Consider the following 72,089-nt stretch of genomic DNA (forward strand, 5'->3'; position numbering starts at 1 on the left):
AAACTATTTTTTATCATATCAATAAATATACGTATGATTCAATTTACAAATAATGTATTTTTTTAGTGAAACTCGATCTTATGACAATATATACTAGTAATTAATTAAATTATTAACTGCAAAAATTTTTAGCATTTCTCATTACTAAACTGTAAAATTGATTATACAAATGGTAACATGTAAAAAAAAATATTTATTTTAACATATAACATACAAAAAGTTATACGATTCCTCGCTTCTGATATCACAATCCAATATGAACGTAGTGAATAAAAAAATTTTAAGTATGACACTTCTCACAAAATTATAAGCAACTTGAATCAAACTTACTATCAGATGGAACGTGAACAAAATCTGTAGTACTTTTCACATGCAGTAAGCCAGCTTTATTTAGTTTTCGCCTTATACAATAATACTTTGTCAAAATTTTTCCTCTGCCTTGTGATTCGCCTTTCTTATTTTTAATATGCCAAACATTCTATATAATAAAGTAATTAAAATAATTATAAGTAAATATAATTTAATGTTATGAATTATGTATATATACATATAAAGATTTGTATAAAAACAAGACGAATAAGAAACTTGCACATATTGTTAGATTAAATTGTGATGATAAATAATAAAAAAAATATATATATTCTTATTTTCAATAAAAAAACTAAAATAATTAAAGGAAACAATTTTCTTTGAAAGTTCACAGTACACTAAATTCCGAATAATATATATCTATTATATTGAAAACGTTGTTCTAAATTTAAAATAAAATCAAGTTCTTTCACAAACAGATTATTAAAATATAAAGAAAAGAAATATTATCAATATATATAAATATAAAAATATTTAAATATATAAACATTGTAATATAATGCAATATAAAATATGAAGGATAATTGAAGAATGTTAAGGATTCATCAAAAGAATTTGTAATATATTGATATTTTAATTAAAATAAAATAAAAATTGTGATAATCATGTTGAATTAAAACATTAGAGAAATGCTGTAGGACTCAGTTTGTAACCGAAAAAGATCTCAAAGTACGATTAAAACGTTTGTATATTATTAATATAAATTGTTTTTTCTTAATCTTACGCAACAATGTTTTCAATTAATAAATATACATATATTATTCGAAATTTAGTGTACTGTGAACTTTTAAAGAAAATTGTTTCCTTTAATTATTTTATATTTTTATTGAAAATAAAAATGTGTATTTATTATTTATCATCATAATTTAATCTAACAATATGTGCAGGTTTTTTTATTGGTCTTATTTTTATACAATCTTTATATATATAATATTATATACTATATATATATATATATATATATATATATATATATATATATATATATATTATATATATTTGATAAAATCTTGAAGAGTAAATGTAATAAACTTACTTTGTCTTCAGTAGGAAAAAGTCTTATTAGCTGTTCACTCAGGAAACATGCCCTTTCGCTAGTATATGCTATGTATATTTGGTGACAGTTCATTACTCACTATTATTTTGGCCAATTTATTTCTTAGATCATTATTTAGTTTTTTTTCTTTTTTATATAAAGTTAATATTAATTGGCCATCTTCAGATTTGTTTAAAATAGTTTTCAGATCATGTAATAAATATATGTAATAGAATAAATATATGTAATAATAATTATTTATTACATTTTATTTCAAAAAAATTTTATAAATAAAATAAAATAAAATGATTTATAGCTTACATATTTGATATCAGCTGCAGGCTTTATGTCTGCTGTAGGAGCATTTGTTAATAGTATAACTGAAAGAAGAATACATTAATACAAATTTTAACAAAGTTAATATAGAAATAAAATAAAAAATGTTATTTTTTAGATTTTTAAAGACTAAATATGAATAAATAGGTGTACTACTCTTATTTATTTATATATATTTTTTAAAATTTAATTTAATTTCCATTTTATTATATTTATTATTTTGTTATATATATTTATTGAAATTGTGTAAATTATTAGAAGTAAACAAAGATTAATAATATTCTTACCTTCATATCCTGTACTTGCAGATGTTGAAGATGCAGACGGTGAATTTGGAGGAATAATGTCATCTAGTTTTATTTTTTTATTTTCTTGTAAATCCAAATCTTGTACGTCCAAATCATCTAATTTTATTTTTTTACTTTCTTGTAAGTCCAAATTTTCTCGCTCAATTAAATTTACTTCGATGGGTTGTTGTGCAATCTGAAATATTAATATAGAGAATAAATCAATTACAATTCTAAACAAAGCTAATAATAAAACAATCAAAAAAATAATGTATAGTATAAAAATGAATACCTCATCAAAATATTTTTTCAAATTAGCTTTAAATTTTCGTCGGGGACCAATGTTAGGAATTAAGATCTTCAGATCTTCTTCGGTCAAGTTGTTAAATTGTTCAATTTCTATTTCTTGAGCTACAAATGAGAAATATATTGCATATTATAATACATATTTGTTTATAGACAAAAAATTAAAAAAGAAAGAAAATGATAGAAAATAATTCACATTTGTGAATTCACAAACCAAAATCCATATTTAAAATAATAAGATTTTTATTCTATCATTTTCTACTGGAAATTTGATATTCAAACCGATAGGATTTCTTCTATCAGAAATTTTTACCAGGGTAGTTCTCCATTCATCATCGAACACGTATATTACATACAGCATTCAATATATTGTAACGTCGTAATTGTTGCCCATTCTACAATTGTATAAATATTGTTGTAAAATGATTATAAGACGCAGTTGTAAGCCACTGTTACGGTTGTAGAGTACGTTGTGGGAGATGGTTAAACTTCATTTTCCACGCTTACAATAGCATTGGTTGATGTAAACGTGGAAGATAAAGTTCGACCATTTTCTACAACATTACAACCTTGACAGCAGCTTACAACTGCGTCTTTTACAACTATGTTACGCAATCATTACAACTATGTTTACAATCATTTTACAACTATGTTTACGCAATTATAGAATGAGCTTAATAGCAACAATTACGGTAGTAGTATGACTATGCCGGTTCTAACCCAGGTGCTCCGAGGGGGGGTGAGGTGCGCGGGGAAATGTGGGTGCGGGGTAATGACGTCACCCCCCGGGACTTACCGTTATCTGTTTACATAAACAGAGATAACCGTTATCTATGTAGATAGTAATAACCATATTTGTTTATGTAAATAGATAGCCGAAGGGGGGGGGGTAACCCTCGGTGCCTGAGTTAGAACCGGCATAATATATATAATTCGCGGGCCTGACGTCACCGCAGGGCAATATCGCAGGCCTGACGTTACACGCGGACCTAAAATTCGCGGCGCGCGGGCCTGACGTGGCGTTCGCGGAACTGTCCGCCGCCGCGCACACAAAGAAATAAATTTGCTCACTCCCCTCGACCTCCACTTCGTCCTCACCTGTAAAGGTGGTGGTGCTCGAAGAGGATTACCCGAGGAGGCTGTCCGTGGGAACGAACTCCTTGAAGAAGACGTTCATCCACGTGCCCCACGTCATTTTTTCTCACTCACAATGTTTGCTAATCGAGAGCACGGCTACGACTGAGGAACAAAGGGCTGTGCGAGAGCATCCTCCGTCGCACTGCGTATTTACAATTAATCGCATGTATAGAGAATGACGAGTATCTTTTATACGTTCGCCGATATGTGGGGGTAGATTTTCATGAAACGATGATTCAAGGGATCGATTGCCGCTGCATGACGCAAGCTTAGACAAAGAAGATGCGGATAGGCAAAATATCGATGCAAATATGACCTGTTGTCAAATACATGATCCCCGATATAGATGAGGGGGGGGGGTAGATTTGTTGGCAAAAACGATTCAAAACAGGTATCAACCGCCGCTGCATGATGCAAGCTTAGACAAAGAAGTCGCAAACGTCGGTGCGAACATCCCTCGATATGTGGGATAGATTTTTATGAAACGATGATTCAAAACAGGCACGGACAAGTTGCATTAAACAAATCGCGAGGCAATGACGATGCTTCCTCCAGTTGAATAAAGGGACAAAGGAGTTGCAGATAAAATATATAATAAGTCAATTAGTGCTCAGACCTCAGTAGATGTCTCGGAAGCATACCGAATCGGTCGCAATATGCAGTGTTAAAAATGGCTGAGCGTATCGAAGACGTTGAGTTCGAAAATGTTGGGAACATAGATAATAATATGGACATTGATAATGAATCGTTCGAAAATATGCGACTGAATTTTGAGAATTTAATAGACGAAGAATCTGACGAAGAGTTACCCGATGATAATGATTGCAATCAGAGTGAACATCCTGAGAATTTTGTGGAAAGAGTCATGTCAAATGCGCAAATCCGTGCTTTGAATCAAAGTACAAAATATTGTATGATTCATGTTTATTATACGTCGCATGATTCTCGATCACTGTGTGCAACGTGCATGATTGAAAGGGCGCAATACACATGGAGAGTAATGCGCATTATTCGAGATCATGAAACAGGTTCTTTTATTGCGCTAAACGGTCGATCTTGTACCAACTGCAGGCAATCAACGTTTCTGAAGATTCCATGTGACATGTGCCCAATATGTGTGTCTACGCAATAAGAAAGACATTTATTATCAGTCAACGCATAGATGTCGATTTCTGAAGCAAAGTTTGCACAAGATCAATATCGCGTTCAAAGCATCAATCGATATTGTAATCGATCGTGTAAACTATATACGTGTAAGTGCTGCTTGACATTTTATAGTGCGTGTTAATAATTGAAAAATGGAAAATAGTGAGCAAGTGGAACGCGAACTGCTCGAGCAATGCTCGCAGGTCACAAATTTAGCAGAATGTTTCACGTGGTTGCAACGATGCGACGAGTGCCTTGCGCAGCTCGAAGAATGTTGTAGTAGTGCTAAACGTCCACGGCTCACCGTCGGCTCTAAACAATCCATAGTGGCGAGAATCTCGCGACTCGCGGGTGCAAAAGCGCAGTTAGAAAAGCGTTTCGTGCACTTTGGTGGTGGTGATGGGCACGCTAGTAGTAGCGCCGATGACCAAAAATCGCTTGTGTGGCGCGAGATCGACGTTGCGTTTGAGTCACGTATTCTTACGGGTGCTGTAATAAACGCGGATTATATTGAGCCGCGGCATTTCTTGGAAGACGCTAGTGATTTGGTGATCAAGCAAGTGCGAGACGCTATCGCAAAACATGGAAGTGTAAAAGTGAACACTGTATTCAACGGTGAATTTATAAACATTCGTGACGATCGCGATAATAAAAGTCTGGCGACGAAAAACTGTGAATTGTACAGAGCATCAAATTTGCGCGAGTGGTATGAACGACGCGTTATTGAAGTAATAGTAGCAATGCTCGACGAGTTTCAGGAACGCGATAGTGGTTGGGCGTTATACCGAATACAGAACTTGATGGTGAATATAAACAAACTTAATCCCATGCACGCGGGATGTTGCATCAAAATGCCGATGGAAGCAAGTGACAAACGTGCGGTAATTAATGTGCAATCGAAAGACAATGCTTGTTTTGCATGGTCGGTGGTGGCTGCCCTATACCCCGCAAAAAATCATGCCGACCGGGAATCGTCGTACCCACATTATTCGACTGTTTTAAAGTTTGATGATATACAATTTCCAATGAAAGTGAAAGACATTGGAAAATTTGAACGATTAAACGACGTGTCGGTGAACGTGTACGGTACCGAACTTGATAGAAAAGAAAAGATACAGTACGTTGTACCGTTACGTCTGACTGAAGATAAAAAAGAGAAACACATCAACCTTTTTTACGTGGAAGATAAACATGACGTCACCCTCGGCCACTTTGCGTGGATTAAGAACCTGTCGCGACTGGTCAGTTCACAGCTGAGCAAAAACGAACACAAGAAATTCATCTGTGATCGGTAAGTGTAATAATAATAATAATATTAATAATGATAATATTAATAATACATGTATTAAAAATATTTATTACAGATGCCTGCATTACTTCCACTCTGAAGAAAAATTGCAGTCGCACGTGGTGGAATGCAAGAAAATAAATGACTGCGCCATCATTCTACCGAGAGAGGACCAGAAATGGCTAGAATTCGACTCATACAACAACAAGGAGCGCGTCCCCTTTGTAATTTACGCCGATTTGGAGTGCGTATTGAGGAAGATGGAGAATGAAACAGAGAACACGTTGAGTTTCGCGTATCAACATCACAAGGTATTTAGCATAGCTTACTATGTTAAATGCTCGTTCGACGACGCGTTATCAAAGTATCGCTTTCGCCGCGATAAGGACTGTATCGCGTGGTTCGCGAAAGAATTAGAAAATTTGGCGCATGACATGAAAGCCCGAATATCCGCCAATGTTCCAATGGAACAATTAACAAGACAGCAACAAGAGGCATTCTTGAACGCGACGAAGTGCCATATATGCGAAAAACCGTTTGTATCAGATAAGCGCCTTATCCGTAACGAGTGGCTTGATAATCAACGGGTGCACGATCATTGTCATCTGACCGGCAAGTACCGTGGTCCCGCTCATAATAAATGTAATCTAAATTATAAGAATACGTACGTTATTCCAATCGTTTTTCATAATTTGAGCGGTTACGACGCGCATTTTATAATAAAAGAAATTTCTACCGCGTTCGAAGGCAAGATTGATCTACTACCGGTAAATAAAGAAAAATATATTTCTTTTACTAAACATGTCGCAGCTACTGGCGTGGGAACAAAATCAGGCGAAGTACGAAATTGTATACGATTTCGATTCATTGATTCATATAAATTCTTAAGTTCGAGTCTCGAAAAATTGGCGTCATTTCTAAATATTGAACAATTAAAAATTACTCGTTCTGAATTTTCATCGTTATCGAACGAGGATTTCGAATTGCTCACACGCAAAGGTGTCTTTCCGTACGAGTACGTTGATAATGTCGACAAACTTTTAGAAACGCGTTTACCTCCGCGTGAATCGTTCTACAGTTCACTCACCGAGCAGACGGTATCAGAGCATGATTACGCTCATGCCGAGAACGTATGGCAGCGGTTTGCAATTGAAACCCTGGGCGAATACAGCGATTTATATTTGAAAACGGATGTTTTATTATTAGCCGACATTTTTGAAAACTTTCGTGATAAAAGCATGCAGAGTTACGGTCTAGACCCTGCGCATTACTATACATTACCAGGCTATACATGGGATGCAATGTTGAAAAAAACTGGTATAAGATTCGAATTGCTTACGGACATTGAAATGGTACTTTACGTGGAACGTGGGATCCGTGGCGGATTAAGTCAATGTTCGGGCAGATATGCAAAGGCCAATAATAAGTACATGAAATCGTACGATCCGTCAAAACCATCAATATATTGTCAATATTACGATGTGAATAATCTTTATGGATGGGCAATGTGCCAGCCGTTGCCATACGGTGAATTTAAATGGGTCGAAAACGTTGAAAATTTTGATGTAAACGCGATCGCATTGGACTCTAACACCGGGTATATATTGGAAGTCGACCTTGCATATGAGAATCATCTGCACGATCGACACAGTGACCTACCGTTCTGTCCTTCGAGCGATAAGCCTCCAGGGTCAAGGCAAAGTAAGCTTTTAGCGACAGTGCATGATAAAGAGCGTTACGTCATCCACTACCGCAATCTTCAACAGTGCACGCGTCATGGGCTTCGAATCGTAAAAATACATCGCGTACTTCAATTCGCTCAATCCACTTGGCTCAGAAATTATATAGAACTAAATACAGAATTTCGAACAAACGCGAAAAACGATTTCGAGAAAAATTTATATAAATTAATGAATAATGCAGTTTTCGGTAAAACAATGGAAAATGTACGTAATCATGCTGATATTAAATTAGTAACGCAATGGGAAGGCCGTTACGGGGCAGAGGCCATGATCGCTGCTCCGAATTTTCATAGCCGCAGCGTTTTCACAGAAAATCTGGTTGCCATAGAAATGCGTAAACTATCGGTAAAATTTAACAAACCAATATATGTCGGTATGTGTATTCTCGACATTTCGAAAATCTGTCTTTACGAATTTCACTATGATTATATGCTGCCATTGTATAAAGATAAATGTAAGATACTCTATACAGACACAGACAGCCTCATCTATGTCATTGAGTGTGACAATGTGTACATGGATATGAAACGTGATATCGCGAGATACGACACGAGCGATTATCCCGCCGACAATGAATATAATATGCCTCTTGCGAATAAGAAGGTTCCAGAGCTAATGAAAGACGAGAATTGTGGCAAGATTATGACCGAATTTGTAGGGCTAAGAGCAAAAATGTATGCGGTAAAAGTAGAAGGGAAAAACGATACAAAAAAGGCGAAAGGTGTAAAGAATAGCGTTGTAGAACGAACTATAACGTTTGAAGATTATACGCGTTGCTTGCACGACGGGATAGAAATGACTCGTCAGCAAGCGTGTATACGTTCGAAGCTCCATGATGTACACACAATCAAAGAGAGAAAGATTGCTCTCAGCCCGTTCGATGACAAGCGTTACATCTTGCCTGATTCTACTGAAACATTGCCTTGGGGACATTGGTGTATACTATCGTAATACATTTTTATACGTTTTAATACTTTATTTATAACATTGTGTATTACAATAAGACAATTAATGCGATGCTTATTACTAATTTAAGTTGATTCTGCGTGACTTATTAAACAATATTTTTTTTAAATATATAATTTTGTAACAAAATATTATGTTTTTTAAATAAAACCATTTTTTAAACAACGTCTCTTTTATTTATCCACGAATTATGCAATCCATCGAATCCCAGCCATTTCACGTAGACTCTATCTCCTTTCTTCCTCCGAATTTTCTCGACAAGGAAAACGTCCGGTTACTTCGCTTGATGTAATTCATGTTCGTAGAAAGCGCCCGCGATGCTTTTTCCACGATAATCTTCGAAGAGGTGACAGTTAATGCGATGCTTAAGCTTATTACTAATTTAAGTCGATTTTGCATTACAATGTTTATTACAAATATATGCGCGTATTACAAAATATATATATGTATATAAATCAAATAACGTCTCTTTTATTTATCCACGAATTATGCGATCCATCAAATCCCAGCCATTTAATGTAGACTTTATTTCCTTTTTTCCTCAAAATTTTCTCGATAAGGAAAACGTCCGGATACTTCGCTTGCCATTGTACATAGTTCAAGAGCGATGCCAAAAACTGTTCAAACGAGCGACTGATGCAATACTGATCGTTAAATGGTAATGTTTGCAGTTATTAATGTTGTATTGGAAACGTATAGATGGAGAGGGGAGGCTTCCCCTCTTTTCAATAATTGCATCATCATCATCATCATCATCGTTATCGCTTGAACATGTCACTACACGTTTTTGCGTTCCGAAAACATACAAGAACGTTAAACGAAATATGAACAACCTATATGAAACATGAAAAAAAAACGTTGGAGAAACATCTGACGTACGTGAAACATGTATAAGAACGTTAAACGAAATGTGAACAACCTATATGAAACATGAAAAAAACGTTGGAGAAACGTCTGACGTATGTGAAACATGTATAAGAACGTTAAACGAAATATGAACAACCTATATGAGACATGAAAAAAAACGTTGGAGAAACGTCTGACGTACGTGAAACATGTATAAGAACGTTAAACGAAATGTGAACAACCTATATGAAACATGAAAAAAAAACAGGTTGATTGTGTGTACATCGTGGAGCTTCGAACGTATACGCGATCAAAATTTTCTCGATAAGGAAAACGTCCGGATACTTCGCTTGCCATTGTACATAGTTCAAGAGCGATGCCAAAAACTGTTCAAACGAGCGACTGATGCAATACTGATCGTTAAATGGTAATGTTTGCAGTTATTAATGTTGTATTGGAAACGTATAGATGGAGAGGGGAGGCTTCCCCTCTTTTCAATAATTGCATCATCATCATCATCATCATCGTTATCGCTTGAACATGTCACTAAACGTTTTTGCGTTCCGAAAACATACAAGAACGTTAAACGAAATATGAACAACCTATATGAAACATGAAAAAGAAACGTTGGAGAAACATCTGACGTACGTGAAACATGTATAAGAACGTTAAACGAAATGTGAACAACCTATATGAAACATGAAAAAAACGTTGGAGAAACGTCTGACGTATGTGAAACATGTATAAGAACGTTAAACGAAATATGAACAACCTATATGAAACATGAAAAAAAACGTTGGAGAAACGTCTGACGTACGTGAAACATGTATAAGAACGTTAAACGAAATGTGAACAACCTATATGAAACATGAAAAAAAAACAGGTTGATTGTGTGTACATCGTGGAGCTTCGAACGTATACGCGATCAAAATTTTCTCGATAAGGAAAACGTCCGGATACTTCGCTTGCCATTGTACATAGTTCAAGAGCGATGCCAAAAACTGTTCAAACGAGCAACTGATGCAATACTGATCGTCAAATGGTAATGTTTGCAGTTATTAATGTTGTATTGGAAACGTATAGATGGAGAGGGGAGGCTTCCCCCTCTTTTCAATAATTGCATCAGTTGCTCGTTTGAACAGTTTTTGGCATCGCTCTTGAACTATGTACAATGGCAAGCGAAGTATCCGGACGTTTTCCTTATCGAGAAAATTTTGATCGCGTATACGTTCGAAGCTCCACGATGTACACACAATCAACCTGTTTTTTTTTCATGTTTCATATAGGTTGTTCACATTTCGTTTAACGTTCTTATACATGTTTCACGTACGTCAGACGTTTCTCCAACGTTTTTTTTCATGTTTCATATAGGTTGTTCATATTTCGTTTAACGTTCTTATACATGTTTCACATACGTCAGACGTTTCTCCAACGTTTTTTTCATGTTTCATATAGGTTGTTCACATTTCGTTTAACGTTCTTATACATGTTTCACGTACGTCAGATGTTTCTCCAACGTTTCTTTTTCATGTTTCATATAGGTTGTTCATATTTCGTTTAACGTTCTTGTATGTTTTCGGAACGCAAAAACGTGTAGTGACATGTTCAAGCGATAACGATGATGATGATGATGATGATGCAATTATTGAAAAGAGGGGGAAGCCTCCCCTCTCCATCTATACGTTTCCAATACAACATTAATAACTGCAAACATTACCATTTAACGATCAGTATTGCATCAGTCGCTCGTTTGAACAGTTTTTGGCATCGCTCTTGAACTATGTACAATGGCAAGCGAAGTATCCGGACGTTTTCCTTATCGAGAAAATTTTGATCGCGTATACGTTCGAAGCTCCACGATGTACACACAATCAACCTGTTTTTTTTCATGTTTCATATAGGTTGTTCACATTTCGTTTAACGTTCTTATACATGTTTCACGTACGTCAGACGTTTCTCCAACGTTTTTTTTCATGTCTCATATAGGTTGTTCATATTTCGTTTAACGTTCTTATACATGTTTCACATACGTCAGACGTTTCTCCAACGTTTTTTTCATGTTTCATATAGGTTGTTCACATTTCGTTTAACGTTCTTATACATGTTTCACGTACGTCAGATGTTTCTCCAACGTTTTTTTTTCATGTTTCATATAGGTTGTTCATATTTCGTTTAACGTTCTTGTATGTTTTCGGAACGCAAAAACGTGTAGTGACATGTTCAAGCGATAACGATGATGATGATGATGATGATGCAATTATTGAAAAGAGGGGAAGCCTCCCCTCTCCATCTATACGTTTCCAATACAACATTAATAACTGCAAACATTACCATTTAACGATCAGTATTGCATCAGTCGCTCGTTTGAACAGTTTTTGGCATCGCTCTTGAACTATGTACAATGGCAAGCGAAGTATCCGGACGTTTTCCTTATCGAGAAAATTTTGAGGAAAAAAGGAAATAAAGTCTACATTAAATGGCTGGGATTTGATGGATCGCATAATTCGTGGATAAATAAAAGAGACGTTATTTGATTTATATACATATATATATTTTGTAATACGCGCATATATTTGTAATAAACATTGTAATGCAAAATCGACTTAAATTAGTAATAAGCTTAAGCATCGCATTAACTGTCACCTCTTCGAAGATTATCGTGGAAAAAGCATCGCGGGCGCTTTCTACGAACATGAATTACATCAAGCGAAGTAACCGGACGTTTTCCTTGTCGAGAAAATTCGGAGGAAGAAAGGAGATAGAGTCTACGTGAAATGGCTGGGATTCGATGGATTGCATAATTCGTGGATAAATAAAAGAGACGTTGTTTAAAAAATGGTTTTATTTAAAAAACATAATATTTTGTTACAAAATTATATATTTAAAAAAAATATTGTTTAATAAGTCACGCAGAATCAACTTAAATTAGTAATAAGCATCGCATTAATTGTCTTATTGTAATACACAATGTTATAAATAAAGTATTAAAACGTATAAAAATGTATTACGATGGTATACACCAATGTCCCCAAGGCAATGTTTCAGTAGAATCACGCAAGATGTAACGCTTGTCATCGAACGGGCTGAGAGCAATCTTTCTCTCTTTGATTGTGTGTACATCATGGAGCTTCGAACGTATACACGCTTGCTGACGAGTCATTTCTATCCCGTCGTGCAAGCAACGCGTATAATCTTCAAACGTTATAGTTCGTTCTACAACGCTATTCTTTACACCTTTCGCCTTTTTTGTATCGTTTTTCCCTTCTACTTTTACCGCATACATTTTTGCTCTTAGCCCTACAAATTCGGTCATAATCTTGCCACAATTCTCGTCTTTCATTAGCCCTGGAACCTTCTTATTCGCAAGAGGCATATTATATTCATTGTCGGCGGGATAATCGCTCGTGTCGTATCTCGCGATATCACGTTTCATATCCATGTACACATTGTCACACTCAATGACATAGATGAGGCTGTCTGTGTCTGTATAGAGTATCTTACATTTATCTTTATACAATGGCAGCATATAATCATAGTGAAATTCGTAAAGACAGATTTTCGAAATGTCGAGAATACACATACCGACATATATTGGTTTGTTAAATTTTACCGATAGTTTACGCATTTCTATGGCAACCAGATTTTCTGTGAAAACGCTGCGGCTATGAAAATTCGGAGCAGCGATCATGGCCTCTGCCCCGTAACGGCCTTCCCATTGCGTTACTAATTTAATATCAGCATGATTACGTACATTTTCCATTGTTTTACCGAAAACTGCATTATTCATTAATTTATATAAATTTTTCTCGAAATCGTTTTTCGCGTTTGTTCGAAATTCTGTATTTAGTTCTATATAATTTCTGAGCCAAGTGGATTGAGCGAATTGAAGTACGCGATGTATTTTTACGATTCGAAGCCCATGACGCGTGCACTGTTGAAGATTGCGGTAGTGGATGACGTAACGCTCTTTATCATGCACTGTCGCTAAAAGCTTACTTTGCCTTGACCCTGGAGGCTTATCGCTCGAAGGACAGAACGGTAGGTCACTGTGTCGATCGTGCAGATGATTCTCATATGCAAGGTCGACTTCCAATATATACCCGGTGTTAGAGTCCAATGCGATCGCGTTTACATCAAAATTTTCAACGTTTTCGACCCATTTAAATTCACCGTATGGCAACGGCTGGCACATTGCCCATCCATAAAGATTATTCACATCGTAATATTGACAATATATTGATGGTTTTGACGGATCGTACGATTTCATGTACTTATTATTGGCCTTTGCATATCTGCCCGAACATTGACTTAATCCGCCACGGATCCCACGTTCCACGTAAAGTACCATTTCAATGTCCGTAAGCAATTCGAATCTTATACCAGTTTTTTTCAACATTGCATCCCATGTATAGCCTGGTAATGTATAGTAATGCGCAGGGTCTAGACCGTAACTCTGCATGCTTTTATCACGAAAGTTTTCAAAAATGTCGGCTAATAATAAAACATCCGTTTTCAAATATAAATCGCTGTATTCGCCCAGGGTTTCAATTGCGAACCGCTGCCATACGTTCTCGGCATGAGCGTAATCATGCTCTGATACCGTCTGCTCGGTGAGTGAACTGTAGAACGATTCACGCGGAGGTAAACGCGTTTCTAAAAGTTTGTCGACATTATCAACGTACTCGTACGGAAAGACACCTTTGCGTGTGAGCAATTCGAAATCCTCGTTCGATAACGATGAAAATTCAGAACGAGTAATTTTTAATTGTTCAATATTTAGAAATGACGCCAATTTTTCGAGACTCGAACTTAAGAATTTATATGAATCAATGAATCGAAATCGTATACAATTTCGTACTTCGCCTGATTTTGTTCCCACGCCAGTAGCTGCGACATGTTTAGTAAAAGAAATATATTTTTCTTTATTTACCGGTAGTAGATCAATCTTGCCTTCGAACGCGGTAGAAATTTCTTTTATTATAAAATGCGCGTCGTAACCGCTCAAATTATGAAAAACGATTGGAATAACGTACGTATTCTTATAATTTAGATTACATTTATTATGAGCGGGACCACGGTACTTGCCGGTCAGATGACAATGATCATGCACCCGTTGATTATCAAGCCACTCGTTACGGATAAGGCGCTTATCTGATACAAACGGTTTTTCGCATATATGGCACTTCGTCGCGTTCAAGAATGCCTCTTGTTGCTGTCTTGTTAATTGTTCCATTGGAACATTGGCGGATATTCGGGCTTTCATGTCATGCGCCAAATTTTCTAATTCTTTCGCGAACCACGCGATACAGTCCTTATCGCGGCGAAAGCGATACTTTGATAACGCGTCGTCGAACGAGCATTTAACATAGTAAGCTATGCTAAATACCTTGTGATGTTGATACGCGAAACTCAACGTGTTCTCTGTTTCATTCTCCATCTTCCTCAATACGCACTCCAAATCGGCGTAAATTACAAAGGGGACGCGCTCCTTGTTGTTGTATGAGTCGAATTCTAGCCATTTCTGGTCCTCTCTCGGTAGAATGATGGCGCAGTCATTTATTTTCTTGCATTCCACCACGTGCGACTGCAATTTTTCTTCAGAGTGGAAGTAATGCAGGCATCTGTAATAAATATTTTTAATACATGTATTATTAATATTATCATTATTAATATTATTATTATTATTACACTTACCGATCACAGATGAATTTCTTGTGTTCGTTTTTGCTCAGCTGTGAACTGACCAGTCGCGACAGGTTCTTAATCCACGCAAAGTGGCCGTGGGTGACGTCATGTTTATCTTCCACGTAAAAAAGGTTGATGTGTTTCTCCTTTTTATCTTCAGTCAGACGTAACGGTACAACGTACTGTATCTTTTCTTTTCTATCAAGTTCGGTACCGTACACGTTCACCGACACGTCGTTTAATCGTTCAAATTTTCCAATGTCTTTCACTTTCATTGGAAATTGTATATCATCAAACTTTAAAACAGTCGAATAATGTGGGTACGACGATTCCCGGTCGGCATGATTTTTTGCGGGGTATAGGGCAGCCACCACCGACCATGCAAAACAAGCATTGTCTTTCGATTGCACATTAATTACCGCACGTTTGTCACTTGCTTCCATCGGCATTTTGATGCAACATCCCGCGTGCATGGGATTAAGTTTGTTTATATTCACCATCAAGTTCTGTATTCGGTATAACGCCCAACCACTATCGCGTTCCTGAAACTCGTCGAGCATTGCTACTATTACTTCAATAACGCGTCGTTCATACCACTCGCGCAAATTTGATGCTCTGTACAATTCACAGTTTTTCGTCGCCAGACTTTTATTATCGCGATCGTCACGAATGTTTATAAATTCACCGTTGAATACAGTGTTCACTTTTACACTTCCATGTTTTGCGATAGCGTCTCGCACTTGCTTGATCACCAAATCACTAGCGTCTTCCAAGAAATGCCGCGGCTCAATATAATCCGCGTTTATTACAGCACCCGTAAGAATACGTGACTCAAACGCAACGTCGATCTCGCGCCACACAAGCGATTTTTGGTCATCGGCGCTACTACTAGCGTGCCCATCACCACCACCAAAGTGCACGAAACGCTTTTCTAACTGCGCTTTTGCACCCGCGAGTCGCGAGATTCTCGCCACTATGGATTGTTTAGAGCCGACGGTGAGCCGTGGACGTTTAGCACTACTACAACATTCTTCGAGCTGCGCAAGGCACTCGTCGCATCGTTGCAACCACGTGAAACATTCTGCTAAATTTGTGACCTGCGAGCATTGCTCGAGCAGTTCGCGTTCCACTTGCTCACTATTTTCCATTTTTCAATTATTAACACGCACTATAAAATGTCAAGCAGCACTTACACGTATATAGTTTACACGATCGATTACAATATCGATTGATGCTTTGAACGCGATATTGATCTTGTGCAAACTTTGCTTCAGAAATCGACATCTATGCGTTGACTGATAATAAATGTCTTTCTTATTGCGTAGACACACATATTGGGCACATGTCACATGGAATCTTCAGAAACGTTGATTGCCTGCAGTTGGTACAAGATCGACCGTTTAGCGCAATAAAAGAACCTGTTTCATGATCTCGAATAATGCGCATTACTCTCCATGTGTATTGCGCCCTTTCAATCATGCACGTTGCACACAGTGATCGAGAATCATGCGACGTATAATAAACATGAATCATACAATATTTTGTACTTTGATTCAAAGCACGGATTTGCGCATTTGACATGACTCTTTCCACAAAATTCTCAGGATGTTCACTCTGATTGCAATCATTATCATCGGGTAACTCTTCGTCAGATTCTTCGTCTATTAAATTCTCAAAATTCAGTCGCATATTTTCGAACGATTCATTATCAATGTCCATATTATTATCTATGTTCCCAACATTTTCGAACTCAACGTCTTCGATACGCTCAGCCATTTTTAACACTGCATATTGCGACCGATTCGGTATGCTTCCGAGACATCTACTGAGGTCTGAGCACTAATTGACTTATTATATATTTTATCTGCAACTCCTTTGTCCCTTTATTCAACTGGAGGAAGCATCGTCATTGCCTCGCGATTTGTTTAATGCAACTTGTCCGTGCCTGTTTTGAATCATCGTTTCATAAAAATCTATCCCACATATCGAGGGATGTTCGCACCGACGTTTGCGACTTCTTTGTCTAAGCTTGCATCATGCAGCGGCGGTTGATACCTGTTTTGAATCGTTTTTGCCAACAAATCTACCCCCCCCCCTCACCTATATCGGGGATCATGTATTTGACAACAGGTCATATTTGCATCGATATTTTGCCTATCCGCATCTTCTTTGTCTAAGCTTGCGTCATGCAGCGGCAATCGATCCCTTGAATCATCGTTTCATGAAAATCTACCCCCACATATCGGCGAACGTATAAAAGATACTCGTCATTCTCTATACATGCGATTAATTGTAAATACGCAGTGCGACGGAGGATGCTCTCGCACAGCCCTTTGTTCCTCAGTCGTAGCCGTGCTCTCGATTAGCAAACATTGTGAGTGAGAAAAAATGACGTGGGGCACGTGGATGAACGTCTTCTTCAAGGAGTTCGTTCCCACGGACAGCCTCCTCGGGTAATCCTCTTCGAGCACCACCACCTTTACAGGTGAGGACGAAGTGGAGGTCGAGGGGAGTGAGCAAATTTATTTCTTTGTGCGCGCGGCGGCGGACAGTTCCGCGAACGCCACGTCAGGCCCGCGCGCCGCGAATTTTAGGTCCGCGGGTAACGTCAGGCCTGCGATATTGCCCTGCGGTGACGTCAGGCCCGCGAATTATATATATTATGCCGGTTCTAACTCAGGCACCGAGGGTTACCCCCCCCCCCCTTCGGCTATCTATTTACATAAACAAATATGGTTATTACTATCTACATAGATAACGGTTATCTCTGTTTATGTAAACAGATAACGGTAAGTCCCGGGGGGTGACGTCATTACCCCGCACCCACATTTCCCCGCGCACCTCACCCCCCCTCGGAGCACCTGGGTTAGAACCGGCATAGTCATACTACTTACGGTGTTACAATATATTGAATGCTGTGTGTAATATACATGTTCGGTGATGAATGGAGAACTACCTGGTAAAAATTCCCCTACCCCGGTAAAAATTTCTGATAGAAAAAATCCTATCGTTTTGAATATAACTTTTACATATAGATAAATTATTGTACATACCTACAAAATTATCTATTACTGCTTCGTTAAATCCCCATGCAGTCAGCAGATGTTTCGTGGCCATATTAAAGTAGATAACGTAAAAACGCAGATGAACGTAGATTCGAAGTAGCACTAATGGGTACTGATGGTAATGATAATAACACTGATGGGCACTGATGGGCACTGATAGCACCGATGGGCACTGATATACGAGGTGTGTTCAAAAAGTATCGCGAATTTTGAATTTTCGCGGGTTACGTATATTCGAATTTCGATCTTTTTGTGGCGTTATGTTGGTACTCATGTCTCTCACTTATGCCGACAAGCTCGGCCATTTTGAATGTTCACTTAATTGTTGACAGCTGCTTTGCTTGCACGTGTTTTGGATCGTCTTCGATTTTTACCTATTCAAAAAAATTGATCAAAGAACCTGTATCAAATTTTGTGTGAAAAACGAAATTAAGTGCGCGGATGCATTCCGAATGTTGACTGTGGCATACGGAGAAGCTACCTTGGACCGAAGCAACGTTTATCGGTGGTACAAAATGTTCTCAGAAGGCCGAGAAGATGTGAACGACGAAGAGCGTGCCGGACGCCCGAGCACTTCAACAACAGACGAAAAAATTAATGAAGTGGAGAAAATGGTATTGGCCAATCGTCGAATCACCGTTAGAGAAGTTGCTGAGGACCTAAACATATCGATTGGCTCGTGCCATTCGATTTTTATCAATGATTTGGGCATGAGACGGGTCGCCGCAAAATTCGTACCAAAATTGCTCAATTGCGACCAAAAACAGCATCGCATGAACATTGCTAATGAGATGTTGGACTCTGTCCGCGACGACCCAAATTTGCTCCAGAGGGTCATAACTGGTGACGAATCGTGGGTTTATGGTTATGACGTGGAAACCAAAGCTCAATCATCTCAATGGAAGCTGCCGCACGAACCAAGACCGAAAAAAGCGCGCCAAGTTCGGTCGAATGTGAAAGTTTTGCTGACAGTTTTCTTCGATTGCAGGGGCGTGGTGCATCATGAGTTCTTGCCACAGGGTAGAACGGTCAATAAGGAATATTACCTGCAAGTTATGCGCAATTTGCGCGAAGCAATCCGCCAGAAACGCCCGGATTTGTGGAAGAACAAAAATTGGCTTTTGCACCACGATAACGCCCCTGCTCACACATCGTTGCTTGTGCGCGACTTTTTGGCCAAAAACAACACACTAATGATGCCGCAGCCACCGTATTCCCCAGATCTGGCCCCCTGTGACTTTTTCTTGTTCCCTAAACTGAAGAGGCCCATGAAAGGACGACGTTACGCTACGCTTGACGAGATAAAGACGGCATCGAAGGAGGAGCTGAACAAGATAAAAAAAAATGATTTTTTGAAGTGCTTCGAAGATTGGAAAAACCGTTGGCACAAGTGTATAATATCTCATGGGGATTACTTTGAAGGGGACAAAATAGATATTCATGAATAAATAAATAATTTTTGAAAAAACACAAAATTCGCGATACTTTTTGAACACACCTCGTAAGTACAAGTAGCACGATACGAATACGGCCGGGAATGCAATATACAATAAAATATAAAACCAGTGGCACATCGGAAGATGGGAGATCGTGCTTAGCACGCTTCGCGATCGAGGCGCTTTCGTAAATCGGCAGCGAAATTACACGGACGTACAGCCACGGGGCACGTCTAACCTAGTAGGATTACGCGGGTCGCGGATCCGCGAATTCTCTCGAGACACCGAGACACGTTCACGCATTATTTTTCGACTCGCAAACTTTTGTTTTTCCTCTGTCTCTCTCACTCTCTCACTCACTGCTGTACATGCGTAGCGTTGCTCGCGCCAGTTTTGCGCGCAAACAAATGTACTGTATGTCTCTGACATATCAGTTAGTTTCGATAACTATTCATATGTTGCTATACGATATGATGCTGATAGACATACATGTATTGCTACTTTATTTATATATTAGGTGCGGCAGCAAACCGTTTTATTGTAGTTTACAAATTTATAGTTACGGTAGCAAACATAGTTTTAGCAAACCATGATTAGCTATGATAGCGAAAATTTTTCTTTCCGTGATTCATTAAAATCATAAAAAAAATTTTTTTTTATACATTAAGTGCCTACTCAGGCAAGCTTGTATGTACAGCTGCATAACCATATGGCATATACATTAGGAAATGGACCAATCAATTTTTTTATTCATATGCTTAGGCAACTATGCAAGTTTGTTTGGATAGATGCTCTAATAATCAGTTAAACATGTCCTTTTTGTAGATATCAAATTTATTTGTTATTGCTTCCAAAAAAAATTTTTGAAAATTAGTATTTTCAGTTTTGAGAAGATAAGTTATTCTTTAATTTTAAACTCTCAAGTGGTTGCAAAATAACGCGACAAATTTAAAGTTTTGAGTTTCTTTAATTCAAAGTTCAGATATTAATGTGTATATATATATATATATATATAGCAGTAGCTGCAGCCTGCGAGCGGCGCGGCAAGGAGGGAGCTGCTTTTTCCTCCTCACCGCACAGCGCCGCCCGCGCCTACAGCCGCGGCTACCTACGTCTCGGCGACCGGCGGGCGGTCCTTGCGCGCGGTGATACGCGCTTATTCGTAGCGGTGATACGCGCTTATTCGTAGCGGTGATACGCGCTTTATTAATTTTTTTTCGTTAACTATGGCAAATATTAAAAAATGGTAAAGGACTTTTCTGCTCAGTTTTACTTGATCTATCAATCCACGAAACCACGGGCGGTAGTTACCTGACACCCTGTATGTAGGTATATATATATATATATATACACACACACACGCACGCCCGCCCGCCAGCCCGCACGCACGCACGCACACTCATACATATATATATATATTTTTTTAAGGGAACAATACCTAGTTATTTTTATATAGTTAAGATGTCACGTGAAGATAGATTTTATAAAATTAATTCTGAAAGTAAAAGAAAAATTCAAAGAATAGAAAGTGATGTAATTAGTGAAGCATTTAATATATCATGTAATAATATAACTGACGTATCATCAGTATCTAATGTATCTCATATACATCCCTTAACATCTGCATTTAACGATAATTTACATGTCGGAAGAGAGATAGATGCCGATTTGAAAGATAGTCAGAGAAATGGTAGTAATATTGATTCAGATGAAAATAATTCTGCGTCAAGTAGTGAAAATGAATTTCTATTTGAGCAACAAATAAGAAACGTTGAGATTAATAATGAGAATGAGGATAATAATGAAAATGAGAATAATAATGAGAAAGAGGATAATAATAAAAATGAGGATAATAATAAAAAAGAAGATAATAATAAGAATGTTGCAGATATAGATTTCAAAATATTTCTAGCCAATTGGGCAGTCAAAGAAAATATTTCTCAACAAGCACTACATAATCTTTTACATGGTATAAGACAGTATACATGTGATAATTGTCATTCATCATATCCCATCTGATCCTCGATAGAATTACAATTTTTAATAATAAATTAAAATTATGTCATCACGGCAATACAGCACTTACACGAAGAAAAAAATTTTCTTCATCTAAGCAAATTATGTTTGTTTAAGATCATAAATTCTTCCAAGAAGATTTTATATTGTTGCTTATATATGAAACAATAAATTGTTAAGTTAACCATTTGATTAATTTATAGATATGTTAACATTATCGGGCAAGCCAGTTTACTTTATAATTGGCGTAAAACAATACTATGAGAGAGGGAAAGATGGGAGAGGGAAATAGAAGGAATAAGATCCGAAAAGGACGTGTGGAAGGTAGTGAATAAAGGAAGGAGGAAGAGAAAGAGAGTCAGGGAAGGGATTGAAATGGGGGAGTAGGAAAAACACTTAAGAGGGGTGCTGGGGGGAGTGGAGTGGAGGATAATGGAGGATAAGAGGGGAGGTAATGGGGGGAGGAGGGGTAGAGGAGGAAGAAGAGATTAGTAGAGAGGAAATTGGTAGGGCGATAAGGAGATTGAAGGACAGAAAAGCGGCAGGAGGGGATGGGATTACGAATGAAGTATGGAAATATCGGGGAAAAGAAATAAGGGAATGGCTGTAGGAGATATGTAATAGAGTGTGGAAGGGAGAGGGATGGCCGGAAGATTGGAGAGAAGGTACTGAATAGTGGTACCGATAGTGAAAAAGGGGGAGGGGGAAAAGGTAGAAGACTATAGGGGGGTTACGCTTACGCAAACGGCGTATAAAGTGTACGCGGCGGTTTTGACGGAGAGATTGAGGGAAGAAATGGAAAATAAAGGGATATTACCATCGAGTCAAACGGGGTTTAGGAGAGGGGTAGGAATGATAAACCACATATTCGTGTTAAATTATTTGATAAATAAGAAAATAGAGGAAACAAAAAGCAAAATAGTAGTTATGTTTGTGGATATGAAAGCAGCGTTTGACTCGGTGAATAGGGAGATACTGGTACAGACAATGAGAAGGAAGGGAGTGAGAGAAAGTCTGGTGATGAGGTGTGAGGAAGTTTTGGAGGAGACAATAAGTAGAGTAAGGATGGGGGAAAGGGAGGGGGAAAACTTTTGGACAGGTAGAGGAGTGAGACAGGGATGTCCGTTGAGCCCATGCATGTTCACACTACTGCTAGCGGATTTGGATGAGGAATTGGAAAAGGGGGGATGGGGGGGAGTAAAGGTGAAGGGAAGAAAAATTTATTCTTTGGCGTATGCGGATGATGTGGCGGTGGTGGCAGAGAATGAAGCAGGGATAAAAGGGTTAATAAAAACATTAGAAGGATATGTAGAACAGTAAAGATTAGAAGCAAATGTGGAGAAGACAAAAGTGATGAGGTGTAGAAGAGGGGGGGGGGGACAGAAAAAGATAATATGGAAATGGAAAGGAAATGGAATAGAGGAAGTGAAAAGGTATAAATATCTGGGCTATATGATGATGGCAAATTGGGGACAGAAAGAACATATAGAGGAGAGAGTCAAAAAAGGAGCGGTGGTGATGAGAGAAGTATGGGGAATGGGAAAGAGGAAATTCGGAAAGGACTGGGCTAGAAAGATGTGGTTATTTGATAAGTTGGTATGGACGGTGGTTAGCTATGGGACAGAAATTTGGAGGTGGAAAGAAAGGGAAAGGGAAAGGAAAATGGGAGGAAGAAAGAAGAGGTTTCTATGAAGAATAGAGCTGGAATATCAAGGAGATAGAAAAGTTGAGAGAAGAGAGAGGGTTAAGGGGGGAAGAGATGGTAGCAAGAGAGAGGAGGCAGCAGGAAGAGGAAGAGGAAAGGTGGGAAAAAATTAGGAGCTCGAGGTTCAACAGATGGTATAACAAAGTGAAAGGAAAGGGAGTGCCGAAGTACTTGAAGAGAGATTGGAAAGAGGAAAGATGGAAAAGATTGCGAGGTTTAGGTTAGGAGACGGTATGAGAGGAGGTAGATACTGGGAAGAGAAAAAGAAAAGAAAGTGTAGGATATGTGGATGGGGAGAGGAAACGTGGGAACATATATGGGAGGAATGCACGGATTGGGGGACGAAAAAGGGATGGCAGAAGATGGTAGGAGAGGTTTTAGGTGAGAGGGGGGAAGGAGAGGTTTGGATGAAAAAACTAGAGATGAGGGAGGGAGGAGGGTGGCTGGGTACGAATGAGAGTGTGGAAGGAAGAGAGGAAAGTGTGGAAAAAAGTGATGGAAACGGAGGTCCAGAGAATGAGTGTGGAGGTATGAATGGATGAGTAATTTCTCTCTCTCTCTCTCTCTCTCTCTCTCTCTCTCTCTCGTGCGTTGTAAAGGATGCAAGGAATAAAAAAGGTTGAAACTATGTAAGCGGAGCGGAAGTCCGCAATGTACTCCGCAAGGAATAAAGTACCTTACTACAATACTCTGAGAGAGGAGTCGAATGAACGTCTGATTTTTTTTAAATTTTGTACAGTAATTTGTACAGTAATTGTCAAAATATGAAGAAGTCTGTCACTTCTCCTAGTATTGTTTTACCTAAATTACAAAGTAAACTGGCTTGCCCGATAATGTTAACATATCTATAAATTAATAGAGTTAAAATTATTTTCTAATACAGATTATTTTAATAAGTAAGTAAAGAGATTTACATTCATTAATTAATTAAAATTATGTCTCTATGTAAAGTAATAGTCTCACAAATTGAAGCTAAAATATATTGCCATGATGACATAATTTTAATTTATTACTGTACAGAAAAAAATTAAATGTCAACTCAACAATTCATTGTTTCACATATAAGCAACAATATAAAATCTTGGAAGAATTTATGATCTTAAACAGACATAATTTGCTTAGATGAAGAAAATTGTTCTCTTCGTGTAAGTGCTGTATTGCCGTGATGACATCATTTTAATTTATTATTAAAAATCGTAATTCTATTTACATTATTTTTCAAACGAATATTCGTATCCGAGTAAATTTCTTTATGCAATTAAAAATTACAACAGCGCGCGACGAACCGCGGTATCCTGTATACCAGCCGTATAGGCGCAAGGGATACCACTTCTGTCAGTTTCTCGAGCGCCGTGATTCCGTGTCTTCTCTCTCGATCCATCATCGAGCGAGGAAGATGCGGTATCAAAACGCCCTCCACTACTTTCTGCTAGCACCCCGACATCCGCCGCGCTGCCACGAAACACGTACGTGCGCGCCTCGCGTAACTCGCGTGTGTGCGGCAGCCGAGCGTCAGCGCGGAGAGACACCATTTATGCCGGTGCGTGTACAAAGACGTCCAAATATACGAGTATATACGACGACGACTGACGACGAACGACGACTCAACAATTGTTTTTCAATCACTTCCAACACATGTGATGTGTGATTGTTTTCTTCCACTCTAAGCACCGCACGTTGCACGCTGCGAGAAATAAGCGGGAAACAGCTAGGGCCGCATACGATGGTTTCTCGTTTGCTACGCAATAAACACGTAGACCGCTACACTGTCACTCATATGGCGACCCTGCTTTTTGCGATGCGCAGGCGTGCAGCGCTAGGAGTAGGGAAAAATGTGAGACGAGATCCAAACTTTAGTATTAGAGTTCTGTATAAACACAACTTTTATTTAAATTAACGTAAAATGTCTTCGCAATAAGACAGAGTCCTTAATTGATTATATCATAAAAATATTATGAATTTTGCATTTATTTAAAAACACATTTTAAGCTTGTTTTTTATTTAAGAACGTATATTATTAATTGCATTTTTATTTTAAAAATTAAAAAGAAATTATTTTTATTTAGTGCTGAAATGTTTGTAGACATTTTCACACGTATTCAACATTTAACACAACGTTAATCTCAATTACGGAATTAACACAGTTACTTTTGAGAATAGTCAATTTTTGAATGACATTTTAGGAGTTATAATACACTAATTTATTGATCATGTATCACAATGTTGACAGTAAACTCATAAATACTATTAAGAATTAACGCTCAAATTTAAGTGTAAATATTCCATCAAATTAAAAGACAATTTTTTAAGATATTTTTTAAGGTATACACTAAATTTTAAGTGTGAACATTCAATCATTAGGTGTATACGACGCACTCACTATTTAAATGTAAATAACACTTAACTTGCATTGTAAAACACTCAAAATTTGAGCGTACACACTCAATTTTAAATATAAACATTCAATCCTCTATTGTACATACTCACTGTTTGAGTGTAAACACTTAATCTGCAGTGTAACACTCAAAATTTGAGCATATACACTCATTTTTAAATATAAACACTCAATTATTGAGTGTACACACTTACTGATTGAGTGTAAACACTTAATCTGCAGTGTAACACTCAAAATTTGAGCGTATACACTCAATTTTGAATATAAACACTCAATTATTGAGTGTACACACTCACTGATTGAGTGTAAACACTTAATTTGCAGTGTAACACTAAAAATTTGAGCGTATACACTCAATTTTAAGTATAAATACTCGATCTTTGGGTGTATACACTCATTGTTTGAGTGTAAACACTCAAAATTTAAGTGTATACGCTTAAATTTAAGAGTAAAATCTCAAAATTGGGTGTTAACACTTAAATTTGAGTGTAAACACTTAAATTTGAGTGTAAATATTCAAATTTTGAGTGTTTTTTCCATGAAGGATATGTATAGTCGTGAGCTAAAAGGTTACAACACATTTTCTTTGATTGTTTTTGGAATGTAGACTTGCTCATCGAATGGCGAACGTCATTGGTTCTTACCTGTGGATCCAACCAATTAAGCATCGAACCATCTAACCATCGAAAAAAATGTATTGCAATCTTTTAGCTCACGACTGTACGTTGTTATAATTTCTTTCAACTTATAAAAAACGTAATAACTTTTATAATCGTTCTATAACGTTTTTATTTTGAATCATTCTTGAAGGTATCCATCCAGCCAATTGAAAACAGAATTAGCTAAGGAAATGGTTAAAGCTTTTCCAAAATTACGAAGCTCACAATCGCTTGAAGGTTATGTAAGTATTTTTGTTATTGTATAATTTATATCTTGATGCCATTGTTTTCTAAAAATTTATGCACTTATTTAGGAGCATTTTTATGATAAGGCAATAAACAGTGGCTTTATACAGTACCGCTTACAAAATATGCGAGTAAAACTAAGTCCCATAAAAAAGGAGGGCATTGACTACACCAACCATTAAAAAAATTAATGTTAAAAGACAGAGGATGCAATTAACGGAAGAAAAATATCTTGATGAGGAAGTATTTAAAGAGAAGGTACATATGACAATTTTAAAGAAAATCAATTTATGTTTATTTTTATTTTCTATTCGAGAATAATATAAACATATATACAGAATTTCTTTAAATGTATTATTATTATTATTACTGGCAATTTATTACTTTCAGTGTTCAGAACTTATATTTAAAATACCTAACGATACCAATAAGCTATCCATTTATACGATTATTGGTTGAAACAAGGTATAATAGGCAAAGGGACATCAAAACTTTTGAAGAAATGACAATAGCGGATGTATTTAGACTATATCCAAGATTAAAAGATTACAAAGGAGAAATGGTGAGTTAGATAGTAGTAAGACTATGCCGATTCTAATCCGGGAGCAATGAGGGGGGGTGAGGGGCGAGGGGGGAATGTAGGCGCGGGGGTACCTGCGGTACGTACCGCGGAGTGGGTGGTGACCCGCAGGGTCTGACGTGGGAGGTGGGTGGTGACCCGCAGGGTCTGACATGGGAGGTGGGTGGTGACCCGCAAGACCTAACTTGGGAGGTGGGGGTCAGCCCGCTGAACTGACCCGCGCGTGGGAGTCAGCCAGCGGTCCTACCCGGGGAATGATACATGGAGTGGATGGTGATCCTCAAGATTCAGTGGGTGGTGTCAGGTGGGATTGAAAGGTGGGGGTAAGCCGCGCAGCAGAGCGGTATGTACCGCCGAGGATGATGTTGGGGAGAGAGAGGAATCCCATGGCTTTGAACCGGCGTGTATTTTTAAAATACCGCGGCGATTTCGCGGCGGTTCTCCGCGGCGGTTTTCCATGGTGGTTTTCTGCGGCGATTTCGCGGCGGTTCTCCGCGGCGATTTCCGCGGGGCCCGCCGCCGCCCGCGCGCAATTTTCGCGGAGCCCGCCGCCGCCGCCGCCGCCGCCGCCCGCGTCCGCGCCCGCGCCCGCCGCCCGCGCCCGCTGCCGCTAGCGCGCGAAATCGGCGGACAGAGAAAAAAAATTTCTTTAAAAAAGGAACTTACCACTACCACTGCAGCCGCCACCGCCGCCCACCGCCGCCACCACCACCACCACCACCACCACCACACTGTTATTGTCTTTCCTCCTCATTTTCATCGTTTTCATAATAATAATAAACCATTTCATATAACAGTGAATGCGGAGATGCAATCACCATAACGTTAATTGGGGGACTGAAAGGAATGATTGTCTCCTCCCCCTCCTCCTCCTGTTTCTCTCTCTCGTAGAGGATTGTTAATATAACCGTAATGATCTGTATCAAAGTACACGGTGCTTGGTAGATGAGGAAATTGTATAAGTTTTGAGCAGCAACGACGTCATACTCTTGCTCATCATCATCATCATCATCAATGTCTTCCTCGCCTTCATCAATGTGATTGTCCTCATCCTCGTCACTGTTAGGAGGAGGTAGTCCATATAGAGAAACTTGCGCGATCTGTATCACTATATATAATATATCAGAAGGTAAGAGAGAAAAGTATGTATATAGTTCCTCTTCAATCGTCGTCTCATCTCCAAAATTTGGCTCCATTATAACCGTTCAATTATTTTTTTCGCGACACGATCGTACGCTTTTTAATTGCGCGACGGTATAATTTCGACTGACGAAGGGCTCGCTCAGCGAGAGCATCCTCCGTCGCATCGCGTATTTTGACGGCGGCTAATCACAAAGGTATACGATTACATCGAAGACAAACGATATATGATTACATTGTAGGTGAAGCAAACGCCGCTACTATGCTTGCAATTATATTATATTATATTAATTGTTTTATTTTTCTACCTAATTTTCATTATTCTTCCTGCATCCACTTGGAAGACAGTATTCCACTACGTATAACATTTCAAGTCTCGTAATTTTCTAGCCTTCCGTTCGAGAGATACAGAATATTCTTTATGCAAGTTATATTTGCCGATGCAGACATGGCCTTGACAATGCTCGATTCTTCCCCTGTGGAATGTTATCGTTCGCGTGACGCAATCACTGTCAAGGCTATTCTATAAGAGACTAAACGCAACTTGTAAAACTAATATACGTTATAACATGGGAAAGGTTTATAACGAGATAAACTCTTTTTTATACATTTCACATTTTTTATTGAGTATGTAATACAATGTGTACAATCATTCTATTAAGTAGTTAATGCGTCGTATATAATAGTATCAATAGCGTAGGCTATTAATTCGCACTCAATTTGCGAACTCTTATCGTAAGATTTGCGCAATAATTCTGTCGCGTCTGGTTTGTTCATGGCAAAGTTTTGACGCAAAAACGTTACAAAATATTTAAATTTCTCAGTCGCAGTTGCAATGCTCTGATGCAGCGTATAATATACATGCTCCACACAGTGCTCTAGTTCAAACATGAAGAGCATGGTTGTAGGCTTGAGGTAAATACATGCATCGAGTAAAGATAACTTAACAATACTTTCATCACGCAATTTCACGAGGTGTACAGTAAGGTCATGAATCGGTAACGATGGTGCTTCGGTTGACTGGACGAATCGCTCGAAATCCGCACGTTTATCTAACAGAGCTCTCCACGTTCTGTATGGTAGGACAATCCGGTTGCCGCGTGTATCGCCGAGCGATATCTCCACGGAGCAGGAAACAGATCCCACGTTGATCGCTACATCAATCCATTTGTAGGAAGTTGATGTTAGCGCAAACCTTCTGCCCAGTATACGTGGCGTATATCGTATATTCGAAGACGCTCTGAAAAAAAGAAACGGATATGAGTGAAATAATTGAATAAAATGTAAAGTCTTTATATCGTATAACAAAAGAATACTTACTTTTCACGCGCCTCGGTTGGAACGTAATAGTTTGCTATTGTATGTATTTCAAGAGCGATGTCAAAAACTGTTCAAACGAGCGACTGATGCAATACTGATCGCCAAATAGTGATGTTTGCAGTTATTAATGTTGTATTGGAAACGTATAGATGGAGAGGGGATAACTTCCCCCCACTCTCTTCAACAATTTCATCGGTAGCCTTGTACATGTCTCGACACGTTTATTCTTCTGAATCTTTTGTATAGGAGAGGGGATAGTTTCCCCCACTCCAACAATTTCATCGGTAGCCTTGAACATGTCTCGACAGGTTTATTCTTCTGAATCTTTTGTATAGGAGAGGGGATAGTTTCCCCCACTCCAACAATTTCACCGGTAGCCTTGAACATGTCTCGACACGTTTATTCTTCTGAATCTTTTGTATAGGAGAGGGGATAGTTTCCCCACTCTTTCCAATAATTACATCATTATCGTCGGTATCACGTTTTCGCGACAACGTTGTACAAGAACAAAACGTTATACATAACGTGCATAGTGTACGTGAAACGCTAAATGAAACATGAAAAAACGTTGGAGAAACGTTGATGTAATAGAGAAAAAAAAACGTCGATGTAATGGAGGGGAAAGGAATAAAAAAACGTATATTACATATGTTTATTCATGTAATTGTGTCCACCAATTGAAAAGTTTGAATACATTTTGTAAAGCACAATGTCTATTCGTACGGTGTTGTCCACATTGAAAAGTATTAGCATCATCTAGATTATTTAAATTATCCACGTCTTCGTAATCCACATCCAGGCTCTCGATGTATGCGTATTCTCGTCGACTGTCCAGAAGTAATTCTCCAGCCATTCTCGTTTCTCGTGCCCTTTGACGTACACAATCTCCTTGTCGTCAGGATTTTCAGCACCCAATACTGCAGTTGTAATCACTTGTCTCGCTTTCCGGTACGGAACCACTCCGTCGGTGCCCCATCTTAGCCCATGATGACAGGCAGTGAGCCAGGAAGCACAGGATCTTTCGGATTTCATCAACCAATCCCATGGCTGGGGACTGTCAAAAATATAATGCGCGAGAACGTTTCCCCCTCTTAACGCCGCAAATTCTTTTACGACGAAACCTCTCAATCGTCCAAGGGGGAAACCTTGCAGATCCACGAACGTCGGCACGGACATGTCGCGGTCGAAGACTGTGGTTCATGTCGATGTATCGTATAATATATGCGCAGAATTAGGTGATTTTGCGCACAATGTTTGTCAACGGGTTATATTGAATCACGCGATCGTGTATTATGAGTGCATACGCGCCGGTGTTCTCCGGTACGTTATCTTTAGTTTCGAATTCTATTCGCACGTCAACGGTTGCGCTCTTAATCGATTCAACTTGCCGACTGCAATCAATTATTACAAATGCACCTTGGTTTAGAAAATTATTGACGGTGAGATTCGGATCGAGATACTCGTATCCGAAGTAGGGTTTGCAGAAATGTGCGTACATCTCGTACAGAATAGCCCATCTGTTTTTGGCAAAATCAAGATCTATTTCAATTTAGGGATAAGATTCAAAATTCAGATAAAGTTTCACGTTGGTCAAATTGCAATGGTCGAATCGGCTCGTGTCCTCAGACATGTTATTTTTTCGGCCGGTTTGCATAGCGAAAATGACGTAATGCGGTTTCTCGAGCTGAGTAGCGGTCTTGATAGCCCACGAATGCTTGGTAGTGCATTGCAATAGTGGATACTCGTAAAGATCCCACGAGCGAAAAGCCATGCTGAGATATCGTCCGCTCTCCAAAGTGCGCAGCATCGAAAGTTTATTTATATCACTCAAGAGCACATGCGGCATTCGCCACTGAATTTTAAACAACTCGAGAACGGGCTCCAACGCCGAATTATCCTTCAGACAATTGTTATCGTTGCGCGCTCGTATCAAGATCAACTCGTGACGAGCATTGATCACTATGCGTTTATAATCTTCGCAGAATCCCAACAGCACGTAGAGCGGGACACAGAAATTGAAATACCCGTCAGCGGTAGTCATCTGCGTTTCCCAGCCGGCATTTCGCAGAATCACGCTTTTGTCGGATGACAGCGTTACATAGTTTTTCAGCGTGCTGGTTATGCCCACGTTTCTATTACGATCAATTTCAACGCCGTTCAACTCGTATCTTATCTCGTCGAACATAAACGCAACACAATTATTTCCCAATACCACGTCACCGCTGGCCCCTTCAGGTCTATTCTGTTTCGTAATTCTCCCCTCGACGTATAGGAAACTCTCGTACGGCAATGTATACAAATCTTGTTGTTGTATGGGTATTCTTATCTCATCGCTGTGCCCGTACGTTGTGTTTGCATACGGCAAATAAGCGTGGGTTTCAATCTTGACGATTCGATCGTCAAAGATCGGTTCGTCTCTGACGTTTAGAATATCAGTCATTTTTAAGATTTTCGTACCGCAAATCCCAGTGATTGTAAAAATTTAACGTTTGATGCGCTGAGCTTTTTCTTCTCAGCTAATCTATTATTGACCGATAAAGTCGATTGCCCGGTAAATGATGCTCTCTGCGCTCGCTCGGCTCCGTTTATTACCAGCATCACACACGCCTTCGAACGTGCAGCCTAACTGTGATTTCCTCCCCGCGAAAGTCCAGTAATCGTCCGTTTTGATCGACAACGCGTACGGTGATGTCACTAACGCTCCGTATGAGCACTGGCAAGTAAATGACTTGAGAAGGTCTTTCACTGACTTTATATCCCGGCGCGACGCTCGGTGAAAATTCGTGGATCGTGTGCACTCGCGCATCATTGCTGTAAGCTCCCGTGGTCAAGTTGCATTCTATGCGTTTAATGTTCACATTCATGATGTTTATCGACACGTCCGATTCGTGCCATCTTCGCGGTCGCAGTATACGCATCGATGAGAATCCCAGCAGCGATCCAATGTTATTTGGTTTGCTAAAGTTTATTCTGTAGGCACATTTAATCTCGCACCGCATCGTGTTATGGTTTGCGCGAATCACTATCGGGAACGCTGCTTTCTCGTCCACATCGTCGTTGTTGCCGCGGACAGTGGCATCGACAATCGTGCCATCCGCATTGGGTGCATCGCGTCGTGGACGTCTCTGCGAAATTGCACGTTTCAAATATTCGTTTATGGCCGGTATTTCATACGATCCTTCGGGTATCGTTAGTTCCGTGTCGTCCTTGCCGAAATAGAACTTATTGTTGGAGGCGCTCACGTTGGGTATCGTGTGATAAGTCTCGAAGAGCGTCAGACCGAGCTCATAGTCTCCATCGGTCAAATCTATTGGCGGCGAATAATTTGCAGCGAGAACGCTGCTCGTTCCGCTGAGCGTTAGTGTCAACGACGGAGAAAGCGCTCGACTTACACTGAGAGTCTGCGGCACCACGTCGATCTTTTTAAAATTTTACTCTTTGAAGAAAACGCAAGCACATTTGCCCACAGAAGTTCTGAGCGTATGTCTGACGTTCGATTGTACTCAATCGTAACATTGCTTCCGAAATATCGCACCAATTCTCGAGGCGGTCGCAGATTGCCAAAACTATCGAAATATTTGACGCGGTTGCTCCTCTTTGCAAACGCTACCCAATGAGTACCAGGCCCCGTGGTATTGCCTAGATTAACGATGGCGCTCTCGTTTAAACGCACGCCATTCGACGGTAAAGCATCGAGCATGAAAACACCTCTAAAATACGGTATGCGCATAGGTCTCGCCAGTTGTTTCAACTGCACGTCAGTAGTCACGCCTGTGGGCATTCTTATCGTCTTTGCGGCGTTTTTTTTTTCTTCTTCGCTGATAAACCTTGTCTACCTTTATATGGGCCCAGGTACAATCCTCGTCCATCTTTATATGGAGCTAAATGTAGACCGCGACCCTGTTCCATCGCGCGATTGTGGCGTTGCAGCTCCTCCAGCTGGCGTTGTTGGCTTTGTTGGCGTTTATCGCTTTCGCTACACCGGCTGCTCCTCCGACTAATGATCCAATCGCGCCCAAGATTGGCAGGATCGGTAACATACCACCTCGCTTCGCCGACGGAAGTATTCGTTTTTTCTTCGTCGTTGTTTTCCTCTTTTTTGCCTTCATACCCATGCCGATCTTGGTCTTGGCCTTCATCGCTGTCCAAACGGCTGCAGCGGCGGCTTTTTCGCCGATAGTCGAATCTCCTGCGATGACGCGTCCCAGCGCTTTATCGGCGAGCACCTTATCCGCCGCGTGTCTATCGACGAGTTCGTTGCTAAGAGAGTATGCAATATCGTGTTCGCGGCACGCTGCGTCCAATGGATTTACGCCTCTGTCGCCTCTAGCTAATCGTTTCTTCAACCGAGTGCCCGGACCGCAAAACTGATAGCCGGGAATATGTAATTCGAAAGGAAGCACGTTTATCGCTCGATTCAGCAGACCTCCGACGCAGCCTTTGCTCGACGCTGACATTCCTCGCAGTCCTTAATTCTCGGCGCGGGACCGTCAATGTGCGTCTGCTGCCACGGCTGATTGTGATGCTCGTTGCAGCGACGATACGTTCCAACCTCAGGGTCCGTCTGTATATGTTTCGGAAGTCTTGGCCAAAGATGATCGATGTAGTTGCCGCACACGCGTAAAAGTACAATCTTCGGTATATACTCCAACTGCTCAGTGCTTAGATCAAGAACATGGCAGGGAGATGACAACGCGAGAAACATTTTTTCGCTAATGATCGCTTCAAGGTTTCGCGCGTCTATATATAGGGGCTCGAGGTATCACGCGCGTTTAGTGTTAAACATGAAATTCGTGCGGCAGTCGCATACGATACGCGTCACAAACTGCGACGAAAAATTGCGAATAATGGGGGAGAGCGCGCAGTTGCGGAAACACGGTGAAATGCTGCCGAGTACCATCCGCGCCATAATTGCGGGCCCATCTTCGTGCGGCAAGACTAACGTTCTTATAAGTCTGCTCGAGAGTCCGCACGGTGTACGTTTCGAGAATGTTTACGTATATTCAAAGTCGCTACAGCAGCCAAAATATCGATATCTCGAAAATCTGTTGACATCGATCGACGAAATTGGATACTTTACGTTCTCAAATAATAGCGATGTCGTTCCGCCAATCGAGGCTCGTCCGAATTCGATCTTCGTCTTCGACGACGTTGCGTGCGATAAGCAAGATGCGATCAGAGAATACTTTTCAATGGGTCGCCACTCTTCAGTCGACTGCTTTTACCTTTGTCAAACATCGGGATACCGAAACATCTGATTCGCGATAATGCCAATCTCCTAATCCTGTTTAAACAGGATGGTACCAACTTGAGACACGTTTACAATGACCACGTGAACACCGACATGTCCTACGATGAATTTTGCGCATTGTGCCGTGATTGTTGGCAGCGCGAATACGGTTTTCTAGTGATAAACAAGGATAGCTCGCTCACTAATGGACGATACAGAAGAGGATTTAACGAGTTTGCGGTACCGCGAAACGATTAGTTGTTCTCGATACCTTGAACAGAGACGTTCATCATGGCTAATATACGTAATCGCAAGAAACTCGCGAAAGAAATTGAAAAGACGAGCCAGGCTATCCGCAAGAAGCATCGCGCACTAAAAACCGGTAAAATCGAGGAGGATATCGCGATGGAGAGACGTTTCAAGCCTATCGTCGAACCTCTGAAACAGATTGTCGAGGAATCCCAGCCGATTAAGAGAGAGGTTAAAGATATCAAGGAGGAAAAGTCGAAACATACTAAGAAAAAACATATGGATAGCGACGAAGACGACGACGATGATGGAGCATCTCACAAATATTCAAAATTACCATCGGGAGAAAGGAAACGTTCTAACGTCGCGTTGGATTCACCTGTGCTTCATTCTACAATGATAGAATTGCCAGGACCGTCGACGAAAACACCTACGATTGGAGCGGCAAAATCAACGAATAAGGTTCTCGAGGACGTCTTCGAAACCACAGACGATTCATTCGGAACAACTATTCAACATCAAATGCAAACGTTGGAAGGTCGAAAAACGTTGTCGCAATATTTGGGTCCGCTCGGTCAAAAGTACATCGGCGAGTTCCTCAGCGGTGGTGGATCGGAGAAAAGTATAGACACCATATATGGCGTTTGTCTCGACAGGGACGAAATGATGCTTGGTAATAAAAAGTTTTGACGTGGACATCAATGATAACATTATTATCGATGGCGTGCAATACGTTGGCACACCCGGTCTTTATGAGTTGATTTTTAAGTGATTGCCCGATGATGTTCTCTATAAGGAGGACGATTTGCAAAAGTACAAGAGCATATTGTTGGCTACAAACGTACATAGAAAAAATTTCACCGCGCAGAGTCGACTACGGGGCAACAGAGGATACAAGTATAAATACGTGATTGCGCCATTGATGTCAATTGAATCTACACCAAAGAGAAAGAATAAATCCGGAAAGGGAATACCTCGCGCTATGATACTGAACGATAATAAGATCGATTACGTGCACTGGGACGATCCCAACGAGCTAGTGGATCGATTACGATTATTCGAAGCTTCATATATAGCGGGCAACGACGCTCATGGCAACGAGATGCTGTCCATTATCGAGGAACTTCGCGAGGCCGGCATTATTATAAATTAAATCGTGTACCCGCGAAAGGAGTCAGACGAAAGACTGACTCTGTTTGAGAAGGACGTGCGAGCATTGTAATAAAAAATGAGTGGCAAAGAGGAACGTCGCAAAGACGGGTACGAATGATTTCGAATGATTTCGAACGGTTCTTAAATAAAAATCGGACGGTTCAAGAACGGTTGACGGATAAATATCACGCGGCTCAGGATCGTTATGAAAAGACTCAAGACCGTGTAAAGGATGGATATCGAACGGTCGTAGACCGGGTGAAGAATGAGTATGAAAAATTATCTAATCGACAGAGACCGGAAGACAAGGAATGGTTACTGAAGGATGATAGAAAATAAACGAAGCTGATATACATTACATCGCGAGTTTACACACCGAAAACATGAGTTCATCGAAGAGAATTAGCTCCGAGAGACGACGCCTCGTCGAGGAATTGCATGCATCTGCTCGAAGACATTTTCCACGAAGACGTGTTATAATCAAAGGATTCGACGACTTGTGGCAAGCGGATATCGTCGAGATGCGTCCGTATTCGAATATTAACAGAGGTCATCATTATATACTTACCATGATCGATGCGCTGAGCAAATTCGCATGGGCAGTAGGGATGAAGAGTAAGAGCGGAAAAGAGACGGCTGACGTCATCGCCGAGATAATTCGGAAGAGCGGAAGATGTCCACGCAACTTGCAAACGGATATGGGCAAAGAGTTTTACAACGCCGATGTGCAGAAACTCTTGAGAAAACACCATATTAATCATTATTCCACGTACTCGGTGTTAAAAGCATCGATAATCGAGCGCTTCAATAAAACTTTGAAGGAGAAGATGTGGAAGATGTTTACGTTGCAAGGATCTTACAAGTGGGTCGACGAGCTACCGCGTCTGGTTTCCGAATACAACGACACGCTGCATAGAACGATAGGCATGCGACCTGTGGATGTAACGCCGGCGTCGGCTAAAAAGCTGTTGAACACCGTGTATAGTCACGTTAAGATCGCTGCTCCTGCAAAATTCAAGGTCGGAGCTAAGGTACGCGTGAGCAAGCACAAGACAATTTTTGAGAAAAACTTTACACCAAATTGGACCACCGAGGTGTTTACGATCGTTAAAGTGCAAAGAACGAACCCCGTCACATACCTCCTCGAAGATTATCGTGGAAAAAGCATCGCAGGCGCTTTCTATGAACATGAATTACATCAAGCGAAGTATCCGGACGTTTTCCTTGTCGAGAAAATTTTGAGAAAGAAAGGAGATAAAGTTTACTTGAAATGGCTGGGATTCGATGGATCGCATAATTCGTGGATAAATAAAAGAGACATTGTTTGATTTTATACACACATATATTTGTAAGAAAAAACATTGTAAAAAATGTATTCAAAGCAACGTTAAATATACACAAACGTATACAAAAGAGCGGAAAGATTATACTCGTACTAAGTCACGCAAAATTAATCTACATTAAATGTTATTACAACAATAAGTCACGCAAAATTGTCGCCTTTCATTTTTTTTTTACAATAAGTCACACAAAAGTATCACCTTTTATTGTTACAATAATATTAAGTCATGAAATATTATCAACTTACATTGTTATATATTGTTTAATGAGTCACGCAGAATCAACTTAAATTAGTAATAAGCATCGCATTAATTGTCTTATAGTAATACACAATGTTATAAATAAAGTATTAAAAAGTATAAAAAAATGTGTTACGATGTTATACGCCAATGTCCCCAAGGCAATGTTTCAGTAGAATCAGGCAAGATGTAACGCTTGTCATCGAACGGGCTGAGAGCAATCTTTCTCTCTTTGATTGTGTGTACATCATGGAGCTTCGAACGTATACACGCTTGCTGACGAGTCATTTCTATCCCGTCGTGCAAGCAACGCGTATAATCTTCAAACGTTATAGTTCGTTCTACAACGCTATTCTTTACACCTTTCGCCTTTTTTGTATCGTTTTTCCCTTCTACTTTTACCGCATACATTTTTGCTCTTAGCCCTACGAATTCGGTCATAATCTTGCCGCAATTCTCGTCTTTCATTAGCCCTGGAACCTTCTTATTCGCAAGAGGCATATTATATTCATTGTCGGCGGGATAATCGCTCGTGTCGTATCTCGCGATATCACGTTTCATATCCATGTACACATTGTCACACTCAATGACATAGATGAGGCTGTCTGTGTCTGTATAGAGTATCTTACATTTATCTTTATACAATGGCAGCATATAATCATAGTGAAATTCGTAAAGACAGATTTTCGAAATGTCGAGAATACACATACCGACATATATTGGTTTGTTAAATTTTACCGATAGTTTACGCATTTCTATGGCAACCAGATTTTCTGCGAAAACACTGCGACTATGAAAATTCGGAGCAGCAATCATGGCCTCTGCCCCGTAACGGCCTTCCCATTGCGTTACTAATTTTATATTAACGTGATTACGTACATTTTCCATGGTTTTACCGAAAACTGCATTATTCATTAATTTGTATAAATTTTTCTCGAAATCATTTTTCGCGTTCGTTCGAAACTCTGTATTTAATTCTATATAATCGCGGAGCCAGGTGGATTGAGCGAATTGAAGTACGCGATGTATCTTTACGATTCGAAGCCCGTGACGCGTGCACTGTTGAAGATTGCGGTAGTGGATGACGTAACGCTTTTTATCATGCACTGTCGCTAGTAATTTCTTCTGCCTTGACCCTGGAGGCTTATCGCTCGAAGGAAAAAACGGTAAGTCACTGTGTCGATCGTGCAGCTGATTCTCATATGCAAGGTCGACTTCCAGTATATATCCGATGTCCGAGTCAAATGCGATCGCGTTTATATCGAAATTGTCAACGTTTTCGACCCATTTAAATTCACCGTATGGCAACGGATGACACATTGCCCACCCATACAGATTATTCACATCATTATACATCAAATAAGTCGTTGGTTTTGACGGATCGTACGATTTCATGTACTTATTATTAGCCTTCGCATATCTGCCCGAACACTGGCTTAAACCGCCACGAATTCCACGTTCCACGTAAAGTAGCATTTCTATGTCAGTGAGCAACTCGTATCTTATACCCGTTTTCTTCAACATTGCATCCCACGTGTAGCCTGGCAATGTATAGTAATGCGCGGGATCCAAACCGTAACTCTGCATGCTTTTGTCGCGAAAGTTTTCGAAAATGTCGGCTAATAATAAGACATCTGTTTTCAAATATAAATCGCTGTATTCGCCCAGCGTTTCAATTGCGAACCGTTGCCATACGTTCTCGGCATGAGCGTAATCATGCTCTGATACCGTCTGTCCGCTCAGTGAACTGTAGAAAGATTCGCGCGGTGGTAAACGCGTTTCTAAAAGCTTTTCGGCATCATCAACGTACTCGTACGGAAAAACGCCTTTGCGCGTGAGGAGTTCGAAATCCTCGTTTGACAATGTGGAAAATTCAGAACAAGTAATGTTTAATTGTTCAATACCTAGAAACGACGCCAATTTTTCGAGACTCGCACTTAGGAATTTATATGAGTCGATGAATCGAAATCGTATACAATTTCGTACCTCGCCCGATTTTGTTCCTATACCGGTAGCTGCGACGTGTTTAGTGAACGAAATATATTTTTCTTTATTAATCGGTAGTAGGTCGATCTTGCCTTCGAACGCGGTAGAAATTTCTTTTATTATAAAATGCGCGTCGTAACCGCTCAAATTGTGAAAAACGACTGGAATAACGTACGTATTCTTATAATTTAAATTACATTTATTATGGGCAGGACCGCGATACTTGCCGGTCAAATGACAGTGATCACGCACCCGCCGATTATCAAGCCACTCGTTACGGGTAAGGCCCGTATCTGATATAAACGGTTTTTTACATATATGACAATTTGTCGCGTTTAAAAATGCCTCTTTCTGCTGTACAGTTAATTGTTCCATTGGAACATTGGCGGATATTCGGGCTTTCATATCATGCGCAAGATTTTCTAACTCTTTCGCGAACCACGCGACGCAGTCCTTATCGCGGCGAAAACGATACATCGATAACGCGTCGTCGAACGAGCATTTAACATAGTAAGCTATGCTGTATACCTCGTGGTGTTGATACGCGAAACTCGACGTGTTCTCTGTTTCGTTCTTCTCCATCTTCTTCAATACGCACTCCAAATCAGCGTAAATTACAAATGGTACGCGCTCCTTGTTGTTGTATGAGTCGAATTCTAGCCATTTCTGGTCCTCTCTCGGTAGTATGATGGCGCAGTCATTTATTTTCTTGCACTCCGTTTCGTGCGATTGCAATTTTTTCTCTAAGCGGAAGTAATGCAGGCAACTGTAATAAACAAATTATTTTTTTACTAAACAATAATTAAAAGTGTGAAAGTTTTTTTATATTATTACACTTACCGATCGCAGATGAATTTCTTGTGTCCGTATTTGTTTAGCTGTGAGCTGACCAGTCGCGACAGGTTCTTAATCCACGCAAAGTGGCCGTGGGTGACGTCGTGTTCATCTTCCACATAGAAGAGATTGACGTGTTTCCCCTTCTTATCTTCGGTCAGTCGTAATGGTACAACGTATTCTATCTTTTCTTTTTTGTCCAATTCGGTTGTGTACACATTCACAGACACGTTGTTTAATCGTTCAAATTTTCCAATGTCTTTTACTTTCATTGGAAATTGTATATCGTCAAACTTTAACACAGTCGAATAATGTGGGTACGACGACTCCCGTTCTGCATGATTTTTGGCGGGGTACAGGGCAGCCATCACCGACCACGCGAAGCAAGCATTGTCTTGTGATTGCACATTAATTATTGCACGCTTGTCGCTTGCTTCTTTCGACAATTTGAAGTAACATCCCGCGTGCATGGGATTAAGTTTGTTTATATTCACCATTAAGTTTTGGATTCGGTGTAAAGCCCAGCCGCTATCGCGTTCTTGAAACTCGTCGAGCATCGTTAATATCACTTCGATTACACGCTGCTCGTACCATTCGCGCAAATTTGACGCTCTGTATAGTTCATAGTTCTTCGTCGCGAGATTTTTATTATCGCGGTCTTCACGAATGTTTACAAATTTACCGTTGAATACGGTATTCACCTTCACATTTCCATGTTTCGCGATAGCTTCTCGCACTTGTTCGATCACCAAATCACTAGCGTCTTCCAAGAAATGCCGCGGTTCAATATAATCGGTGTTTATGACAGCACCCGTAAGAATACGTGATTCAAACGCAGCCTCGATCTCGCGCCAGATGAGCGATCTTTTGCCACTGGTGCTAGCGTGCGCACCACCTCCAACGTGCGCGAAACGTCTTTCTAATTGCGCTTTTGCACCCGCGAGTCGCGCGATTCTCGCCACTATAGATTGTCTGGAGCCAACGGTGAGTCGAGGACGTTTGGCACTGCTACAACATTCTTCGAGATGTGCGAGGCACTTTTCGCATCGTTCTACCCATGCACGACACTCCTCTTGAGTAGCGATCTGCGAGCATTGCTCGAGCAGTTCGCGTTCAATGTTCTCCATTTTCAATTATTAGCACGTACTATACGATGTCTCGGAGCACTCGCAAATTTTTTATTTACACGAATTACAGTATGTGCAGAACGCGTTCTTGATGTAAACTTCCAAAAAGCGCATTATTATTTCCGGCCACTGATCAACTGGATCCAGCGAAATTTCTTTGACCGCCGATGATAGATTCGATACGCTTCAAAGACATCTACTGATGTCCGAGCGCTAATTACATATCTATTATACGTTCTTTTGTCTGACGAAAAGTTGCATCATCTAGCGGGGGCATGAAAGATGTATCCCCACCACTCGAAGATCCCATAGAATATTCTAGATCATTGGTATACATTTGCATCAGTGTGTGACACTCTACATTAAAAATCTCGATCGAGCAGAAGGAGACTTGCGCGCGGTGCATACTTGCAGCGGCGTGTGCGAACCTGTTCATACGTGTTCAAGGCTAATGATACATCGTACGATTCGTCTTCGATGTAATTTGATACCTTTGTGATTAGCCGCCGTCAAAATACACGTCAAGGCCATGCCTGAGAGCTGCATCGGCAAATATAACTTGAATAAAGAATATTCTATATCTCTCGAACGGTAGGCTAGAAAATTACGAGACTTGAAAAGTTATACGTAGTGGAATACTGTCTTTCAATTGGATCCAGAAAGAATAACGAAAATTAGGTAGAAAACATTTATAATATAATATAATAATATAATAGTAAACACATGTGTATATTACAATAGAACAGCGAGCATTCAGTCAAGGCGTACGCTTCGTCTTCGATGTAATTCGATACCTTTGTGATGAGCCGCCGTCAAAATACACGGCAAGGCCATGCTTGAGAGCTGCATCAGCAAATATAATTCTAATAAAGAATATTCTATATCTCTCGAACGTTTTTTATTTTCTCTGTCCGCTGATTTCGCGCGCTAGCGGCAGCGGGCGGCGGGCGCGGGCGCGGGCGGGGGCGGCGGCGGCGGCGGCGGCGGCGGCGGCGGCGGGCCCCGCGAAAATTGCGCGCGGGCGGAGGCGGGCCCCGCGGAAATCGCCGCGGAGAACCGCAGCGAAATCGCCGCGGAAAACCGCCATGGAAAATCGCCGCGGAGAACCGCCGCGAAATCGCCGCGGTATTTTAAAAATACACGCCGGTTCAAAGCCATGGGATTCCTCTCTATCCCCAACATCATCCTCGGCGGTACATACCGCTCTGCCGCGCGGCTTACCCCCACCTTTCAATCCCACCTCTAGATCAGTGGGTGACACCACCCACTGCATCTTGAGGATCACAATCCACTCCATGTATCATTCCCCGGGTAGGACCGCTGGCTGACTCCCACGCGCGGGTCAGTTCAGCGGGCTGAGCCCCACCTCCCAAGTTAGGTCTCGCGGGTCACCACCCACCTCCCACGTCAGACCCTGCGGGTCACCACCCACTCCGCGGTACGTACCGCAGGTACCCCCGCGCCTACATTCCCCCCTCGCCCCTCACCCCTCCTCATTGCTCCCGGATTAGAATCGGCATAGTCTTACTACTTTAGATATCAAATATAGTGTAGATATATAAGCTCGTTCTTTATTCAATGATTTACAACATATGATTTTAGATCCATAGAAAACTTATATCAATGTTTCCAAAGAATGATATATTTTTAAGAAAATTCTTATCTTATTATGTGCCAAGAATTTTGAAATTCTGCGCTGACACTAAAGAGTACTTGCTTGAAAACGTAAAGAAATTTGACGATGGTATAATAATACACAATTTCGTAACATGATTAAATAGAACTACATTTCTTATAACTTATACATTTTTTATGTATTGATGTTTTTATACTTTACAGATAACTTAAAAGCTTTAATTTTGTTGCCGGAGCTGTTGCCCTCTCCAAACTACGCAAAAAAGGAAACATCTGTAAGCAAACCAGTTTTTACAAATAAATTTTACAAAGAGTAGCGTGCGTGTGAATGAACTTATGAGTCTAATAGTATTTATAATTTTAGGGGAAAGACAAGTCGAAGAGCGCTAAAATAAAAGTATCGCATTTTTCCTAAACAGATTCCAAACCAAAATTTGTTACAATTTATTCAGGTAAGTATTAATGTATTTAAAAACATCGTGCATTGTAGACTTAAATGCAGCTAATGCGCATTATAGATAATTTACAGCAAGTTATATATATTGTTTATACTTGTTATAGGTAGCGAAAGATTTACTTCTAAATGAAGAAAATAATATTTCTTCTTGCGAAGAAGACGAAAAATATCCAACCGTTTTTGGTGTCCTCCATAATTGGCTAAACTAAGAAAGGAAAATATTACATAAAAACAGGTGGAAATTTAATTTCAGTTGGTAACGATCCAATAATTGCCTTCGACATTTTTATAAAATTGCACTACTGTTTTGATGTGCACTTTGGAACAGATTTGATAACATTTTATGAATTTATTACCGGATGCATTATGGGCCTCAACGCTTCTGGTGCTTGTTGCAGTGCTCTATACACTACTCTCTGTAACATTACATTGTAATTTTTGAATACATTTATTTCTATTAAGAAAAATTTATAAAAGATTATAAAAGTTTATAAAAGGTTCAGAAATATATATAGTCTTTTACAAAAATATATTGTATAAAGTAATTTATTTTCGTCATATGTCCCCTTATAATAAGTGATATAATGTCAAGAGGAAAGTGAATGATTTTATTCGGTTAAAAAATTAATTTTCTCATAGAAAAAGATAATTGCAATTGAATTTTCACGTAAGAAGTTTTATATAGCATACTATTGTGTCAATCTTCTTATATGGAAATTCAAATGTATAACCATATCTTTTCTGAGACAAAATTAATCTTTTAATCGAATCAAATCACTCTGCTCTTGGAGTGATATTATTCGGTTTATCGTCCTTTATCACTGCAACGAATTGAAAAATGTACTCCTTCTTGAGTAAATTTTTCAATTCATTGCAATGATAAATTCATTTCAATTATTGAGTAGATCTTTTACTCCCATCTTGCAATGAACTTTAATGCAATAGCACTAGCTCAATTGTCACTAACGTTTGGAGTGAAATTTCCATTGCAGTGAAATTTCAATGCTAAAAGTTTAGAGTGTAAGACTTAGCTGCTAAATTGTTTAAAAATAATTTTTATTTTTTTAATGAAAAATGAGTGCCGTCCCCGGGAAGAACACCTTGCCATCAATTTGTACTCCCCTTAAAGAGTATCTGTCATTTTTTTTCAAGTCAAATTTTTTACAAGGTCTTTTAACATAAGATTTGTCTAAAATTTCCACGTTCTCCCAATCAAATTCGTGATTTTCTCCAATGCGGTGTAACGAGATAAGCGAAGGAGAACTGGTCTTTCTAATATCTGCTTTATGTTCGCTGACTCTTATTTTTAATTGGCGTTTCGTCTGTCCCACGTAAGAAAAATCGCAGTCTTTACAATTAATTTTATAGACGTCATTACAAGAAAGACGCTCTATATGACCTTTGCCAGTTATAAATTTATTCAATTTAGTAGGGATCGTAAACGCAACACTGCAGTCAAACTTACATGAGAAAGACGAAAATTTCTCTGATATCGACTCAATGTAAGGGATCGTAAAAAATTTTCTTACACGTTTATCTTCAAGGCAGGTGTCATCTTTATAAAAAAGGTGTTTGAGTCTGAAATTTATCATGGAGAAGATAAAAAATTTAAAGGATAAATATTTTCCAATAAAATATTAACTAAAATTATGAATAATATTTCGCAACGATTAAATTCGTAAAAATATCTCGATTTTTTAAGAAACGATCTGCCGAATTTGCTAGTCCCAGAAAATAATTTCGACGATCTAGCACTAAATAGAAGAGCTCCAATATTCATGCACGATGGCGCACCTGCCCATTCTGCACGTAAGATGCAGATGCCTTTTATTACAAAAATATTTATTACTCATCAAATTTAAAATCTATCGAAATTTGTTAAAGATCGCTTTCTCAGTTACGACACTATCGTGTACCCTCAAAAATTAATTTTTATATCATGGATAAAAATCTTACTAACAATAGTCATTATTACAATGAGAACAAAAATTTTCCGTGATTCACGTAAATATGTTATTAGGACCATTCAAGCAAATCGTTTATTTCACACAAATAAATATTACTTCAAAAAAATAAATAATACTTTAAAGAAATAATATTTTCTACAAACAAGTAATATTTATTTATGTAAAGTAAATAATTTGTTTGAATGGCTCTAATAACATACTTACTTAAACCACGAAAATTGTTTTCACAGTGTATATACATAGAATAATTTGCTTTTATACAATGATTTCTTGTTAATTAGATTAATTAGAATTAGTATTAAAAACATATCATTTGTTTGAAACAAACTTTATATTCAAGTGTAATTATCCATTAAACTACTTTTATTATCAACTTCAATAAATCTTATTTAAAGGTATAGTTTGCCGTTATCTCGATGAAACTTTCCCTTAATGGTTCGGAAGAGGTTCGATAACTCCGTGGCCTACTCAATTTCCGGATTACAATCCGTGTGATTTTTTCTTTGGGGAGCAATAAAAGAAAAAATATTTATGCACACCAACATCGAGCTGACGAGATGACGGAATTAGTATTCCGCACTATTGAGGGAATTAGTAATGTTCCAGTTCGAAGAGCTACGCAAAATGTACAGAAAAGAGCAAGAACGTGTATCAAAGTAGGAGGAGCACACTTCGAACATTTATTATAATTATAAGGAAATAAATAATTAAATCACGTTAAATTGATAAATTACAATAACATCGAAACGTTTATTTTAGTTATGCACCTTAGGATCTTTAAGGTTTTTTTTAAACAAGGTGAAGAAAGGGAAAGAGAGAGGGGGGGGGAGGGGGGAGAGAGAGAGAGAGAGAGACAGTGAGTGTGTGTGTTTTTTATTACAGCCGTTTCGCTGTGTGACAACAAGTATGTGCAAGTAATTTGTCGTTATTCGTTCTCATTATTTTTCTACAATAAAAAAGATTAAATTAAATATTATAATAAAATATTATAATATTTAATTTAATCTCTAAAAGATTAAATTAAATATTTTAACCAAAAAGTTTAAATTAAAATTAAATTAAAAAAAAATGTTAATGTTAAACTGTTAATTGCATTGTTTATATAAAAAATTGTATAAAACTATAAAGTTATAAAAATAAATATATAGAAAGTTATTAAAAGAAATCAAAGCGCATTTGTGTCTTTTTTTAAACTGTATATATGTATATCTATTTTCTTGTAATTAAATACATTATAATTAAACTTTATTAGGCTTTACATGTTTAACGATACGCCCCTCCACCGTCCGTGCGCCTCCGTTCCGTCCACCGAACGACGAACGCCGAGCGTAGCCAGGGACCACGTGCGCGCACGACCAAACTTCACCTTGCGACTACGCGGCGACACGCGCGCCGATCGTGGCGTTCCGTAACGCTCCCACTCCGGCTCAGCCGACCGAGCGCGCGGATTGGCTTGCTCAGCCGCGCGTTCGGATATATAAGCCGGTAGTGGGAATGCACGGGGCAGATCCGTCCGACTATCCGACCCGTCCACAGACCGAGCATTCTCGTCGCACTCCAGTATCCTCGACGGGCATTCCCGTCGGTACCCCCGGCCGAGTATCCTCGACTCCGAGATCCTCGACGAGCATTCTCGTCATCATCACCGGCCGAGCATTCTCGACCAATCACGTCCGAGATCCTCGACGAGCATCCTCGTCATCATCACCGACCGAGCATTCTCGACCAATCACCGTCGTCCTCGAGCACCTTCACTGCCGCACCGACGAGTCTCGTAACCTATTCATCGGCAGGGCATAAGCAACCTGTCGATCGAGCGCCCCACTTGCACGGGGCGTGCTCGGGCGAATCGCGGCAGCGACCGCGCCGGTAACGACCCGCGCTTACACCACCGCGTTAGTCACTCCCGCCGCGCCCCGCGACTCCCCGACCGTACGGGCGTACAGCCCGCATAGCTCACCGCGTAGTTTAGCCTACATCTGTAAATAAATAGTTCTTTCGTCTAAATGTAAACCGCGTGAATAAGCCCTTAGTTTTCTGAAGTCATTCCGCCGCAACCCGATACCGGCGATTGGCTGGACACTGACAAGCTCTCTTTATTTTTGATATCTCTCTATTTCGTTATCTCTTTTATTTTCTCCCATGTTCATTTTGTCAACTCTTTTGCAATTGTTATTTTTAATAAATCATTCTCTATCTTTTGCTACGTAAAACATTGGGTATAATCACTACGGACACCTGACCAACCGACGAGCCTTATCCGGTCCGATCCCGAAGTTCCCGCACCGCACCGAACCGGCCGAAACCGTGTACCGTTACACATGTAGCTCATAATTTTTATTTTTATAAACAATTAAATTAAAACATTCAGTATACATTAAAACACAAAATTATAAACTTCTATTTTATGTCACAACTATTAAAACCTCTACGAATATAATCTCTTTGCCATGAAACTTCACCATGAGGAGTTAATAAATAATCTGATATTGAATCCCTTTATTTGTATGCTTCTGTCGTTGATCGATGAACAGTACTCGATCTAATACGTTCCATATTGTTAGAACATTCGTTTCTTCATGTTCTGTGGGTTAGTTCTTTAATAAAATTACTTCTTGGTACAGTTGTAATTACGTAAGTGTATGATCTATATTATCTTTGGTTTTTGACTCAGGCGGCGCCCAAAGGCGCCTAAAAAAGGCGGTCAGTTGCCGAATAAGTTGCGGATAAGTTTTTCTTCCTTTTCTCACATTTCTCTATGTCAAGGAAACGCCCTGGCGTATTAAGACTTGGAGAACGAGACGATGGAGCGACTGAGACGACGGCAACATTCCTGAGCCTCGACGGAGTGCCCGTGGTAGACGGAGACGACGTCTGGGTGTCGCTGGACGTAGTCGGAGCGGACGGCAACGTCTGGGTCTCCTGGTTCCTCGTGCGGACTGCGGCGAACCGGCGCCGAGAGTCGCCGTGTAGGTGTAGCTCGATCTCTCGTAACTTCTAGGGGAGGAACGAGACACCCAGATCGAGTATCAAGATCCCCTGGCAATCGTCGGGGCAAATGCAGACCGGACAATCCGGATGCGGGACGGACCCCATCGAAGACGTCGACGAGATAGTTTGACGTGCCGCGAAGCTCTTCGACCTAGAAAGAGGGCCTAGAAGGAAGCGCACCTCGGGTTACACTAAGGTAGAGGGCCCGGAAAGGAGCGTTCTAGTGACGATTCTCGCGATTGAAGGGTTCAGGAGGGAGCTCAGCCTCGATCAAAGGATGCGTGATTGACGGGTTGCAGTCGCGTGTTCTTCTTCTTCTATTTGGCCTTTGGATATCTGACTTCTATTGAAGATCGCAGTACCACAACGTTCAATCAGTTTTAACCAGATCTGTTGATCCAAAGGTCTGGTTATATATAGTTACTTGTAGTTTAATGTGTATATTTTTCCTCTTTTATGTGTATATACATATTTATATATATTTTTCTCTATATATAAGTTTTCTTTTTTTTTTCTTATTATTTATCTCTTTTATTATAGCTTTCTGAGTTTTTTGATGTCCACCTCTTTCAATGGGAAATCCCTCTTTTTTCCCACCCCAGGATCTGGAAATACAAGTGGCCCCCTGCAATTATTTGGCAATACTGACCATAGAAAACTACTTATTTAGTTTATATTCTACTTTTTCTTAATCCCAATATTATTCTTTTAGTCATAAACCAAAGCCTATATCACTCATTTATAAATTATCTTTTATATTATCTACTTAATACTGTATAAAAGCCTATCTATATACAACTAATTATTCGTATTCTAATTTTTTTTTTTTTATTTATAAAATAGTGTTCCTGACCTACATATTCCCATAATAAATTAGTCCCACATTAGATTTGAAATATTTTGAAAATTTCCTGTATAAATTTATTAAAAAATTTAACAATTTTCTCATCTAAGATATTCATTATATATTCCACCGAGTATGGTTCTTGGATTTTAAGCCCCCTTAATTTCTTCATTAATTCCTTTCTTTTGTCTTCTAATAACGGACATGCCCAGAAGATATGATTGATATCCTGTACTTCATGGTTGCAGCTGCATTTCGCGGATTCCGCAAGACCAATTTTATTTTTTAGTTTATTTGTGAATGCAGTGCCCGTTATAATTCTAAAGTAAGTTCCATATAAATTTTTCTTACATTTGTACTTATAAATTGTTTTATAGCTGAATTCCCTGAAATTATTTAAAAAGTAATTACCCATATTAGGACTAATCTCATCGATATGTTGAGAATCTATCTTGTCGTATTCATTTCTGAGACTACCAATACATTCTTTAAATGACACCTTATTCGGCAGATATGTTTTTGATTTTGCTCCAGTTTTTGCTAGTCGATCTGTCTCCTCGTTACCTAACAACCCAGAGTGCGCGGGACACCATGTAAATCTAATGTTTAATTTCTTTTTAGAAATAAAATTCACAACAGCGTTATATAAGTCCCTCACTATATTACTCAGAAATTTAATGTGCCCCTTATACCTTCCCTTCTCGCATGCTTCCAATGCCTTGATTGTACTTTCTGAATCTGTGCACACATTGATGTGTGTCCATCCCAATTCCGATGCTAATTCCAATGCTTTTGTAATGGCTATAGCTTCCGCGTTGAATGAGGATGTTAGAGGATTTAATTTGAAAGTCAGACCCATACTCCTATCCGGGACAAAAACTGCACAACCCACTTTCGCGAAGAATTCCCTCTCTATAGGTAAATTAACCCTTCTATCGAGTTCGCTTATTTCTTGTCCGCCAAATTTTGATCCGTCCGTAAAGATAGTGATTTCATTCTGGTCGGTTTTATTCAATGAATTTTTACTATGGAATGTTTCATTGACAAAAAACCCTGTAGCCTTCGCATCGACTCCCGTCTTAAAATCCCAAGAAATTTCCTCTATTTCTTCGGCCAAAGGATATGCAAAAGCAGGGTGAACCTCCCACTTGTACAAATGAGGGAGAAAGTGCCTGATCATCCTCCATCTATCCAATATATATGAGACATTACCAATAGCTATTTTTTTCTCACTGCAAAATTTTTCTAAATTATTAAATTTATTAGTTAGTTCCATGTTTTTCAATTGGTAGGCCTTTAGTATTAACAATTAATTGAAAAGGCCAGTGAGACGAGCAAAAAGGTGTAGATGTTCGTATAGCTAATAATACATGTTTATTCGTATATAAAGGACAAAAACGTTTCGACTCTACGTAGTCTTCTTCAGTGTGTGTGTATTCTTACCTTACAGACGCAGAGCGCAAACAAATCTTCATAACAGCCTTTTAAGTACAGTTGTCCGGGATTTAAAGCCCATGATCACGAAATTTCTATTCTTGCTTCGTCGATTTCCAGTCCGCGAAACAAATCGTGTCAACAATTCGGTCTACGTATCGCTTCTTGTACGACTCGTGCAAATCAATTAATCTCTGACCATTGATAGGTTCGTCGTTAGAGTCGTTGTAAAGCATGTTCAACGCTGATCGCTTACAATGTTAACGAATAACGATCGATCTGTATTGATCGGCGTGACAAGGTCGGCGTGACAACATCTACACCTTTTTGCTCGTCTCACTGGCCTTTTCAATTAATTGTTAAATTGCATACGAGCTTACCAGAATAGTTGTTACTTTAGTATTAATTTATCAGTTGCTGATGCCACAATTCTAGCTGATGTTTTTTGCTTGGAAATCAACCAAGCCACCTTATTTGATGTCATTTTTGGTAGATCTAATACTCTTTTATAAGCCGAAATTAATATTCTATCAATGAGGCCCAGGTATGATTTTCCTCCACTATTATACCATGGTGCTCCCCAACTTATTTGTGCTCTAATGGTGGCATTTATCAAATCAAATCCAGCCTTTAGGCTAATACCCCAGTTCCTATGTGTAATCCATTTGAGTATATTTACAAAACAATATGTTCTATTTGTAATAGACTTGATGTGATTATGTCATTTTAGTCCGCTGTCAAATGTCATTCCTAAATATTTAATGTTATTTGAAACCATTATGGAACCGTTACAAACCTGCAGTATGTTGGGAGTAAGAAATTTTTTCTTTCTATGGAAAAAGCACAGCTGTGTTTTTGTAATTGAGATTTCAAGACTCAGTGATTCCAGCCAGTCATAAAATATCTCGAAGGCCTCTCGAAGAGTACTTTTAATTTTATCCACATCGTTATCCGAGACGAGGAATGCAATATCATCGGCAAATTGCAAAACTTTACAGTTATAAGGTATACCATTAAGAATCTCAGAAACATATATATTAAAAAGGAGGGGACTCAACACCGAACCCTCGAGGACTCCCATTTGAACACTCCTCGTACCTCTATAACATCCATTTTCAAATATCGTTGTAGTTCTTGTTTCTAAGAACCATTTAAAAAATTTTTTATATTCCACTGGTATTCTCAAGTTATTTAATCTATCATAGAGGATTCTGGGATTAATATTATCGTAGGCCGCCTTAATGTCCAAGAAAAGCCCCCCTGTGACTTTTCTTTCCATAAAAGATCTGTATATTTCAATGTTCATTAATGCAAGGCAGTTATCACATGATTTACTTTTGCGAAATCCGTATTAACATCTAGGAATCACAACATCCAATTCTATAAATCTCTCAAGCCTCACTTTAATTAATTTTTCGAAGATTTTCAGAGTGCAGGATTCCAGGGTAATAGGTCTAAAGTCATTTTTCCCACTCTTCGGAATCAAGACGGTGATACATTGTTTCCAACTTTCCGGGAAGGAGCCATCAGATAACATTTTATTATAACTTTCTTTTAGTATTTTGATCGCCGACCAGGGCATACACCTTAGTATTTTGTAGCTAATTAAGTCGTGTCCCGGACTACCATTCAGTTTCCCTTGTAAAATAATGTCACATACTTCTTTCGTTTTAAATTCATAATTAAAATAGTTAGCAAAGTTTTAACCATAGGAGCTATCTTTTGGTTCCTCTAGAATTTCACAAACCCAGTCTGGGATATATCTGTTTAAAAATTCCTCTACAAGTGTGTCTTTGCTTATAGTGATAGTCACAAGTGCTTGGAATAAGGGATTCTTTTAAATCTTTTAATACTATCCCAAAACTTCCTAGAACTGGGGACTCTGGATATTTCGTTTACAAAGGAGCGAGAATTTTCTCTTTTCCTGGACTTTATAATCTTCCTAGTTTGTATTGAACTTACTCTATAATTATAAAGATTTTCTCTAGTTCTTTAAAAAGTCTTTAAAGGAATTCTTCCTTGCTTCTACTGCCCTGTGGCACTCATCATCCCACCAAGGTTTGCTAATATTTTTCTTTGCTTTGACGGGCCTTGATTTATTCATATCACCATTTTTACTTTTAACAATAACTTTAATGTCCCCTGTCTTATTGTCTTTCATTTTTATGCTTCCTTTTCCATCATCTATGATGCCACCCACCAGTACTATAGCGTCCACAGTGAAGCTATACCACCAATTATACAATTGAGCTCCATTAACATGTCTGTTATTAATTTCAGAGTTTTTTAATTTCTCTTCCCAGATCTTGTTAAATATTACCGTTTCAAAATTACTGAAATTAATTTTTCCTCTACGTATTTTTGAGTAGATTGGCTGACAATCAGTAAGTCTGCTTTTATCCTTCATCATTCTATAATTATTGGAAAGTGGTCACTGCCCAGAGGTTCTTCGTAGGTTTTCCTCCCAATGACTCTGTTTCTTATACTTGATAATGTTAAATCTGGGACGCTAACGTATCGTTCCGGTGCATTATGCTTTTCTGAACTCACGGAATCCTTGGTTTAACAGAAACTCTTGTGACCGATCCGTCATTTAGGATATAAAACTCCGAGTCACTTATCGCTTCACTTAATGAACCCCCAGCGGAGTCGATCCTGGAAGATCCCCAAGTATGGTGTTGTGCATTGCAATCTCAGCAAATTATTCTATCATCTAATAAATTTCTTTGTTTTAATTTGTAGAAAAAATTCTCCCACATTTATTTGTTAACTCTAATGTCCGGTGGTTTGTATATTGATAAAATATTAAATCTTTTCTTATATTATTTACGTTGTGTCTTACGTTAATTGATATGCACAATGCTTCGATTCCCATTGGATTCGAAAGATTTAAAATATTTTGAAAGATTGGATCCAGATTATCCTTACAAACAATTGCGACACTGCCGCCCATAATATTTTGGGCTCTATCGCTTCTGAAAGTTCTACAATTTGTGAAATTAACCTGATCTACTACATGCAACCAAGTCTCTTGCAAACACATTACATCATAATCATTCATCAAGTTTCTCAATTCTAAGTATTTATTTTTAATTCCTCTACAATTCCATTGAAAGATTTTAACCTGTTTCATTGTTTTAAGAAAAAGGGGGAGTTGTGAGAGAAGAGACTTATTTCTTTTTATTATTCCTTTTCCTTTTACCGTTAAAAATAACCTCTTTTTCTTATATTATTATAAATTTAGAAATGAGTAATTTTGGGCTTGATCCTCCTGTAATTTTTCATTTATCACCTTTAGGTATTCAACAATGCATTTACTCTTATTTTGTATAGGTTCTTCCGTTACTAACATTTTTATTAGATTTAATATTACGTTTCCTTTGGATTGGAATTTCTTATCTATTTCACTTAATAATTTTTTATCGTTGTTCAGTATCTAATCATTTGTTTGTTCCTTCCTATTACTGAGGCCCGTCATTGGTTCCCTATTATCAAACGTTTCTATTTCTATTATATTTTTCGTCTGGAAGTCAGTCTTTTTACGTAATTTATCTTTTATTGTTGGAGTAGATATAACCGATTCGTCTATCGAAAGTGGGGTCTCGGAAACCTTATGGTTATCTTGGTTTAGGAAATTTTTCCTTCTAATATTTTGAGGCCTGGTCTTAATAGGTTTTTCCCCATAATCTGAAGCGACTATGCCCGGATCGCTACCACCTAAATGACCACGGAACCATCCACTATTTCTGTTTTTATTTAAGAGTCTCTCCCTGTTGTTTCTAGTTCCAGTAACCAGCCCATCTTCATGCGGTGCGTGATCTACTCGTTTCCATCCCAAATAGGCCATCGCCTTATAATGTTCTTCCACTTCATTAATATCATTTATTTTTCTGTTTCGAATAAACCTTCTAGCCGCTAATTGGCCTATGTTACAATAGGCCATTACTAAGTTTATTAGTTTATGTTTTTTAAAACTCGGACACCTCGTGTTCTGTGGTTACCTGCGCAATTGGCGCATTCGATCTTATCTTCTCCAGGGATACCGTTGTCTTTTCTTATTTCGTTTCTGTTTTCACATCTACAGTTGAAACTCAAATGATCCCATCTCAAACATTTAGTACATTTTTTAACTCTCTTAACGTAAGGAAAGAGAGTTAAAACCTCACCCAGTAAATATTTGCTATCTCCGGAAGTAAATTTGTGCAGAATTCCACCCTGATATTGGAAGAGTCGCAGAGTCTCTCCTCCGATCTATTCCAGTATTTCATTCTCTCCATCCTTCTAATTTCGATTTCCTCGTATGGAAAATTATAGCTTCTCGAATTTCCTCCATTGAAAAATCTTGATGGATCCCCTTTATAACTCCATATCTAATTATTTTATAGTCAGAAATATACGCAATCCAATTCCAGTTCTCAAATTCCTTGTTTGTTACACAATTGTTGGCTTCACTAAAATCATAAATATTTACTTCAATTTTTTTTTTCCTATTTTTCTAATTCCTTTGATGTTCTTTAATCCAATTTCAAATAACTTTTTTTCAATAGATATTGGATGCAAATTTCCTAAGTTCTCCATTTCTACAGATGATTCTATAAAAACAATGTAAGATCCTACATTGCTTCTATTATAAATACCTATTAGATTTTTGCTGTTTTTTCAAAATATGTATTCTGTTCCATTGACTAACTTCCTCTTTTCCCCCCGCTGGGGATATCATATCCTGGCCTTCAGCTGTCTCTTGATTCCGGTTTCTCAATTCCAATACCTCTTGGTTTGTATTTATATTGATTTCTTGAGAAGTGTCTACGACTTGGTTTTCTGAACATTCAGTAATTATCGTATTACTCCCTATCTCAATCTCGGAACCCCTTACTCTCCAGCCGAGGGACTGTTCTTTATCTAACGTTTCAAAATCACCTATTTTACTAAGACTATTAGTTTTCATTGGACTTCCAGTCGAGCGACTTATGTTATTAACTACTGACCTAATTACATTAGAGTCAGAAAAACTTATTTGGAGCTTGTCCTTTGTAGCACCTCCGGAGCTTTCCTGGGAAGGAGACCCCGGAGGAGGAGGGAAAAAATAACCCTGCTTTTTATTAGTATTCTTAGGTGATTCCGAATTCTTATTTTTAATTTTTTTTGCAAAATTTTCTAAATCCTCGTTCTTTGGTGAATAAGACTCTCTCGATCGAGCCTTTTTTCCACCTCCCTTCTTATTCCCGTTATTTTTAGTTATTTTCCCTAACTCGGAGTTTAATATTTTGCAAGAAAATATTTAATTATATGTATATTTTTAATTCTTTATATATATATTTTTTTTTTATTATACAATATGTTGTCAAATTAAGTTTTCACAAGTAATACACCGAAACAACTGTTTATAGATTTCAATCATAAGATACTCTATTTATATATAATTTAATTGGGTCTACTTAGATTCAGCCATTAAATAAATAGACTCTTTTTTTTAAATTTTTCTTTCCTTTTTTTTTAAATACTATATTATATACCAAATAATGTTAAACAATTAACAATAAACTATGAATGATAAGACAGAGAACCAACATCAATAATAATACACATTTCTTATAATTAATGTGATTTTAGTTTTATTTATATATATATCTCTATATATATATATATATATATATATATATATATATATATACAGGGTGTTTCAGACCAACCGTACACCCCTTTTCTCTTCGCAGGATTAGGACCAATCAAAAATATGTTCAGACGAAAGTTGTAGGGTTTCAAAAGATCTATTCAATGATCTTATCAGTTTGACCTTGGATGGCGTCGCCAAGGTCAGATCGAAATCACATTAAGTTTTTTTAAATGAAACACCCTATTTTTGATTCCAGAATCTAGCTGGTGTCAAGACCTTTCCAAAACACTACAAGAAAGTTTATTTTCGTTGACTACTTTCCGAGTTGTGCGGCTTGAAAGTTACACTACCGCCAACACCATGTAAATGACAATATAAAATCACGCGTTACGCAGAAAGCCGTGCAGCCGACACAAAGAAAGTAAACACGCGAGCCGGGCCAACAAAAACAGATCATGAAAAATCGTGAAAGTTAGCTGTCGCGACCGTAGATAGTCACATACATATGTATGTCATAATATTATGTAATTACATTATTACTTTAACGGTAGCACACGAGCAATAACGAGCGCGGCTTTCTGCGTAACGATGTCTAACTCGTGATTTTACACATATTGTTATTTGCATAGGATGTAGTAGAGATGTATTCACCACAACGCTATTGTGACTCAACTCAACACGAGTGACAATAACTCTCTCAAACTTGTCACCTACGTCTTCAATAACCGTCATATCACTATCAATCGCGCAACAAAAATCCGACCCTCTTTATTAGTCTAGGTTTATTTAGCCATGTCCTATTCCAATGAAGAAGCATATGATATGCTGCTAATTTTAGGTGAGTGTCGAGGTACATTCATTGCAGCGGAAAGATTGTGGCGGGAACGTTATCCTGATCGGACTCCTCACTCGCGAAATGTTTTTTCACGTTTGGCTAAACGAATCAAAATTAAAGGTGTCGTTCAGCCTCAACATAACAAAGGTACACAAATTCGTCGTCCGATTATGGATGAAAGAACAGTGGAAATTCTTGCATCGACAGAATTGAACCCTTATGATTCTTTAAGACGACGAGAACAAGATTCTGGTGTTAGTAAAATCAGTGTTTGGCGCATTCTAAAAAATAACAAATTTCACCCTTACAGAATGTCTGTTCATCAAGCGTTGAATTATAACGATATTAGACAGAGACTTGTATTTTACAACTTTATAAGACAGCAACCACTTGATTTCCACTTGAAAATTTTATTTTCTGACGAATGTACACTTAAAAGTGATGGATCTGTTAATACTTGGAACTCTCGTTATTGGGCACAAAATAATCCTCACTGGTTGAGAGAAGTAGATCATCAAACCATTTGGAAAGTCAATGTTTGGTGTGGAATTATTGGAAGTCAAATCATAGGTCCTGTTTTCTTTGACGAAAATCTAAACGGTGATAGATATTCCGCCTTGATAATGACAGATCTTCCTGTCTTACTAGAAAATATTCCTCTGCAATTGCGCCTGAACATGTGGTTCCAACAAGATGCATGTCCGTCTCATACATCGAGAGTTGCTCGTGCGGCATTAAATACTATGTTCCCCGACAAGTGGATAGGCAAATACGGTCCAATCAATTATCCACCCCGATCACCAGATCTCACCGTCCTTGATTATTATTTCTGGGGAAGGATAAAAAACTTGGTCTATCATGAACGTCCGACTACGAGGGATAATATGATTCGTAGAATAAGTGAAGCAATTCGATCCTTACGTGCCGAGGAAATTCTTCGAGCAACCAATGATTTTCAAAATAGAGTTGATGCTTGCATCGCAGAGAATGGTGCTCACTTTGAACATTTAGTCGCTTAACAAAACATACACTCATTCATTCCCGAACGTGAGAGGCAAGGGGACTCACGTGAATCAAGCACCCCAAACGTGAGAGGCAAGGGGACTCACGTGAATCAAGCACCCCAAACGTGAGAGGCAAGGGGACTCACGTGAATCAAGCACCCCAAACGTGAGAGGCAAGGGGACTCACGTGAATCAAGCACCACAAACGTGAGAGGCAAGGGGACTCACGTGAATCAAGCACCCCAAACGTGAGAGGCAAGGGGCCTCACGTGAATCAAGCACCCCAAACGTGAGAGGCAAGGGGACTCACGTGAATCAACCACCAAAAAAGGTGAGAGGCAAGGGGACTCACGTGAATCAAGCACCCCAAACGTGAGAGGCAAGGGGACTCACGTGAATCAAGCACCCCAATGGGATGAAATTCTCGTCACGTCCACGTCGTTTATTCTGGATAATGCTAAGCACGGGAAAATGCATACAGTCAATCTGGACATGATTGATCATCAAACATAATCAATCCAGTTAATAAACAAAAGCAGAGTACATAAAACTTTGACTCCCCTTTTCCTCCCCCATACACATACGCATGCACGTATGCACACACCCACACACAAGATTAAATCCGACTAAGTAACCACCACATGGTACATCTTGAGTAATGCTGATGCTGGCGGTAGTGTAACATTCAAGCCGCACAACTCGGAAAGTAGTCAACGAAAATAAACATTCTTATAGTGTTTTGGAAAGGTCTTGACACCAGCTATTAGATTCTGGAATCAAAAATAGGGTGTTCCATTTAAAAAACTTAATGTGATTTCGATCTGACCTTGGCGACGCCATCCAAGGTCAAACTGATAAGATCATTGAATAGATCTTTTGAAACCTTACAACTTTCGTCTGAACATATTTTTGATTGGTCCTAATCCTGCGAAGAGAAAAGGGGTGTACGGGTGGTCTGAAACACCCTGTATATATATATATATATTTTTTTTTTATTATAAAAATATCGAATAAAACTCAAAATTTAATAAATCCCCAACAAGAATTATTTTCTTAGAGCTTTAAATTCCTAAATTTAAGATATTGGACTTAAAGTTAACTCTTATTTTTCCATCTGATTTAATTGGTTCCATAGATTCCCCTCCCTTAGGAAAGGAAGAATTTATCACGGACCCCAAGCTTATATTTTCTTAAGTCTTGCTCCTCGCAAGTCTTAGTGGATATTTCGCTTAATTATTGAGGGATACCCTAATAAGTATGTACTCTATATAAGTAATTATTTCGCACATTTAACTTTGTAACAACCTGTGTTTTGTCCGAGCGCGGACGAGCTCAGGGAAGCCAGGACTCGAAGGAAGGTTGCCGGATTAATTAATTCCGAGATCGGGCGTGCGTTAAATGAGAAACTACTTTATTCGTGATATAATATTGACAAATATGCGCACGTAGTTCGGGGATACACGCGTTGTATCCGCGACGGTACGGTGACGCGGTTTTACAATAATAAGACGCGGTATTTACAGAACGGGGATCTATTTACATGCGTTCGGTCGCTCGCACTCGGCTCGCGGCCGGTGCGAGAGAGCGCACGATAGCGCGGTCTCGCTCACGCTTGGTTCGGTATCGTCGCGAGAATTCCACGATGTTTATGTCGTCGCCGGCCTTGTCGATCCGCGGCGCGCGCGGGCCGGGACGCCCTACGCTAGAAGCCGCGTCGGTGTTCCGCGAATTCGCGACAGGTGCGCGGCGGGATTCCCTTAGTAGGGAATCCCCGACGTGAGTCGGTGTCAGCTGCCTCGAGAGCTCTCGATGGAGGCAGAGATCTCTCTACCCCCTTGGTGGCAGTCGTTACCGTGGACTCTCGGACGGAGATGGGTTTGAGGGAATCGTTGAGATCTCTCAACGGTGGCAGAGCTCGCTCTACCACTCGGATTCCCTAGGTGCCGGGAAAGCGGGATCGGAAATCGCCGAGATCTCTCGGCGGTGACAGAGCTCGCTCTACCACGCGGATTTCCTGGGTCTGGCTCGGAGGCTGGACCGGAGAAGAGTCGATCTCTCTGCGGGATCGTCCGCCTTTTATACCCCGATCTCGGAGAGTCGGGGATGTTCGAGTGGAGTTCGGTTCTTCTCGGAATACAGCATCCCCGCTGCTCCGAGATCAGTCCGGTATCGCGCTCTCGCTTGAGCGTACGCCTCTCTGTCGCTCCAACGCCAGGAGCATGCGAATCCGTGCGCGTGCGCGCGGACTTCGGGCGTTTAACGGCGCGCTTGTCGGACCGTTCGTGCGCGCGTGTGAGGCGATTATCGGCGCGTAGCGCCTGTTCGTCTGTCCGGCGGGTGTTCTGCCGGACAGGGGAGCGGTTCGTGGCCCCAGGGGGGGATGATGCGGAGGTGCATCGTTACAACTTAGACTAATTAAATTTATCATTGGCTTCTTCTGTAGTTTCTGAACTTAGTTTTTAGTTTTTTAAGTTTAAAACTGGAACCGGTCTACCTATCCGTCAAGGCTTTCTGTTTCAGATTTTAATTAGTCCAATTTTAGTTCTTATTCTATTATTCTTATTTATTTAATACTTATATTAATAATTTATTACGATACGGGCACTATCGCAATCGTACCAATATCCCAAGGCTTCATACAATCATTTATATTCCCTTTAATCAGAAGGCCTATTTAGAGAAAGCATTCCTGAGTATTATTTCATCACTATATAGTGTGACCTTTGAATGGACATGTTATCGAATTCCACTTCCAAGGACAAAGTCTTTAAGAAAAACAACATGCTCCTTGTCTTAAATATCTCAGCTACCTATATTATGTCGGTTTCATAATAATCTACTATCATACTTATTATATTGTTCACATCCAACATTTACTATCTACAAATTATTAACATCAGATTATATTTTTCCAATCTTAATTTATAGGTTATCAACTTATCTTTATATTAAATAAAGTTCTTCCATACCACTGACATGAAACCTTCACAATTTACATTAGATAGTATTATAACAATTGCAAAGGTATAGAATTAAGAAGAACAATTTCCAAAACTTTTCTACTATTTAGTTTATATATCACAAAAGTTACATTTTATTAATTGCAGAATTGTGTAACATTGTATCTGTTAGCTTCTTTGGGACACCTTTACGATGCCTATTTGCCAAAGTTAAAATATGTTGTTGGTTACTAAGATTCTATTATTACTGTCTATTATGGAGAGTTTCCATTACAGATGTACGATTGTGAGAAAGTTCCACTAAGGTTGTCCTATTTTTCTTTTATTTTTGTCCATCTTCCCAACTAGCACGAATATAATATTTTAAATCTAACCGACTCTAGCTTACAAGAGTTAAGTATCTGTAATGATAGTCTCAGGAACTCAACTAAATTATTCTTTATATACTAGATTTTGATATCCTCATTAAGTTCATTTAATGATATCATGTATTAACTGCATGTTCCCGAAAAAGATATACCTGGTCTACTTTCTGACCTCCCATATCTCAACCGAGGGCGGTATTACATTACTATTAATAATTTAAATTCCAAAAATCCTTTTAGTACAGAATATCAGTCATTTCATTCTATGATTTTCTTTCAGCTTTATCTTTAGTTAAGTACATCTTTCCATTCATTCTAAAGAAATATTCAACTTTATATATTTTTTTTAAATTAAATTTAATAACTGAATCGACTTCAGTCTCCCATAATAGGTGGAAATTGTTTATACGATATTTATTGATCATCAACAAAGATCGTGAATCTCTACTTTAAGTAAATTCATCTAACTAAACTTCTTATTACTTAAACTACCATTAATTTACTATAATTAAAGGAAACATTTTAATGCGTAAAGTCTTGCCAAATAATAGCAGGAAAGTTGACTTGCCTTCCCTTCACCCAGGAGATACATTTAGAGTGGACAGACGTGGTACTTAATTGCTTTCAGCAGCGTAGCTCTCAATCGATAATTCCAGCAACCAGTGTGTAATAGACAGCCATGTTCTCGTTGATTCGGTTCAGGCTTCTTCAAAATGGCCGTCCATCACGTACAGTGAGAATATACGTGCATTTCTCTTGAGTAGAGCTTACACAATTTCCCGTAATAAATTCCGTGGTATATTGTGACCGTCTTCGGTATTTCGTTATGTCCACTAATGTTTGGTTTCCATATAGGCTGGTTCTTCTATCGTAGTAAGCGCTCTCTCAGCGCAGGTACAATCGTTCTCTTCCGTGGCTCAGGACCGAATCCCAGTCGCGTGTTATATGCGCTCGGTGGCTGCATTTGACTCCCGAGAAAGCAGCCGCCTAGCGACAGCGCCTGAACTAGCGCCGGCGCTCGCACTAACGCTGGCGCCCGCGGCTTGCCTGCGCACTCGCGCACGCGCGCATGTGGCGGATTTTGATTCGCCACATGTTCCATGTACAATTGTACCATCTGCTTCTTCAGTATCAATGTAATTGGGTGGGCAATAATTTGTCTTTTACTGAAAACCGTCTTAAATCATTGACGGTTTTCAAGAAATTATGGAGACATGTTGTTGACATTACTGTTACGTCCAGAGTTGCAGTAGGATAGGTAAGACATGGAGGGAGAAAGGAGGGACGTAACAACTTGAGAATGTGCCCACGAGGCACAGGCAGGCCGCGTCGACAACCCAGAATATATGGGTCAATGGGTCCACAGCGGGGGGCCCAATGACAAACATTCAGGGTGTTCCGCGTCCCTCGGTCCTGTTTTGAGGCAGCAAATTTAATTGCTTTACCTCGGGATCGGACCTAGTGCGTGGCTTAATAGAGCAAGGGATGATGAGTGAGGTGGAGAAATTAATCAAATTCTTTATAATCAGTCATTGATTTATTGAAAGAAAATATGAAAGATAAATATATATATATATAAAAGGATTAATTCTATGTAAAAGTAATTTATTACAGATTAGAGCTGTTAAGGAACACAATTTGATAATAACAAAAAATCCGCAGACTCGCGATACAAAGCTCAAGGTTAACAATTAAATTATGCACATTTATATATACATATATATATAATTTTATATATACACTACTCAAAAAAAAAATAGGGAACACTTTCCAGACACCAAAAATTAGACTATATATATATATATATATATATATATATTTACATTTATAATATTCTATATTAGTGTAACAAACAGAGTATTCGCAAGTGTGTATGTGTGCCTATATTGGGACTTTATTTAATACGGCGGTATTGGGGCGGAAGTGATTTAAAAATATTAGTTTGGGAATTAGATAATATTTTGGATATATATGGGGGAGATACACAGGGACTGGTGCATCGGGGGGAGACAGAGAAAGGAAGACACGGACTGCTTCGAGGTCAAATACTTCGGGGCCGATAGAGAACGCGCCAGGAGGGAGTGGGACAGAAGAGATCGGAAACATTGAGAGAATTAACTCTAGCGACTGAAGAGGACCAGGGGCAAAATAACAACGTGGGGGAGGTGGAGGTAGCTCCTCTACGATCTCTATACTGAGCGCGGGGCTAGGAGAACGATCCTGGTCCTCGAGATCATGCGATCCGAGAATCGGAGGGGTGGAGCAAGGTTGCTCCTTCTCCTCGTGGGGCCTTACGTTTAGGAAATCCGCAGGAGGTTGATCTTCCTCCAAATTGAGAATCTCAGGGATCGGAGATCCCTGAGAAGAGAGCGAAATGGGAGAGTCCGGGAAGATTCTATAGGTTATTTGAGAATCGGGGGAGTCGACGCGAAGAAAATTATCTACGGGGAAGTCAGCGCGAAGATTTTCTACGGGGGAGTCGGGGCGCGGAGAATTATCTAAGAGGGAGTCGGCGCGATAAAAACTATCTACTGGGGAGTCGGCGCGGAGAAAATTATCTACGGGGGAGTGGGGGAAAAATGCGAATGGGGGAAGTCGCTCTTCTTCCGGTGCGACCGGCGAGTACGAGACAGGTGGGCAAAGTCGATTGACTTGGACGGCGATCCGGTGGATTTCCTCCTCAATGGCTTCGAGGCGGCGAATTCGGCGATTGCGGCGATTTCGGGGGCGCTTCGCGGCTGCTCGTGACCGGTTTTTATGAATTTTGGGGACTTTATTCACTAAAATAAAAAAAAATATTCCGTTTCTCTCTTTTGGCGAAAAGTTAAAATTTAGACAACCTCTCGGGTTAACTCGAGTGGAGTTCGAGTGAAACCGAGGGAAAAGATCGGAAGTAAAGAAAAAGGGTTCGACAGAATCTAAGGGGAGAGAGGGAAACGAGAATTCTTACGAGAAAATCCCTAGAAAGGAAACGATTTAAAGATAAAGAAATTCTTTCGGATTAACTCTTACGGGTTAATCCCAGGAAACAGAAGAATTAAAAATAAAGAGTTTCTTTCGGATTAACTTTTACGAGTTAATCCCAAGAAAGAAAAGAATTAAAAATACAGAGATTCTTTCGGATTAACTCTCACGAGTTAATCCCAAGAAAGAAAAGAATTTAGAGATAAAGAGATTCTTTCGGATTAACTCTTACGAGTTAATCCCAAGAAAGAGAAGAATTAAAAATAAAGAGTTTCTTTCGGATTAACTTTTACGAGTTAATCCCAAGAAAGAAAAGAATTAAAAATACAGAGATTCTTTCGGATTAACTCTCACGAGTTAATCCCAAGAAAAAAAAGAATTTAGAGATAAAGAGATTCTTTCGGATTAACTCTTACGAGTTAATCCCAAGAAAGAGAAGAATTAAAAATAAAGAGTTTCTTTCGGATTAACTTTTACGAGTTAATCCCAAGAAAGAAAAGAATTAAAAATACAGAGATTCTTTCGGATTAACTCTCACGAGTTAATCCCAAGAAAGAAAAGAATTTAAAGATAAAGAGATTTTTCGGATAAACTCTTACGAGTTAATCCCAAGAAAGAGAAGAATTAAAAATAAAGAGATTCTTTCGGATTAACTTTTACGAGTTAATCCCAAGAAAGAAAAGAATTTAAAGATAAAGAGATTCTTTCGGATTAACTCTTACGAGTTAATCCCAAGAAAGAAAAGAATTAAAAATAAAGAGATTCTTTCGGATTAACTCTTACGAGTTAATCCCAAGAAAAAAAAGAATTTAAAGATAAAGAGAGAGAGAGAGAGAGAGAGAGAGAGAGTATGGAGAGGAGCATGGGGAGGAAAGAGTAATAACCTCAATAAATGTATTATGTTCGAAATCTTTCGCGCTAGAGAGAGAAAGGGTGTTCGAAGAACGAGAGCGAAACAAACGGTTGATTCGGGACTTACTGCTTGCAGATTGTAGCGTGAGTCGATGCAGGTGAATGCTATTCTCTCGGAGCCGCAGGGCTTCAAACTGGGCCGGACTCGGCGGGAGGTAGTAGATCCGGTCGGGGGTGTTTCGGGTCCAATGGACAATGGTCCGCAGATCCCAACCTGGGACGTTTGAACTGACACTTTTTCCTCTCGACCGAGACTTGCGCCGCGCACGAGTTTAAAGGCCGCGGATCCGAGAGTCGCAGAACTCGGGCATGCAAGATGCCACGGAACTGCGATTCGGATGAAGACGAGATTAAGCTGAACCGAACTGTACGGTCTGAAGTGCGTAAAGCGAACTGTGTACTGTGAACTGCGAACTACGAACTGGATACTGCGAACTGCGAACTACAAACTGCGTACTGCGTACTGCGCGCTCCGCTGGAAGACGCACCTATTTATACTATTTTTCATCTATGATTCCCTTTGTCCCTTCGAGGGCCGTGTGCACCACTTTATTCATTAATACACCCACGTGCAATATTTACTTTTACGACTTTTTTATATACCTCAGTAATTGTTATCCGAGAAAGCGACAGGTTTGACAATTGAACTCTCAGAAGCATTAAATGTCAAAAAATTCTTTGATTCGTTGCTATGCGTGTATCGGGCATCAGAACTCAAAGGGATGCACACGTGCGTCTTCCAGATCTCTGATTTTACTATCTTGAGTGTTTCCGGTATCGAGCAACGGTGTTACCTCAGATCTCCTCAATTGATGAATTTATAACTACTTAATTCGTGACATCCGGTTATTGCCGTGAGAGTCACCAAATTCTTGGGATCGGGGTGAGATCACCGTCGCTCGCCCGTTGATTAGAATATCCGCTGGTTGCGAAGGAAAGAATCGTTACTCCGCAGGACGTAACATTACTATTTTATCAATAATTTTTGGATTTATACTAATAGGTTTTCTAAAAATTCTCCATCGCCATACAAGAATTCCAAATGTATTCTCAGTTACTCTTCTAGATAGTGATAATCTATAGTTAAAAATTCTTTTTTTTTTGCATCCAAATTCCGACCAGAATACGGTCTCATCATATTTGTTGTTAATTGAAATGTTTTGTCTCCAACAAAAAAACATGATGTCTTTATATTGTTTCCTGGTAAATTATATTCACCTTGAGAAACTTAAATTATTACTATTTAAAGCTTTGCCTAATTCTGATCTAGAAAAATTTCCTCCATCACTGTTGCTCCTATATGTTCCAATGTCAACCAATGTAAATTTATAATTATGATCACACACTGCCATCAATATTATACTGTAAGTCTTTTTATAATTATAATATAGACTACCAGAATTTGGTGGGGCTTGAATTTGTACGTGTTTTCCATCCACCGTTCCACAATAATTAGGAAAGTTCCAATCTTGCCAAAATCCTTTACATATATTAATCCAATCCTTTTCTTTGGGAGTTTGCAGATATATGAGTGCTCATACTTTTATTATTACATCACAAGTCTCGTAGATAACTTTGCGTGCTTGATTCACTAATTCGATACGCTAAGGCGATGGACAGAATTTGATCCCCTATAGCAAGATATCTATTACAAAACAAAAATACATATAAAACTAATTAATACCTAGTTTTTTTAGTATTACATAAATAATATATTTTTAACAATTATTGTGCCAAATATTTCGGCACTGCAAATGGCACGCGGAGTACTGAGTGAGACGAACTGAGTATTGCTTAAATTGAATTTATTATTTCACAAAACGTTGGCGACGCACCGAACGCGAGTACAGTTTCGAAGCAAGTGCCTTTAATGGCACTGAGCCACCTATTTATAATGTGTGCGAGGAATGCTTCTAGAGGAATCCGTCGGTCGTCAAGGCTGTTATTCGACTTCCTTTGCTTATGCTTAGTCAGCAACGGCGATCCCGAATTCCTCTAGAAGCTCGCGCAAACACCGGAGATCACGCTCTCTCCCGCTGCCGTTCACGCGTTGTCACACCGCTGCTGGCTTGGTCGCGGCGCGAGAACGAGCAATTCGGCCGTCGGATACAATTGGATGCGATCTCGCACAATTATCTATAAAATAAAAAATAGTTGTGAAATCTGCGTTTTAATTATTCAGACTTATTTATTTTTTTCTATGTTTTTTTTGGAAAAAAGTTTTATTCCTCATCAAAATTAAATTTTTTAAAAATTTGTTAATCTTTGCTCGCAGGAATAATGGCATGATATTGTAATGTACCCGAAATAGTTTTTGTTAATGCGAATCTTGGTTCCAAAAATTTACTTAATTTGTGATTTGTTTTTGAACTGTTGTTTTTGAAATAAAATTATTGTCTCTTTCATATCATTTTTAGCTCCCAGTTACAATGCCTCAGCATTGAAGAATACACTTCCTTGCAAACTAGCTTACCTTGCTAATCGTCTTAAATTTCCACCAACACCATCACAGGGACCTTTCTCATGTGCTGTACTGGGCTGAAAAATCCCGGGATTTTTAATGAAAACAAGCATTTTTTGGGCAAAGTTATATGTATTCCTCAACATAGTTGCCTTCGAGTGCGATACACTTGGTATAGCGATTTGCTAACATTTTGATACCCTTTCTATAGTAAACGTCCAAAACGCCCAAGCCTTCGAAATACGCCTCGGTTTCCGCGATGACTTCCTCATTCGATGTGAATTTCTTTCCCTAGACCCACCGCTTGAAGTTTGGCAACAGATAATAATCGCTGGGGGCCAAGTCTGGAGAATACGGCAGATGAGCAACCAATTCGAATCGTAATTGGTCCAATTTGGCCATCGCATTCAAGGATGTGTGTGACGGTGCGTTATCGTGATGATACAGGACGTTTTTCTTCGCCATATGGGGCCGTTTTTTCTTTATTTCGTCGTTCAGTTTGTCCAATAACACTGCATAATACTCTCCTGTAACTGTTCTTTCCTTCTACAGGTAATTGATGAAAATTATGCCAAGCGCATCCCAAAAAAAGGAGGCCAAAACTTTCCCGGTCGAGCGTTAGTCTTTTGACCGCTTTGGTCGGCTTTCGTGGCTTTTCAGCCACTCTGCACACTTCCTATTGGACTCAGGCGTATGATAATGTATCCACGTTTCATCCATCGTCACAAAACGTCGAAAAAAGTCCGCTCGATTGCTGCAGCAACGACAAACCGTCTTTTGGTCTTCCAGAGCGAGATGCGTCTTCGGTGTTTGTACGACCCATTTTAAATTCACTAAACCATCGATAAAGTGTTGTTCTCGAAGGAACAGATGCGGGATAACATTTCTTCAACCATTTCATTGATTGTTCAGGAATTTTTCAAAAAACAAAATTTGATCAACATGCGATATTCCTGTTTTTCCATTTTTTTTACGAAGACAAAAGTAGCGACACTTAAACAACAGCTTATAAACGAATAAACAAAGTGTCATGAAACTTCACGTCACTAAACTAGTGACAGATGAACCTCTCGAAATAAATCATGTTCATTTTCTAGAGACGCCACTTACTGAAAAATCCCGGGACTTTTCGGCCCATGTAATAGAAAAGAAGGGCTATGCCGTGATAACAAAACAATCTTGCGCATGGTAAAGCAAATTATAATTCTTAAATTATAATTATTAAATTAGAAATTGCTTTACCATGTGTATAATTTTTTTGATATCATGGCCTAATAGCACTTTTTTTACTATAGCATATGGAAAAGGTCCCTGTAATGAAATTTAAGACTAGCAAGGAAAGCTAATTTGCAAGAAAGTGTAATCCTTAATGTTGAGGCATTGTATCTGTGGGCTAAAAATGATATGAAAGAGATAATAATTTTATTTAGTTTAAAAACAAATCACAACAAATTAAGTAAATTCTTTGAACCAAGATTTGCATTAGCGTAAACTATTCCGGATACATTAAAATATCATGCGATTATTCCTACAAGCAAAAATAAATTAATTTTTTTAAAATTCAGTTTTGATAAAGAATAAAACTTTTTTCCAAAAAAACATAAAAAAATAAATAAGTATAAATACTTAAAACGTAGACTTCACAACTATTTTTTATTTTACAGATATTTGTTAAAAATATATTATTTACGAAATACTATATAATTGGTCAATAAAAATTGATATTATCCAGCTTTTAGAAATTATAATTTTGTATTGGTAAAAATATTTATTTTCGAGAGGATCCCATTGCAATCCCAAAATTTGCTTTATAATGCAATATTTTACATGTATTAAAGTATTTTTGAAAATTTTTTCAGATTTTTAAAAATAAATAAAATTGTTCATTTTTTTATTTAAAACTAAAAAATTAATTTTTTCAATACTATTAAACTTTTTTTATTAAAATTAATATTTTTATTTGAAAGTACGAGCAAAATTTAAAAAAATCTTGTCTCTAAAATTCTTTTAAATTTTAGCTACACATGTTAAAAAAAGAAAAACGTTTCTTTTTTATTTAAACAATAGCCTTCAATATCTTTGATGCAAAATATACACTACTAAAAAAAAAATAGGGAACACTTTTCAGACATCAAAAATTAGGCTATTTTCAAATGACTGTAACTCGGTAACAAATTATCGTAGATAAAAAATAAAAAAAGCATTTTGAAGCTTGAAGATCCAACTTTAACGCTCTATCAGCAGATTTTCAAAATTCTTTTAACTTTCTTGTGTTATGCAATAAAAAAGCACACCCTGTTTTGTTCTTTAAAATTTCGTATATTTGACACTTTGCAGCTCGACCAACAAATTTTTTTCGAAATTTAATTCAAGTAAAGCTTCATAAACTACAACACTTTACCTATAAAATGATTTTTTAAAAATTTTTCTACGATTTTCTTTGACCGAGTTACGCAATTTTGAAACTAAACCTGCATTTTTTACAAATGATATCCGTACTCCGTGAAAAATCATCGTAGACAAAAAATCAAAAAACCATTTTAAAACGCGAAGTTTCAGCTTTAACATGTTATTAATGGTTTTCAAAAATTTTTTCAATTTCTTAGTACTATGTCCCAAAAAAGATACACTGTTTTTTCCTTGAAATTACGTATTTTTAACAGCTTGTAGCTCAAAAAATTTTTTTCTCGACAAATCCAATGCAAGTGCCATAAAGTATGACATTTTTTTCACAAAATGTTTTTTTTTTTAATTATTTATACGATTTTTTTTGACCGAGTTACAAGACTTCGAAGAAAAACATTTTTTACAGTATATTTTTCGGGAAAATGACGTCAACCGTCGACATTAGCATTACCCAAGGTGCACCACGTGAAGGTTGCCGGTCGGATTTTTGCACATTGTGTGTGTGTGTGTGTGTGTGTGTGTATGTGTGTGTGTGTGCGTGTGTATATCACAGCAGAGATAAGGACCCCACAGTTCGTCACTTCTGCAATATTTAATGACTCCGAACCCTCTCTGCTGTGTGTGTGTGTGTGTGTGTGTGTGTGTGTGTGTGTGCATGCGCGCGCGCGTATGAGTGTTCAATAGTGTATATTTCCTCCTCTCTGATCAATTAGTGCTTGCAAATATAACGTAACGTTTTTTTGAACGACACGCCACTAGACTGTTAAATCATCTTGCCAATAGCCCGGACTTAAATCCAATCAAGCACATTTGGGATAAAATGGAACGACGATTAGAGCGCCGCGAAGAACAGCCGCAAAATTTAGAAGAATTAGGAGAAAGTTTAACAAAAATTTGGCACAACATTCCGCAAGATCGTATTGCAAGATGTATAAATATGCGAGAACACTTGCAAGCAGTAATTGATCAGAGAGGAGGAAATACACACTATTGAACACTCATGCGCGAGCGCGCATATACACACACACAGCAGAGAGGGTTTGGAGTCATTAAATATCCCAGAAGTGACGAACTGTTGAGTTCTTATCTCTGTTGTGGCACGCACGCACGCACGCACGCACGCACGCACGCAATGTACAAAAATCCGACCGGTAACCTCCACGTGGTGCACATTGAGTAATGTTAATGTCGGCAGTAGACGTCTATTTTCAGAAAAATGTACTGCAAAAATTGTGTTTCTTCGAAGTCTTGTAACTCGGTCAAAAAAAAAAAAAATCGTAGAAAAAATTAAAAAAAAGCGTTTTGTAGAAAAAATATCATACTTTATGGCACTTGCATTGGATTAGTCAAGAAAAATTTTTTTTCAGCTACAA

The 72,089-nt window shown here is 38.9% G+C and overlaps 1 pseudogene; it reads left to right on the top strand.

Moving 5' to 3' along the window:
- The first annotated feature begins 23,691 nt into the window (after positions 1-23,691).
- LOC120357372 lies at positions 23,692-44,391 on the top strand (annotated as a pseudogene).
- The last annotated feature ends 27,698 nt before the right edge of the window (positions 44,392-72,089 follow it).

This window comes from Solenopsis invicta, chromosome 3, assembly GCF_016802725.1.
Source record: "Solenopsis invicta isolate M01_SB chromosome 3, UNIL_Sinv_3.0, whole genome shotgun sequence".
Taxonomy (NCBI): Eukaryota; Metazoa; Arthropoda; class Insecta; order Hymenoptera; family Formicidae; genus Solenopsis; species Solenopsis invicta.